The following is a 71,412-nucleotide window of genomic DNA, read 5'->3' as shown; positions in this document are numbered from 1 at the left end:
GAGCAACCATTCTCTTTTTTTTTTTTTTAAGAATTTTCCCTTGAGTAGTTGTCTTAGGGTTGGTTTCCATTGCTGTGAAGAGACACCATGACCTAGGCAACTCTTTTTTTTTGGGGGGGGGGGGTTCGAGACAGAGTTTCTCTGTATAGCCCTGGCTGTCCTAGAACTCACTTTGTAGACCAGGCTGGCCTCGAACTCAGAAATCCACCTGCCTCTGCCTCCCGAGTGCTGTGATTAAAGGCATGCGCCAGCACGCCCTGCTCCTAGGCAACTCTTTTTTTTTTAATTTTTATTTTTTTTTATTTTTTTTTTTTTTTGGCTTTTCGAGACAGGGTTTCTCTGTGTAGTCCTGGCTGTCCTGGAACTCACTCTGTAGCCCAGGCTGGCCTCGAACTCAGAAATCCGCCTGCCTCTGCCTCCCGAGTGCTGGGATTAAAGGCGTGCGCCACCACACCCGGATAATTTTTAATATTTTTATTACGTATTTTCCTCAATTACATTTCCAATGCTATCCCAAAAGTCCCCCATACCCTCCCCCCACTTCCCTACCCATCCATTCCCATTTTTTTGGCCCTGGCGTTCCCCTGTCCTGGGGCATATAAAGTTTGTGTGTCCAATGAGCCTCTCTTTCCAGTGATGGCCAACTAGGCCATCTTTTGATACATATTCAGCTAGAGTCAAGAGCTCCGGGGTACTGGTTAGTTCATAATGTTGTTCCACCAATAGGGTTTCAGATCCCTTTAGCTCCTTGGGTACTTTCCCTAGGCAACTCTTAATAAAGGCGAACATTTAACTGGGGCAGGCTTACAGTTTCTGAGTTTCAATCCATTATCATCATAGCTTAAAGCCTGGCAGCATGCAGGCAGACATGGTGCTAAACAAGGGGCTGAGAGTTCTACTTCTGGGTCTGAAGGCATCCAGAAGAGGACTGTCCTTCAGGCAGCTCGGAAGAGTGTGATAGACTTCCTCCAACAAGGCCACATCTCCTGCAATAAGGTCATACCTCCTTTTTTTGTTTGGTTGTTTAGTTGTTTGTTTGTTTGATTGGTTGGTTTTTGGTTTTTTGAGACAGGGTTTCTTGTGTAGCTCTGGCTGTCCTGGAACTCACTCTGTAGACCAGGCTGACCTCAAACTCAGAAATCTGCCTGCCTCTGTCTCCCAAGTGCTGAAATTAAAGGTGTGTGCCACCACTGCCCAGCAAGGTCATACCTCCTAATAGTGCTATTTCCCTGTGAGTTTGAGGCTAGTCTGTTCTACAAAGTGAGTTCCTGGAGAGCCAGGACTGTTACACAGGGAAACCCTGTCTTGAAAAACCAGAAAATGTGCCAGAGTGCCATACCAGTGTGGAGGAGGAGGAGGAGGAGATGGGAATGGTGTACCCGCAGGAGAACCCTTTGTCACTTACCTTTAAAATTGCCTACCCACATAACTGGGAACATAGCTCACTAGAGCGTGTACTTCACGTGTGTAAGACTTCCCAGCACCAAATAAAAGAGAGGAGAAGGAGGGCACCTGGAGAGGTGGCTCAGTGGTGGAGCTTGCTTCTCTTGCAGAAGTTCTGATTCAATTCCCAGCACCTACATAGCAGCTCCAGTGTTAGGGGATCAGATGCTCTCTTCTGGCCTCTGTGGTCACCAGGCATAAAGAAGTACAGAGACAAACATGTAGGCAAAACACCCACATATACTAAAAAACAAAAGACCAGAGCTGAAATTCAGTGTTTAAAAGCAAACACTGCTCTTCCTGAGGACCTGAGTTTGATTCCCAGCATTCACACGAGGCAGCTTACAACTGAGTGTAACCCCAGTTCCAGGAGGCTCTCACACCTTGGACCTTTGTGGGTCTTACATTCATGTGCACATACCACCCCAATGCACATAATTAAAATAGTAAAATAAAATAAAAAACAAAAAAGCATCCATAAACATAAGATTAAATAACTTTCAAAGTTCAGGGGTAGGCCAGCTTGGTCTACAGAGCGAGTTCCAGGACAGCCTGAGCTACACAGAGAAACCCTGTCTTGAAAAACAAAACAACATCAACAACAACAACAAAAGTTCAGGGGTAAGGTAGCAGATGATCTAAAAACAACACAAGATCTGAATAGCTGCCTACATGGCTGAATGGATGGATAGATGGGTGGAAGAAAATTAAGTAAATATCCAATAAATGGTAGACCTGCTGTCAACAAAAGGCTGTAGAGAAGCCCATCAGATGGCTCACCAGGCAAAGCCATTAGCCTAAAAGCCTGATGACCTGAATTCAATTCCTGAAACCTATTTAAGAGTAGAACCAGAAAACCAATTCGACAGAGCTGTCTTCTGATTTCCACATGTGTACCATGGTACATGCTTGCACATGCTCATGTGTGCACACACATGTAACTGTTTGTCTGTAGAATTTTTAAGATATACAGTTAGGGGGCTGGAGAGATGGCTCAGCAGTTAAGAGCACTGACTGCTCTTCCACATGGTGGCTCATAACCATCCAATCACAAGATCTGATGCCCTCTTCTGGTGTGTCTGAAGACAGCTACAGTGTACTTAGATATAATAATGAATAAATCTTAAAAAAAAAAAAAGATATAGTTAGGTTACTCATGATTGAATCACTTACAATTTTTTTTACACTTGATCTTAGCCAAAAGGAAGAGAAGCGATACAATTTTTTTTTTGTAAAGATTTATGTCAGTAAGTCTGTGTGAGCCATCCAACATGGGTGCTAGAACAAAGGAACTCAGGTCCCCTGGAGGAGCAGGAGCCGTTTTTAAAACCCTCAGCCATCTCTTCAGCCCCATGATTTTGTTTTTAAATGTACAACAGTGGCTTTGATCTAAGTTGTACTTTATTTTATACTCGTGTATGAATATAGTTTTCTTTCTTTCTTTCTTTCTTTCTTTCTTTCTTTTTTTTTTTTAAGATTTTGTAGCTCTGGCCAGGCATGGTGGCACACACTTTTAATCCTAATACCAGGGAGAGGAGTCAGGTGGATTTTCTTGTGTTAGAGCCAGCCTGGTTTACATAGTTACTTCTACACCAGTTGCCAAGTCCTGTATGGCCATGTGCAAGGGATGGACTGACTCAGTTCTCGACCCCAGAATAGAGCCAGCAGGGCAAGGTGTTGATGGTTGCTGGGTGAGAGGCTTGTTTGTATAAAAAAAGAAAATATTTCTTACTTCAGGTTCCTCTTTCAGGAAATAGTCTCCCTATTAAAGTTCTCAGGGAATGTTCTCCCTGCCAAGATTAATGACTCCGTGATAATCAGAGAGAGCAGGAACCTGGGAGGTGAGGGTGTGTCTATGTCCTCAGTAAAAATGATAAACACTGAAACCTTCAGGAAGGCCCTTAAGGCTGTGGAAAAGAACTCTGAAAACCTGAGTTCAAAAATATATAATTTCTCAACTATGCAAAATATAAGGATGCAATATGAATTGTATGAGGGAGCTTCATGAACCTAAAAGAATAGAGGCAGCTGCACTGTGAGCCAGCTTGTCAGAAAAATTCAAAGGCAGGCATATTCCTGAGTTCAAGGTCAACCTGGGACAGAGAGAGATCCGTCTCTCAGGCTTGGTAGGAATGCTGATCTCAAAGTGAGATTTCCACCCAGCTTGCTTATTGTCTGTGCTTCCAAAGGCAGGCAAAATCTCTGAACTCATTTAACATAAATACAGCATTCAGCGTGCATGTACACCTGCTGGCCAGAAGAGGGCACCAGATCTCATTAGAGATATTTATGAGCTACAATGTGGTTGCTGGGAATTGAACTTCCCTTGTCTGGAAAAGAAGACAGTTCCTAACCTCTGAGTCAACTCTCCAGAAGCCCTCATTTGCAATGTTAACAAAAAAAAAAAAAAAAAGCTTGCTCTTTTGTTAACAAAAAAAGGGGCTGGGCTCCTAGAATACTGATTCATAGGATAATTAGGAGGGAACCTGGAGTAAATGACTAAATTGATATGTAAATAAAAGTCTGGGTTTTAGCCTGCTAGAGTTCCAAGACAGCCAGAGCTACACAGAGAAACTGTCTGGAAACCACCCCCCCCAAAAAAACCCCAAAAACCCAATGAACAAAAACCCAACAAAATACTTCAAACCCCAAAACAATAATTTTTTGGGGGGCTGGAGAGATGACTCAACGGTTAAGGGCACTGACTGCTCTTCCAAAGGTCCTGAGTTCAAATCCCAGCAACCACACATGGTAGTTCCCAGCTATCCATAATGAGATCTGATGCCCTCTTCTGGGGTGTCTTAAAACAGCTACAGTGTACTTACATATAGTAAATAAATAAATCTTTAAAAATTTTTTTGAAAATTTAAGCCGGGCGTGGTGGCGCACGCCTTTAATCCCAGCACTCGGGAGGCAGAGGCAGGCAAATTTCTGAGTTCGAGGCCAGCCTGGTCTACAAAGTGAGTGCCAGGACAGCCAGGGCTACACAGAAAAACCCTGTCTCGAAAAACCAAAAAAAAAAAAAAAAAAAGAAAATTTATTAAACGTATTAATTTTATGTTAGCAACTAAGACATATGTGTACACTGTCCACAAAAGACATATGTGTACACTGTCCACAAAAGACAGAGAGGGCATTGGACCCCCTGGATTTGAGTTTCTGATGATTGTGAGCCACTATATGGACCCTGGGAACTGAACCTTGGTCCTAGCCTGATGACCTGAGTTCAATCCCTAGAACACACATGGTGAACTAAAACAAATTCCTACAAGTTGTCCCTGGATCCTCCCCTCCATATACATGTAAATTAAAAAAAAAAAGTTAAGTTTTAAATATCACTTATATTGGGGGCTAGAGAGATGGCTCAGAGGTTAAGAGCCCTGACTGCTCGCTCTTCCAGAGGTGCTGAGTTCAATTCCCAGCAACCACATGGTAGCTCACAACCATCTATAATGGGATCTGATGACCTCTTTTGGTGTGTCTGAAGAAAGTGACAGTGTACTCATATAAAATAAATAAATAAACCTTTAAAAAATCATTTTTACTTTATTGTATTGGATTTCTCTTTTTTGAGATAGGGTATCACTGTGTAACCCTAACTGGCCTGGGGCTGAAAGAGATCTATCTGCCTCCATCTGTTTCCTAAGTGCTGGGACTAAAAGTCAATATGCTTGCCCACACCCCTAAAAAATTAATTACAGCTGGTGGTGGTGGCTCACGCCTTTAATCCCAGCATTCACTCAGGAGGCAGGCGGATTTCTGAGTTCCAGGCCAGCCTGGTCTACAGAGTGAGTTCCAGGACAGCCAGGGCTATACAGAGAAACCCTGTCTCGAAAAAACCAAAAACCAACCAACCAAGCAAAAACTATTAGGCTGGAGAGATGGCTCAGGTTCTCCTTAGAATCAATTTTACAATAGTATCAATTTAATAAAATCCTGGCACCTACATGTATACCATGGCACACTTGTGCCTACACACACACACACACACACAGAGGAAAACAGAGACACAGAGAGAAACAAATTAACATATTGGGGAAATAGTAAATTTGAAAGCCACACATAGTAATTAAAGTACTAACTTTGTTAAAGGCCATAAAATCATTAGGTAAATTATTATACCACAATCAATAATTAACAGTAACAATCATATGACTTTTGAAATACTCTGTAGAGAGGCAATAAAGCCAGTAGGCTGTAGTTTCTATGATTATACTATTTCCTTATAGCTTTGTAGTCATTCTGACAACAGTGACTATATTCTATTCTGTATTGCTAATGCAAGCTAGTCTATTTTAAGTTTTACTCTCAGGCAAACCTTTTTTGTTGTTGTTGTTTTTGTTTTTTGTTTTTCAAGACAGTATTTCTCTGTGTAGCCCTGGCTGACCTGGAACTCACTCTGTAGACCAGGCTGGCCTTGAACTCAGAAATCTGCCTGTCTCTGCCTCCCAAGTGCTGGGATTAAAGCCATGCACCACCACGCCCGGCTCATGCAAACCTTTAGTCCAACTTCTGGATGCATCAAACTATTGGATCCAACTTAACAAATATATATATATAGATAGATATATATCTATATATATATAGACTGAGAGAGAGAGAGAGAGGGAGAGAGAGAGAGGGAGAGGGAGAGAGAGAGAGAGAGAGAGAGAGAGAGAGAGAGAGAGAGAGAGAGAGAACTGAAACTTTGTTTTGATGTGGTTTCTCTTTGTAGTCCAAGATGTCCTGGTACTCACTATATAGACCAGCCTAGTCTTGAATTTACAGAGTCCCACCTGCTTCTGCTTCCCTAGTCAGTCTTAGGATTAAAGCACGTGCCACCATACCCAGCTGACAGCTGAAGGTTTTTGTTTTGGTTTGGTTTGGTTTTTGTTTTTTGAGACAGGGTTTCTCTGTACAGCCCTGGCTGTCCTGGAACTCACTTTGTAGATCAAGCTGGCCTTGAACTCAGAAATCCACCTGCCTCTGCCTCCCCAAGTGCTGGGATTAAAGGCGTGCACTACCACTGCTTGTCCAAATAAAATCATTTTATCTGTTAAAGATTTGATATACAACAAAATGACATTTTATTTTGAATTCATGTTGATAAGACAATTGTGTTCTGATTTCATTCTTTTTGTTTTGTTTTTCATTTCTGGCCTTTAACTTCTCTGGAGATGAACTTAGCATTGACCTCCCAATCCTGACTGATTGCTAAGATTATAGGCATATACCACCAAGCCTGATTCATTCTCTTTTAAAATATTGTTTATTGGGCCTGTGAGATGTCTCAGAAAATCAGGGTACTTGTTGCCAAACCTGAGTTCAATTCCTATAGCCGCCAGGGTGAATGAGAGCAGCAACTCCCACTGCTTGTCCTTGGACCTCTGTGCATCTGTTCTGGTACATATGCCCCTCCTGTTCACACACACACTAATATGTTAGCATCAAACACAAAAGAAAAACAGCTCGGCAGTGGTGGCGCACGCCTTTAATTCCAGCACTTGGGAGGCAGAGGCAGGTGGATTTCTGAGTTCAAGGCCAGCCTGGTCTACAGAGTGAGTTCCAGTACAGCCAGGGCTACACAGAGAAACCCTGTCTTGAAAAAACCAAAAAAAAAAAAAAAAAAAAAAAAAAAGTTAGATACATCCATCTGTCTCTGCTTCTGGAGAGCTGGGATTGAGAGTGTGAGTCTGGGTAAGAGCACTGACTGCTCTTCCAAAAGTCATGAGTTCAAATCCCAGCAGTCACATGTTGGTTCACAACCTGTCTGAAGACAATTACAGTGTACTTATGTATAATAATAAATAAATCTTTGGGGGCTGGTGAGATGGCTCAGTGGGTAAGAGCGCCCGACTGCTCTTCCGAAGGTCCAGAGTTCAAATCCCAGCAACCACATGGTGGCTCACAACCATCCACAACAAGATCTGGCGCCCTCTTCTGGAGTGTCTGAAGACAGCTATAGTGTACTTATATATAATAAATAAATAAATCTTTAAAAAAATAACTAAATCTTTGGGCCAGAGTGAGCAGGGACTGAGTGAGCTGAGTTGATCAGAGTGAGCAGACGTCCTAAAAGTTCAATTCCCAGTAACCACTGAAGGCTCACAACCATCTGTACAGCTACAGTGTATACTCATATACATAAAATAAATAAGTAAATCTTTAAAAGTGTGTGTCCTCACACCTGGCAGAAGCATTCTTCTGCCTTCAGCAAAAACTTACATACATGTTGGGTATAAACTCTACACATAAGTAATAAATACTCTTAAAAAATATTGGAGCCGGGCATGGTGGCACACGCCTTTAATCCCTGCACTCCGGAGGCAGAGGCAGGCAGATTTCTGAGTTCGAGACCTGAGTTCGAGGCCAGCCTGGTGTATAAAGTGAGTTCCAGGATAGCCAGGGATATACAGAGAAAACCTGTCTCAAAAAACAAAACAAAACAAAACAAAAAAATATTGGGGGTTGGAGAGATGGCTTAGAGGTCCTGAGTTCAATTCACAGAAACCACACAGTGACTCACAACCATCTGTAATGGGATCTGATGCCCTCTTCTGGTGTGTCTAAGAACAGTTACAGTATACTCATAAATAAATCAACCTTAAAAAAATTTATGTACTTTTTTTTTGTACTGAGAGTTGAATTCAAGGTACTAATGTTTAAGGTACAATCTCTGAAAAGTGAGAAACAAAAAGAACACATGGAAAGGCAACTTAAGGGCAGGAGAGATGGTTCAGCAGTTAAGAGCACTGACTGCTCTTCCAGAGATCCTGAGTTCAATTCCCAGTGACCACATGGTGGCTCACAACCATCTGTAATGGGATCTGATGCCCTCTTCTGGTGTGCCTGAAGACAGCTACAATGTAGTCATATAAATAAAATAAATAAATCTTTAAAAAAAGAAAAAAGGCAACTTAACTGTCTTTTTTTGAATTTTTTTTAAGATTTACTTATTTATTTTATGTATATGAATACACTGTACCTGTCTTCAGACATATCAGAAGAGGGCATGAGATCCCATTACAGATGGTTATGAGCCATCTCTCCAGCCCCCCCATTTTAACATTTTTTTAGAAAGGTTTCCTTGGCATAGCCATGGCTACTCACTTTGTAGACCAGGCTGGCCTTAAACTCAGAGATCTGCCTGCCTCCTCCTCCTCCCAAGTGATGGGATCAAAGGTGTGCTCCATCACTGCTTAGCAAAATGTTCTTGAATTTCAATTACAGCTTTTGCCTGCCCTTTTGAAACTCCGGAAAACACTAACTTGGTTGAGCTTGCTAACTGCCTTTCAAATATCTGGAAATTCTGTCAAATTCTGCCACTGTTGAGCCGACCTTCCTGAGATAAACAGTAAAAGGGAGGGAAGCTCTCTTAGGTCATTGGTCTTTCCGTCTATGACAAGGGAAGACTGGAAGCACTTGCATGGACCAAAGATGCTCACTCCATGCAAACTAGGAAGCAAAGTGAAGGAGAGGAAGAGCCCAGAGGTCCTCCTTTCCCTTTTCAAAGGCCACCTCCCAATGACCTAAATCCAGGTTAGTTTTTATGTCAGCGTAACATAAACTAAAGCCATCTCTGAGGAGGAAGCCTCAATTGAGAAAGTTACTCCATAAGATCTGGCTGTAGACAGCTAGCCTGTAGGGTAGTTTTAAAATTAGTGATTGATGGGGGAAGGCCAGGCCCATTGTGCATGGGGCCACCCGGGATGGGTGAGGTGGCCCTAGATAAATTTAAGCAGTTTAAAAAACAAAAATAAAAGGCTTGGTTGTGGAGGTCCACACCTTCCTCCTTGAAGTCAGGAGGAAGGGCATGTGGGTCTCTAAGTTCAAGGCCAGCTTGATCTACAGAGCAAGTCCCAGAACAGCCAAGGTGACTCAGAAAAAGCCTGTTTCAAAACAAACAAAAATGAATGAATGCATGAATAAAACAGAAGCAGTCTTCAGTGGGGTTGTGTCATACGAGGCAAGCAGATCTCTGTGAGTTCAAGGCCAGTGTGGCCTACAGAGTGAGTTCCAAGACAGCCAAGGATACACAGAGAAACCTGTCTCAAAAAAAAAAAAAAAAAAATCCATCAACCAACCAACCAACTAACCAACCAATCACACAAAAGAGCAGTTTGAGCAAGCCAAGAGGAGGAGCAAGCTCGCAAGCAGCACCCTCCAGGGCCTACTGCAACAGCTCCTGCCTCCAGGTTCCAGCCTCTGCTTCTCTCAGTGGAATGTGATTCAGGATATGTAAACCCCTTCCTTCTTAAGCTGCTTTTGTTCACAGTACATCATCACAACAATAGTAACTCTAACTAAGACAACCACACTTCCTTTTACTTGGTTCCACTTCCTAAAGAGTCAAAGGCCAACCAATGGTACCACATGCTGACAACCAGCTTTAAACACCCAGGCCTAGGAGACAAAGTTATGTTCCAAACTGAGCACAGATATTCAAAACCAGTTTGGATAAAATAGGAAGAAGACCCCTTCCTTGAGGGAAGGGGTGAGGTGGTAGTGGTTGTGGTGGAATACAGACCACAACATATATAATATTTAATCATTTTGTAGCATCAATATTTAAAACCGTATCATTTACTGACATTAGAAGTATTTGTTAGTGGGGGCTGGGAAGATGGCTCAGCAGTTAAGAGTACTGGCTGCTCGCCGGGCGTGGTGGCGCACGCCTTTAATCCCAGCACTCGGGAGGCAGAGGCAGGCGGATTTCTGAGTTCGAGGCCAGCCTGGTCTACAAAGTGAGTGCCAGGACAGCCAGGGCTACACAGAGAAACCCTGTCTCGAAAAACCAAAAAAAAAAAAAAAAAACAAGAGTACTGGCTGCTCTTCCAGAGGCCCAGTGCCCACATGTCCTTAACTCCTGTTCCCAGGGAATCTGACACACTCACACAGACATACATGTAGTTAAATAACCAATTTACATAAAATAAAATTATTTTTAAAAAATATTTGTTAGTAACTTTATTTAAACCTACCTCATTAAAACCCATGAATTAGGTTTTCAGATGAAAAATTTTAGAAGGGCTGAGTAATCAGCCCAAACAAGGGAAAAGTGGAACAGAAAAGAATTCCATCACAGTTCTGATATAAAATTTATTTATGTCCATATCAGGGAGTCACAGTTGCCGGAACTAGCCAGACATAGTGGTACAGGCCTTTAATCCCAGCACTCAGGAGGCAGAGGCAGGTGGACTTCTGAGTTTGAGGCCAGCCTGGTCTACAGAGTGAGTGCCAGGACAGCCAAGGCTATACAGAGAAACCCTGTCTCAAAAAACAAAAACAAACAAACAAACAAATAAAATTGCAATGGTACCCAACATAAAAGCATAAAGGCCCATGTAAAATAAGGTGATTGAGTGGTGATTTTCATTTGATAATTGTAGTCTTGCAACCCTACTTAATCTCCCAAACTGTACAAAGAGAAACAGCAAAATTCCAAAAAAGCACATAATAGCTAGTAAAGAGAAAATGGTCACCAATTAGCCAAGTATGATGAGCCCTGCCTGGAATACCACCATTTACAGGGTGGAGACAAGGAATAATGCATTCAAGGACAACCTTGGCTACACAGTGGGCTTCTGGCTACTGGGACTGATCTCCAATAAAAAAATCTAAACCAGCTGACTGTGGTGACCTTTAATCCCAGCAGTCAGGAGGCAGAGGCAGGTAAAGCTCTGAGTTTCAGGCCATATGTGGTTACAATAATGAGACCCTATTTCACAATAACAATACCCCCTGGCACACCAAAAAATAAAACAAAATAAATCAACAAATAGAAGCTGTTCAGGAAGTATTTTTTGGTTTTTTATTTAATTTTTTAAAAAAGATTTATTTATTATTACATCTAAGTACACTGTAGCTGTCTTCAGACACTCCAGAAGAGGGAGTCAGATGTTGTTATGGATTGTTGTGAGCCACCCTGTGGTTGCTGGGAATTGAACTCAGGACCTTTGGAAGAGCAGTCAGTGCTCTTAACCTCTGAGCCATTTCTCCAGCCCCAATAAGTATTTTCAGTTAAACAGATTTTGTTTTTATTTTTCATCTTCCCTTTGCATTATTTTTTAATATGCAGTCATGCCCTATAGATAAAAATTGTGACTTTGATTTTGTTGTTGTGCAGGTTTGCTATTGTTTCGTTTTAGATTTGTTTACTTTTTTTATGTATATGAGTACACTGTCACTGTCTTCAGACACATCAGAAGAGAGTTTTGGATCCCATTACAGGTGGTTGTGAGCCACCATGTGGTTGCTGGGAATTGAACTCAGGACCTCTCAATTGAACTCAGGACATCTCTGAACAGCAGTCAGTGCTCCTAACCACTGAACCATCTCTCCAGTCCTGTTTTTGTTTGTTTGTTTGTTTGTTTTTAAAATTTTTTGAGACAGGGTTTCTCTGTGTAGCCCTGGCTGTCCTGGAACTTACTGTGTAGACCAGGCTGGCCTGTTTTTGTTTTTTTCTTTCATATGTTTCTCCATCCTTTGGGACAGGGTCTCATTGTGTAGCCTTGGCTGGCCTGTAACTCATTATGTAACCCAGGCTGTCCTCAAAAGTTGTACTAATCATCTTGTCTCAGCCTTCTTAGTGCTGGGATGAAAACCATAAACGGCCATGTAGGACCTAAGGCTATACTTCTAAGTCAAATCTCAAACTGTTATTAACATTTTAATAGGGAAGGATTCAGGTTTAAGATGGCTCTCATTAAGGAAAAAAAAAAAAAATCTCCGGGCCTGGAGAGATGGGTCAGTGGTTGAGAGAATGGTTTCTTGTAAAGTGCCAGGGATTCTATTCCCGCATCCACCTAGTAGTTCACAAAAATCTATAACTCCAGTTCTAGAGTATCTGATGGTCTCCGAGGCACCAGACACACATGTGGTACTCAGACACACACACAAAACACCCATAAGACACATATTTTTTAAAAAGATTATTTATTTATTTTATATGAGTACACAACAGCTGTCTTGAGACACACACCAGAAGAGGGCATTGGATCCTATCACAGATGATTGTAAGCCACCATGTGGTTGCTGGGAATTGAACTCAGGACCTCTGGAAGAGCAGTCAGTCCTCTTAACTCCTGAGCCATCTCTCCAACCCCACTATTTTTTATAAAAAGAAAAAATATATTATATCTTCAAATATTACATACTGAAAAATATCACCCTACAGTAGTGGTGCATGCCTTTGAAGGCAGAGGTGGGCTGATCTCTGAGCTCAAGGCCAGGCTGGTCTACAGAGTGAGTTCCAGGATATCTAGAGCTACACAGAGAAACCCTGTCTCGACAAACAAAAAGCCAAAAACCACCCCTCTACCCCCCAACAAAAAGGAAGGAAGGAAGGAAGGAAGGAAGGAAGGAAGGAAAAAAGGAAGAAAGAAGAGAAAGGAAGAGAGAAAAGGGAAGAAAAAACCAGATACTAGCTACCACATGGTTGCTGGAAATTGAACTCAGGACCTCTGAAAGAGCAATCAGTGCTCTCAGCCACTGAGCCATCTCTCCAGCCCTGATGGCTCAGTATTTAAGAGCACTGTCTGCTCTGGTAGAGGATCTGAGTTTAGTTCTCAATAAGCGTAGATCACAGCTATCAATAGCTCTACTTCTAGGGTATCCTACGTGTCTGGTCTCTAAGGGCACTGCACGCGCACGCGCGCACACACACACAGAGTCAAAGAACACGTTTAATTTAATGAGTCTTATTAGGCAGCCCTGGCTAGCATTACCTCAGCTACATAGACTAGGCTGGCCACAAACTCATAGACAATCGGCATCTCTACTTTTCCAGTTACATTGTAAAAGCTATAAAATATACATACCTATTATCAAATAAATTCATAACAAAAAATGTTGTATATATATATACCTTCCCAAAACATACTTACTCACCATGAAATATTATTCAGTCATAAAAAAAGGAAAGACCTTTTTATTCATGTAATGTAATATGAATACATCTTAAAGACATTTGGTAGCACACACTTGAAATACCAACATGTGGGAGGTAGAAGGATCAAAAGTTCAAGGTCATTCTTGACTAAAAGTGAGTTGGATGTTAGTCTATGCTATAAGAGACTCTGACTCAAAAAAAAAAAAAAAAAACCAACCAAAACAATAAATGCTAAGCAAACAGAAATGAATAATTGAAACAGGGCTGAAGAGATGACTCAGTGGCTGAGACCTCTTGTTGTTCTTGCAGAAGACTCAAGTTTAGTTCCCAGCCCCACACAGTGATCACAACCATTCTTTTTGCTTGCTTGTTTGTTTTTGTTTTTTGAGGCAGGGTTTCTCTGTGTGGCCCTGGCTGTCCTGGAACTCACTTTGTAGACCATGCTGGCCTCGAACTCAGAAATCCACCTGCCTCTGCCTCCCGAGTGCTGGGATCACAACCATTCTTAATGCCACATGTAAGGGACCTGACAAAGCTCTTCTGACTTTAGCAGGCACCAGGCATACACATGGAGATTAAAAAAAAAATTACACATACAAAATACACCTAATTATGTGTACCACGTGTGTGTCTGGTGCCCTTGGACTTCAGAAGGGAAGTTGGGCCCCCAGAACTAGAGCTATGGATGATTATGATGCTGCTGTGTGAGTGCTCAGCATTGAACTCTGGTCCTTTGCAAGAGCAGAAAATGCTTTTAACAGCTGACCTATTCCTCCAGCCTTAAGGGCTTTATCATTTAAAAGGTATGGGGTTTCAAGAGAAATAGGTCCTAGAGATGCACTTGATTATGGTTGCAGAACAATGGGAATGTCAATAATAGCCCTGGGTTGTGTACTCAAAATGGTTAAGTAGGAACTGGGTATGATGGTACATGCCTGCCTGCAAGGACATTATTTGTGAGGGGGACTGAAACAATTTGAAGCCAGCCTGGGCTACATAGTGAATAACAGGCCAGTCAGAGATACAGAGGAAGATCTTATCTCAAAAACAAACAAACAAACAAAGACAAAACAACAAAACAAAACAAATACAAAGTAAGATGGTAAACTTTACATTTAAAATTTCCCTTGGGGGGGTGGGCAGTGGTGGTGGGGCACTTGGGAGGCAGAGGCCAGCCTGGTCTACAGGAGTGAGTTCCAGGACAGCCAGGGCTATACCAAAAAAAAAAAAAGTCCCTTGTATTACATAGACAAATGTATATCTAATTTAATGAATTATAAAGCAAGTATTCATGTAATAGCAATAGCACATTGGCTGGGGTATGCTGGTGTGTGTAGGACTTTAATCCCAGCATTCATGAGGCAGAAACAGGGGGAATCTCTTAGTTGGCCAGACACTTCTACATAGGTAGTTCCAAGTCAATCAGGGTTACATAGTCTGTTTCAAAAATAAACCAATCCAAAACAAACAAAACTCCTAGCCAAATCCCCCAAATATATATTTCGAGGGTACCCTGTGTCCATGCTCATCACAACCTTCTTCTTTCTATCATAACAGGTTAAATTAACAGCATAAAATGCAAATACGCCTTTAAATTTCAATGTTTTCTTTAAATTTAATACAATTTTTTTTTAAAAACCCAAACCTTAAGAACTTTTAAAGGGTCCCTTTCTCCTTTCTTTCACTTTTGAAAGTCTTAGTCTAAAATCTATTTTGGTTCCATAGTTGACCCCACCTGCAGTGTTTGATTAAAAAAAACAACAAAAACACCCAAAAAACTTCAGTGTAGATTTTTTTTATTCCTCCCTCTCTCTTGCTTTCAACTACAAAGAAACAATGATTTAAGCCCTTTGTCCCCTTTTAGAAAATTACACAGATACCCTATTGTGGAACCCTATAATCCCTCCGTGGAAAGGAAGAGATTAGCATATGAATACAAAGCAAAATGAATCCAGAATACAAAAAACGATCTATCGAGTTGTGAAGCTCTTGTATTCTTAAAAATGTATTTATTTCCTCTTTTTTGTATTGCCCCCTTCGTGGTTTAAGGGTTAAGGAAATTGAGCTTCCCTCTCTGGCTACCCGGAAAAGAATTAAACACACACACACACACACACACACACACACACACACACACACTCAACCCAACACATTCTAGGAGGTGCAAAACCAACAGATGGCTCCTAGCGCCAGTAGAATCGTCAGTGGAATCTGCTACACTCCACATCAGCTTGCTCGGTGTGAGCAGTGTAGAAAGTGCTGTTCGCTAACTGCGTGGTGAAGGAGAGAAAGCGATAGAAGAGAGCCATAATGCTGACGTTGAAGGCCCGGCCCTGTGAGGTTGCATAGGGTAAGTGGCGTTGGCCAGGCGGCGGTGGCGAAGGGGAAGGGAAGAGGATTTGGGCTAGGGGCGGGGCTTGACGCACAGCGTGGCTCCTGATTGCTGGAGCACGGCTGCCAATCTCGCAGATCCTCTCGCTTAACCAGTGCGCTGGCGAGACGCGCTCAGATATACTGAGCGAGCGCGGAGAAGCAGTCTCAGATCCTGACGGTGCAGCAGCCCGCAGCCTCAGCCAGGGAGTCCCAGCCGCTTTCAATGGAGGAGAAGCCCGGCCAGCCACAGCCTCAGCACCATCACAGCCACCACCATCCGCACCATCACCCCCAGCAGCAGCAGCAGCAGCAGTCGCACCACCACCACCATTATTATTTCTACAACCACAGCCACAACCACCACCACCACCACCATCACCAGCAGCCTCACCAATACTTGCAGCATGGAGCCGAGGGCAGCCCCAAGGCCCAGCCCAAGCCGCTGAAACATGAGCAGAAACACACCCTCCAGCAGCACCAGGAAACGCCGAAGAAGAAAACAGGTCTGAGAGGGAGGGCGGTGGGGGAAGGGGGACCGGGTTGGGGGGGGGAAGCAATGGGGGTGGGGCTAGATGGGAAAAGCGCGGACCCGGTCGGGGTGTGCGTCCCGCCGGGCCGGGGATGCCCCCTTCCATTCTTCGCGGGCCGGGCCGCGAGGTGGGGATTGCAGCGCCCTCTCCTTCCCTTTAGCATGGGAGAGGCCCAGCCAGGCCGGCGTGACCTTCCTCGGCCCCCGCCCCGGCCCCGGCCGGCCTGAGGCAGAGCTGTACGCTCGGCCTTGGAAGTTCAGCCTTCATATTTTTTTTTCTCCTCTAGTGCGGGCCCTGGAGTTGCCTGAATGTGGAGGCCCCTAAGAAGGGGGTGAAACTCAGCCGCCCTAAAAAAATAAAATAAAAAATTCCCCCGAGGTGAAAGTAATTCAGGCCTAGTGAATCCATCCTGATGCCGGTGGTGTCGCGAGAGCCGCTTGCAGGCGGCGACGAGCGGGGCTGAGTTGAGGAAGCGTCCTCGCTCACCCGCCGCCCCGAGCCCACCTGTGGCCTTGGGGTTTGCCGTCTGGGTGTGGGGGGAACCCTATCGTCCCTCGGGTCATTTCCACCCCTAAACGCCCATCTTGGGCGTCCGGACCCCGCTGTCTGTCCGCGAGGGCTTCTCCGCAGGCCGGCGCCCCTGGCCCGCTCGCCTCCGAGCCGGCGAGGCTGGAATGTTCTCTCCTCCTCGCGGGGCCGCTTCCTGTCCGCCATGTTGGAAGCTGATTCCTGTCACCGACTCCGGCCGGCGGAGGAGCGGAGGGGGAAGGGTGCCGAAGGCCACAGGGCACGCCGGCCCGGCTGCCCCGGGACCCTCTGCGGCCCTTTTCCGGGTCCCCCCCCCCGCACTGCGGGCGGCCGCCGCCCGCCGCCCCTCCCCCTCCGCCCCGCGCCGCGCCGCGCCGGGGTTGTGTAACCCGGTGGCGGCCGCGCGGCCCCGGGCGGGTCCCTGGGGTAAGGGGCGGGGGCGGTTGGGGTGGGGGAGGGAAGCGGCCACGAGGGGAGCGGCCTGCACCGTGGCCCCGCGCGCCCGACGGCCGCGTTTCCCGCTCCCGGGTGCGGCGGGAGGCTCGGGCGGGGAGCGGGCCTTGAAGAGGAGCTTGAAGGGGGAAGGAGGCCCGGGCGGCGGCGGCGGCCGTGGCCGTAGCGTTCCGCCGGCCTGCGAGGGGCGAGGGGGATTCGTTTTGGGGAGAGGCGGTGCCTGAGGCCGGGTGGGGTACCCAGCGGGAACCAAGCTCCCGGGTCACGAGTTTCTCTGCCACAGGAATCTCATCTCCTGCCAGGTTCGCTCACGACTCCGCCTCGGAGGCTTTTTCACTTAGGCCTTTTTTCTTTATAGCAGCGCATTTCCTACCAAAAAAAAAAAAAAATGGGGGTGGGGTTGGGGAACAACCTCTCAAATCCTGTTCCATTCGTTTTCCACCGAACACCTAAACTTCTGAGCTGGGGTAGTGACTTTGTGGGAGGGATTAATCAGATGCTCTAATGGGTGGACAACACGGGCAGTTTTGGCTTCCCTGTTTCTTTAACTATGAACTGGAAGTAACTTGTCCATGTGGTTGTCATTAGCTCTTTACCTTGGACAAGACCTTTTTGGTGGTTAAGAGGCGTTTTGGTGCATTTTAAAACCGACTTCCATCCCCAAACTGAGTATTATTTAACATTGAATGTGGAGTCTTGAGCTACTTAAAATATAAGCATCAAAGTTTATATATTCACACGTTTTGTTCCCTTTTTAACGGAAAAGGGAATGAAGAAAGAAGTATTAAACTTAGCCTTTCAAGTAATACAAGTAAGTTACTGGCGAAAAACTTACTGTAGACAATGTAACTTTGAAGGCAGAGCTGAGTGGATATCAGATTTTCTTTTGTAGGGTAGTAGGGACTGATGATAGAGCAGAAGTGTTTAATTGTAAGCATTTACAGTAGCCTAGAAACTTAGGAATTATGTAACTGTATTAGTTTTGGTTTTCATAAGGTGAGAAAGTATCAAGGTTGCCCAGTGGTATTGTTCACAGATTTAGAATTTGTCTTTTATGAGGTTTATGTGTTCCCCACAGGACTCATCATTGCATAGAAGAAATGCAGACCCTGAACCATTCATTGGAGGTGGCCCTCCTCAAAATTTGTCTTAAACTGGGATGAAGAATGACGAGAGGAACTGGGTTTAGGAAATTTAGAGGTTATTAACAGTTGGGCTCAGCGGCTTTTCCATATGTGGTTTGGTCGTTGTTTACAGTGCTAAGAAATCTAGAAAATGCTAGGGAAATACATAAAGGGTTTTTATGAACCATTACTTCTAAAGCTATGAGAAACTGGTTTTCTGGATCCAGAAGAGGGCACAGGAGACCAAACATGTTGAGTAATTGCAGTGTCAAATCTAAAAGCTAGATTTATTTGGGACTCAAGTTTTGTACCCTAAATAATAAAGACACAGGGATTCTTTTTGGTTTTTCGAGACAGGGTTTCTCTGTATAGTCCTGGCTATCCTGGAACTCACTTTGTAGACCAGGCTGGCCTCGAACTCAGAAATCCGCCTGCCTCTGCCTCCCAAGTGCTGGGATTAAAGGCGTGCGCCACCACGCCCGGCCACAGGGATTCTTTAATTGCTTTCTGTAATAACTACCATCTTCACATTTTTCTTAAATATCTAAGCTTTAAAAGGTGCTTATCATACTTAGTGCATGCCAAGGCCATAGGGAGACAAATATGTAGTTAAGTTGAGATTTTTTTTTTTTTTTTTAATTTTCCGAGACAGGGTTTCTCTGTGTAGCCCTGGCTGTCCTAGAACTCACTCTGTAGACCAGGCTGGCCTCGAACTCAGAAATCCACCTGCTTCTGCCTCCCAAGTGCCGGGATTAAAGGCGTGTGCCACCACACCTGACTTGCCCACCTTTAAAAAAAAAAAAAAATATATATATATATATATATATATATATATATATATATATATATATATATATAAATTGTGACTAATGAGCCAGAAGATACAGGTATTGCTTAACTTAGAGAAAATGGTAAAGTAGTTCTCTTGGTTGCCTTTGGTCCAGGCAAATCTATTGATTTGGGTCTCGCTGCCCCTAATTTTTGTTTTTGTTTGAGACAAAATTTCAGGGATACATATCACTAGACTTGGCTTAACATTTTGCATTTTTTAAAAGAAAATGTTACAGAAAACAAAACCACATTATTTTTGTCAGTTTTTAGAAAATGAAAAATGGTAATGTAATACTGGGAATAAGGAATTTATTTTTTCCTAACTACTAAGGGTTGAGACTTGAACTTATACATGCCGGTATGTTTATGTTTCTGATGCAGGGCAGTGGCTACACACATCTTTAATCCCAGTATTGGGAGGCAGAGGCAGGCAAATCTCAGAGTGAGTTCCAGGATGGCTAGGGGTACACAGAAATCCTATGTCAAACAAACAAACAAAAATATTGTCTGTAAATCACTTTTTTTTTAAAGATTTATTTATTTATTATATGTAAGAACACTGTAAAGCCGGGCGTGGTGGCGCACGCCTTTAATCCCAGCACTCGGGAGGCAGAGGCAGGCGGATTTCTGAGTTCGAGGCCAGCCTGGTCTACAGAGTGAGTTCCAGGACAGCCAGGTCTATACAGAGAAACCCTGTCTCGAAAAGCCAAAAAAAAAAAAAAAAAAAAAAAAGAACACTGTAGCTGTCTTCAGACACTCCAGAAGATTGAGTCAGATCTCATTACAGACGGTTGTGAGCCAATATGTGGTTGCTGGGATTTGAACTTAGGACCTTTAGAAGAGCAGTCAGTGCTCTTTTAACCACTGAGCCATCTCTCCAGCCCCCCAGTAAATCACTTCTAATAAGAGATAATTAACTGTAAGCTGGTCAGTGGTGGTGCACTCCCTTAATCCCAGCATTTGGGAGGCAGAGGCAAGAGGATCTCTGAGCTCAGTGACTTTCTATTCCAGAATAGTCAGGGCTACACAGAAAAATGTGATTTTCTTAAAAACAAAACAAATGTTAGCTGTAAAGAGTGAAGTCTATGTTGAAGTACTTGACTGCTTTGGGATACTAGATTCATTTCATTGTAGTTTTGTGAGCATGAAAGTATTGGAAACAGGTAGAAAATTATGTGTCCTAGATAGATCCTAGTTCTATCAGTCTGTGACCTGGGCGTGAACTTTCTCTCCTGATGCCTTAACCCAAGTAGAAGCTAAAAGTAAGAGAATTCAAGACAGGGTTTCTCTGTATAGTCCTGGCTGTCCTGGAACTCACTCTGTAGACCAGGCTGGCCTCGAACTCAGAAACCCGCCTGCCTCTGCCTCCCGAGTGCTGGGATTAAAGGCGTGTGCCACCACGCCCGGCTGAGGATGAGTCTTAGTAAGAGTTACTACATATTTTTGTTTCATGTGTTATGGTATGCTGTTTTTTTTTTAAGGTTTCTGTATTTATTTATTATGTGTAAATACACTGTAGCTATCTTCAGTCATCCCAGAAGAGGAAAAGTCCACAGGTCTTATGGCTTTGTCTGATAGACATTGGCAACTAGTCACTTTTAGCCCTCAGTATCTTCTTTGTGGGTGCAGGGAGGTTCAGTAACTAGGGATTGAGTTCAGTGGTCATACAAGGGAGACAAAGGCCACAGCCTTATTTTTATTTTCCTTTTACAGGTTATTGTATTTGAAGTAGCACTGATTCTAACTAGTGTGTGAGACAAGGTTCCGACCTGTATGTAGCTCGGGAAGGCTACAGTCATGCAGTAATCATCTTGCTTCAGTTTTCTAGCAGCCTCATTGATAGAATTCATAAGGGTTATTCTGTTTAGATAATTTAGAGGACATTATGGCATGCTACTTGAAAGGTCCTGATCTTTCTAGTTAATTCTGGCTACTGGCCCAGAAGATGGACCTGATATGAGTTGTGTCCTAGGTCTGCCTCTGCCTAGGCATTGAACCCTGTATCATAATCTGTAAAATGGACTGACAAGTTTCTTTACATAAAGATGTGATACAACAAATCCTACAGCTTAGTATTGGGTTCAGTAAAGTTGTTTGGTCTTAGTACTACTGTGATTTAAATGTATGTGTTTTGTTTTTGTTTTCCTTCTATAGGCTATGGTGAAATAAATGGTAATGCTGGAGAAAGAGAAATATCTTTAAAGAGCCTCAATTCTGATGAAGCTACCAACCCTATTTCCAGGGTCCTCAATGGCAACCAGCAAGTTGTAGACACAAGCCTGAAGCAGTCTGTAAAAACCAGCACCTTTGGAAAAGCAGGAATCAAAACCAAGAATTTTATTCCGAAAAACAGTATGGACAAAAAGAATGGGAAGTCTTATGAAAACAAATCTGGAGAGACCCAGGCTGTAGATAAGACTGATACCATAGCAATTCCAAATGGTGTTATAACAAGTAGTTCAGGCTATATCACTAATGGTTATATGAGCAAAGGAGCAGATGATGGTAGTGGATCTGAGAGTGGATATACCACTCCTAAAAAAAGGAAAGCTAGGCGCAATAGTGCCAAGGGTTGTGAAAACCTTAATTTAGTGCAGGACAAAATAATGCAAGAGACTAGTGTCCCAGCATTAAAACAGGGACTTGAAACTTTAAAGCCTGACTATAGTGAACAAAAGGGAACGCGAGTAGATGGTTCAAAGCCTATTTGGAAATATGAAACTGGACCTGGAGGAACAAGTCGTGGAAAACCTGCTATGGGTGACGTGCTTCGTAAAAGCTCTGATATTAAACCTGGTTTGAATAGCAAAAAATTTGATGATCGACCTAAAGGAAAGCATGCCTCAGCTGCTGCCTCCAAAGAGGACTCATGGACCTTGTTTAAGCCACCCCCAGTTTTTCCAGTGGACAATAGCAGTGCAAAAATAGTTCCTAAAATAAGTTATGCAAGCAAAGTTAAGGAAAACCTCAACAAAACTGTACAGAACTCCTCTGTGTCACCATCTTCATCTTCATCATCATCATCTACTGGGGAAACTCAGACCCAGTCTTCAAGTCGGTTATCCCAGGTCCCCATGTCAGCTCTGAAATCTGTTACTTCTGCCAGTTTTTCTAATGGGCCTGTTTTAGCAGGAACTGATGGAAGTGTGTATCCATCTGGGGGTCAGCCACTGCTAACTACTGCTGCTAATACTTTAACACCCATCTCTACTGGGACTGATTCTGTTCTTCAGGACATGAGTCTGACTTCAGCAGCTGTTGAACAAATTAAATCTAGCCTTTTTATCTACCCTTCAAATATGCAAACAGTGCTGTTAAGTGCACAAGTAGATCTGCCCTCTCAGACAGATCAGCAAAACCTGGGGGATATATTCCAGAATCAATGGGGTTTATCATTTATAAATGAGCCCAGTGCTGGCCCAGAGACTGTTATTGGAAAGTCATCAGATCATAAAGTGATGGAAGTGACATTTCAAGGAGAATATCCTGCCACTTTGGTTTCACAGGGTGCTGAAATAATTCCCTCAGGAACTGAGCATCCTGTGTTTCCCAAGGCTTATGAGCTGGAAAAACGGACTAGTCCTCAAGTTCTGGGTCACATTCTAAAACCTGGGACTACTGAGAGTGGAGCCTTATCCTTGGACCCCAGTCATATAGGTGACCTGCAAAAAGCAGACACCAGTAGTCAAGGTGCTTTAGTGTTTCTCTCAAAGGACTACGAAATAGAAAATCAAAATCCCCTGGCCTCTCCTACGAACACTTTGTTAGGCTCCGCCAAAGAACAGAGATACCAGAGAGGCCTAGAAAGGAATGATAGCTGGGGTTCTTTTGACCTGAGGGCTGCTATTGTATATCACACTAAAGGTAACTCATTTGTTTTTCTAAGATTCCAATGGGCTGATTTTGTGTGTGTGTGTGTGTGTGTGTGTGTGTATACACACACATGTATATTTGATATTCTATATTATGAATGACTGGGTAAGAATTAGTATCAATTAATTGTTAATTGATTTGAGATTTTTGGAAATTTAAAGTTTAGAGGACTGTAGTTTTTCAACATAAAATGATCAATAAAGGCACAGTTGATCACATAATTAGATAGAGGTTTCATGTCACTTAAAGAATAGTCTTATTTTGTATTGGGTCTCTGAGGTTTTTTTTTTAATAATACTACCATTCTTTTTTTTTTTTTTTTTTTTTTTAAGATTTATTATATGTAAGTACACTGTAGCTATCTTCAGACACACCAGAAGAGGGCATCAGATCTCATTACGGGTGGTTGTGAGCCACCATGTGGTTACTGGGATTTGAACTCGGGACCTTTGGAAGAGCAGTCAGTGCTCTTACCCGTTGAGCCATCTTGCCAGCCCATTTTTTTTTTTTTAAGGTTTTAAATTACCCAAATGGGCTTTAAATCCTGATCCTCTACATACCAGTTGCTGCTGGGATTGCCTGTGTATGCCACCAAATTGGGCCTCCCCCTCTTGCTTCTCAAAGTGTATATATTATTTTATTAGCAAAATAATTCATGGTTTTAGTTTGCTTATAATGAATTGGGCAATGTTTTTGAAGAGTCAGAAAAGATAAGTATCAAACTTTTTTCCCTTAATAAAAAAGTGCCAAGTGGTTTATTAAAGTAATTTAAGCAAATAGTGACAGGCACATGGATTTTGTTTTTGGGAGTTTTTTTTTTTTTTTTTTTTTGGTTTTTCGAGACAGGGTTTCTCTGTATAGCCCTGGCTGTCCTGGAACTCACTCTGTAGACCAGGCTGGCCTCGAACTCAGAAATCCACCTGCCTCTGCCTCCCGAGTGCTGGGATTAAAGGCCTGCGCCACCACACCCGGCTTTGATCAGCCTTGTAAAGACCAGGTTTTTGGTTTTGGTTTTTTTGAGTCTTCTGTAGTAGAAAAGTCATGTAAAGGAACCAGTGCTAGACTTGGTGGACTGTGTTTGTTCCAGTTATATGGAAAGTCTAAAGAAAGATAGTTGCTTCATCATTCATAATAAGAAGGGACCATATATACTTCAAGTTTCAGGCTAATGACTGAATATAACTTTTATTTTAAGAATTTGCTGTGGTGGTGCCTTTAAATCTTTGTTCCCTAACTACTTAATAAATGCCAGGCAGGGAATTAAGAACTTCCATAAAATGTATCCATAAAATGTATTTTCTGACACAGGGCAATGGTGGTGCAATCCTAGCAGCATTTGGGAAGCAGAGGCAGGAGGATTTCTGAGTTGAGGACAGCCTGGTCTACAGAGCAAGCTGTAGAGTAGCTAGGGCTACACAGAGAAACTTTGTCTTGAAAAAACCCAAAACAAACCACAAACTCAACAGCCTCCACCTAGAAACCCTAACCCTACCAACAGAACTCTTGGGAGCTGATAGAGATGGTTTTCAGTAGGCAGAGGCACCAGCTTCCAAGCCTTATGACCGGATTTCCAATTCCTGGCTCCCACAAGGGGTCCTCTGACGTCCACACTTAAGTCATGGTAGACCCCTTACCTGGAAAATTAAAGAAAAATTGCTGAATAGCATAACTTTCCTTTTTCTGGAGACAGGATTTTTTTGTCTAACTCTGGCTATCCTGGAACTGGTTTTGTAGACCAGAGACCCATCTGCCTCTGCCTCCAGAATGCTGAGATTGAAGGCGTCCTCCATCACACCAAGAGAAAACAGTAGTTTTTATTTGCATCCTTTCATCTCTTTTACTCTTTTGGGTATAAACAAACATCTAGTACATACTGCAGGTGGTAATTTGTTTTTAGAGACAATCTATATATTCCTGGCTATCCTGGAACTAGCTCAGGATAGCCATGTAGATTAGGCTGGCCTTGAACTCAAATACCTGCCTGTCTCTGCCTTCTGATTGCTAGTATTAAAGGTGAATGCTGCTTTTTAATTAAATACTGGTTGTAGGAAAAAGGAGCCCATCATATTGAAGGGATGAAAAACTACATTTTCTCTAGAAGAATAACTGACTTTTTAAAAAAGATGAAATTATTTACTTAGTTAGTTTTTCGAGACCCGGTTTCTCTGTGTAGCCCTGGCTGTCCTGGAACTCACTCTGTAGACCAGGCTGGCCTCAAACTCAGAAATCCACCTGCCTCTGCCTCCCCAGTGTTGGGATTAAAGGCGTGCGCCACCACTGCCTAACTAAGAAGACTAATTTGTGTTTGAACTTTTTAGTCTGCTTTTCTGTTTGCACCACACCAGTCCTTGTGAATTTTAGAAGAGTATGTCAGATCTTCTCGATCTGTGGTTGCAGATGTCTGAGCCACCATGAAGGTACTGGGAACCAAACTTGGGAAGAACACAAGCATACTTAACTACTATAGCCTTATTTCCAGCCCAGCTTTTTTTTTTTTTTTCCTATCAAAGAATTTTTATATGTATGTGTGTGTGTGTCTGTCTGATTGTCTGTGTTGGTGTACAGGAGCTTTTGGGTGTTAACAGGATATTGGGTCTTCTGGAGGAGGAGTTACAGGCAGTTGTGAACTGTTCAGTGTGGGTTCTGGGAATGTAATTTGGGGTCCACTGCAAGAGCAGGAGGTGCTTCTAAAGGCTGAGCCATCTCCCAGCCTTTTATAAAGTGAAATACTGTGACAGTATTTTCACATCACTCCTCCCTTTTCAAACTTAATGCTGTGTCCCCAAAACCACAACCTCTTTTTTTTTTGGTTTTTGGTTTTTTTTTGGGTTTTTCCAGACAGGGTTTCTCTGCGTAGTCCTGGTTGTTCTGGAACTCACTCTGTAGACCAGGCTGGCCTCGAACTCAGAAATCCAACTGCCTCTGCCTCTCTAGTGCTGGAATTAAAGGTGTGCACCACTATACCCGGCTAAAGCACAACCTCTATATTTTTACCCATATAGCCTTACACACACATAAGAATATATAATGGTTAAGTCTTAAATGTTTGTTTAGGACTGGCTGTTTTCCTACTTTCCTAGCAAAGACAGGGAAAGTTCTCAGTGTCCGTTAATTCCTGAAGATCTTCATCTGGAGGGTAGGACCTTGGGATTTCCCCCAGTAGTTTGCCTTTCTTGATCTGCAAACTGAAAGACATGTACTTTTTATTTTTTTATTTATTTTTATTTATTTATTTACTCTTTAAAAGGAGTTAGGTGTTGTGGCATACCCTTAGTCCCAGCAGACTACTGTATTCCAGGCCAACCTTGTCAATATAGACACTTAAGGACAGCTAGGGCTACAAGGTAGAGGACAAGAAGGGGTGGCTGAGGTTGACTAACTTTCTTTAAAGTTTTTATTTAAAGGCATACACCACTATAGCTGTTGATTTAGAGAAGCATGTTAGGAATATTGACAGGTCAAGATTATTTTGACTTGTTCTCCAGGTCTCCTTGGAAAGAACAGTTTAGAAGCTGAAAGTAGAGCAGAAAAGAAATGCTTATTAGGTTCTTAAGGTGTGTTTAATTATATATGTTAAATTCTGTGAGGATAGTTGGGTGGTTTTGGTGTCATTTTCTGTGTCATCTGCTCTCTAGGGCCGACTATAGAAAATCAGTGTCTTGTAGTTGGTGATAATTAGGAAGGAGACGTTGAGATTTTGCTTCAGTAGGTGGTTAGTTGGTGTTTTTGTGTGGATTGTTTCTTAGAGGCAAGGATTTCATATTGCTCAGACTAGACCTGCAAAAAAATTTCCTTTTGTTCCCTTTCCCTTCCTTCCTTTCTTTTTAGTGTAGAAGTGATACAGAAACTAAATACCATTTTACATGGTTGCAGTTAGTTACACTGAGTTTATTTGTTTTGGTTTTTGGTTTTTCGAGACAGGGTTTCTCTGTATATCCCTGGCTGTCCTGGAACTCACTCTGTAGACCAGGCTGGCCTCAAACTCAGAAATCCTCCTGCCTCTGCCTCCCGAGTGCTGGGATTAAAGGCGTGCACCACCACGTCCAGCAGTTACACTGAGTTTAATAAATTATATTAGCTAAGCTAGAATTTTGCAGTTGAGCATTAATAAGTGATGAAACAGGTATTGTTTTGCTTAAATAGAACAGAACTGAGCAGATAATCATTCATTTCAGTTCCAGGAGAGCAGGTTCTTTGAATTACTACTAAATATTGGTTGGTTCAGCAGTGGTCCAGCCATCTCTGTAGTCTTTTATTTATTTATTTTTTAAACTTTAAAAGGAGAGTCATTTGAGCTGAGCTGGAATATCAAGAGTACCTGTTTATATATTGTTTTAAGTGTTCTGGTCTTTTCAGTGTTAAGTAGTAATTTACTATAAAGTTTAAGTTAGGCTTAGAATTGGAAGTTGTATGCATTTCCTGTAGCTTCAAAATTACACCATTCATCAACTTAATTTAGTAATATTAAGGAGGAGGGTGTGTTATATGTCATTTCAGTAGGAATGGCACATATTTTAGATTTAATATCAATAACTTGCAGTTATTTTAATTTTTCTTTTTAATGTAAAAGCTCATTGCAGTAAAAGATGTCAGATTAAAACATAAGGAACATACAGGATTTATAGTCCAGTTAGCTTTTTTTTTTTTTTTTTTTTTTTTTTTTTTGGTTTTTCGAGACAGGGTTTCTCTTTATAGCTCTGGCTGTCCTGGAGCTCACTTTGTAGACCAGGCTGGGCTGAACTCAGAAATCCGCCTGCCTCTGCCTCCCGAGTGCTGGGATTAAAGGCGTGCACCACCACGCCCGGCCAGTTAGCATTTTTTTCTTAGTTCTTCCTATATATTGTGCCATGCACTTTAAGAAAATGACCATTAGCCTGGTATGGTGTCATGATCAGTCAATCCTTTTTGTTTTTGTTTGTTTGTTTGCTTTTTTTCAAGACAGGGTTTCTCTGTGTAGCCCTGGCTGTTCTGGAACTCACTTTGTAGACCAGACTGGCCTTGAACCTAGAAATCCGCCTGCCTCTGCCTCCCAAGTTCTGGGATTAAAGGCCTGGTCTCAATCAATCCTTTAATCTTAGCATTCTACCAGTTTCAGGACAGCTACAGCTATATAGAGACCCCTCAGAAAGAAAGAAAGAAAAATAAATGACTTTTAAACTGAAAAACGAGCTTGGTTTGTATGAGCCTGTAATCCCAGCACTTGGGAGAGGAAGCAAGATCAGGAGTTTAATTAGACTTCAAGAATATCTGGAGATACATAAGATATATCTGAAAAAGAGAAGAATAAGACTTGGTTGGAGTAGAGTGTTTGCTTAGCATGCATGGATAATAAGCACTTCTATTTCCTCACACCACACATGTTTATCTTTGTGTGTATACCATGGTAGAGCAGTGCCAACTATCAACTGAAAGATAAAGTAATGCTTAGTGTCTTGGGGTTCTGATTTTGAGACGATCTCACTATGTAGATTAGCTTAGCCTAAAGAAACAACTGCTGCTGCTTCATGCATATGATCCCTGGCCCAGCTCATTTCTCCTTAGCATAAAAAAAATCTGAGGAGTCACTGTATTTTAATATTATGGCAGAGTCAAATCAACCTATCTCTGTTTGTTCCTCTCTTTTCTGGGGATTGAAATCAGGACCATAGCCATGTTAAGAAGGTATAACCTTCATTTCTTTTTAAAGCTGGGAATGTATATGTTGATCTTTCTCCATTCTTCTGTATCTGTATTTGCTTCTACATTTTAGCTATTATGATACCACCCTGAGCATGGATGTAGAAATAGCTTTTCTTGTGTTTTTGAGAAGTACTATACGGTTTTCCACAGCAGTTTTGCATTGTACTGCTAAGAGTACCCAAGGGTTTGGGTTGCTTCACTCTTGGCCAGCTCAGCTGCTGTTCAGTAGTCGCCATCCCATGGGTTATGAGGGTAGTATGTTGAAGTTTATACTTTTTTTTTTTAAATTATCTTTATGTGATGAATGGTTTGCCTACATCTGTATGTATGTATGCCATATGTACCTGGTATAGGCCAGAAGAGACACATTGAGACTGCAGTTAGTTACATACAATTCTGAGATCCCATGTGAGTGCTGGGAATTGAACCCAGGTCCTCTGGAAGAGTAGCTAGTGTTCTTAACTGGAGGGAGCCATCTTCCCTGCCCAGTTTATTTATAGCTTTCTGATGATTAATAATTTAACATTTTTTACTTACTTATTAATCATTTGTGTACCTATGCAAACATGTCTTAGTATTTGCCACAGTTAGATACACCACCTTGTACCCCTTTTGGAGGCAGCTCACTCATTAGCTCTGGTTGTCTTGAAACTCAATATGTAGACTAGGAGACCCATTTGTCTCTGCCTCCTAAACCCTGGGATTATAAGGCCTGTGTCATACCTGAGTTTTTGTTTTTTTAGTTGTTGAGATTTAGTGGTTCTTTCTTTTTAAATTTTTTGTTTTATTTTTATTTTATATATATGAGTACACTGTAGATGTTTTCAGATACCAGACACCAGAAGAGGGCATCAGATTCCATTACAAATGGTTGTGAGCCACCATGTGGTTACTGGGAATTGAACTCAGGAGCTCTGGAAGAGCAGTTAGTGCTCTTAACTGTTGAGCCATCTCTCCTGCCCTAGTGGTTATTTCTATATTCTGGATATTTTTTGATAAAAAGATACAATGATTTTGAGACGAGTCATTGGTTTAAAAATGGTTAAAATAATTTAAAGTCAAGTCTTTAAAGGAGATGGGAGTTGCCTATTTGGTTGAAAAGCTAACTTAAAAATTGATCTTGCCAGGCTCATTTCCACCAAAGCATCTCAAACATTCAAAATGCTGGTATTTTATAATAGTATTTTTAAAAAAGGTTATGTGTAGTAATTTAGCCCTTTACCAGTACTTTGGAAAGAAAGACCGAAGGCTCAGGAGTACACAGTCCAAGTTTTGTATAACCAAGCTTCAAAAACCAATGTAGCATTTTTGAAATTCTATCACTGGGTTCTATCTGTAGGACCTACATGGTAGACAGAGAGGACCAGCTCCTGTGGGTGCCTTGTGATCTTTTCATAGAGGTTGCATATACTTGCTTACTTATAAAATAAAACAATCTAATAGGAATTTGGGCTTTTTGCACAGGCCTGGGATCCCAGCTGCTGCTGAGGATGAGTCAAGATAATTTCAAATTTAAGACTTGTCTTAGCCATAGAAAAGTTTGAAGGGCAATCTAAGCAACATGGAGCAAAAGCGATTTAGGGCTTGAACCAATCATCTGCTCTTCAAAGTATCCACGTGGTAGCTCACATGTCTTAACATCAGTACCAGGGGATCGGGTCTAATGCCTTTTTTTTTTTTTTTTTGGTTTTTGGTTTTTCGAGACAGGGTTTCTCTGTGTAGCCCTGGCTGTCATGGAACTCACTTTGTAGACCAGGCTGGCCTTGAACTCAGAAATTCGCCTGCCTCTGCCTCCCAAGTGCTGGGATTAAAGGCGTGCACCACCATGCCCGGCCTAATGCTCTTTCTTTCTTGGGTACTAAAGTACACTAAAGTAAAGTATAGAGTAAAACTCTTATAAAAAGGTAAAAAGAGGGAGAACTAGGTGTATATAATAATTCAGGAAAGAACAGTTAGTTGCCTTCTGGTGTGAGGGGAAATATTCAAAGTCCAGTGTACACAAAAAATTGAGATGATAGAATTTACACTTAATGGTGGGATAAGTGAGATAACTTAAGCTATCCATCAGCTAAAGTCAGTTGAGAATAAAAAAATTTGACATGTGTCATGTATGGATGAACTATTGGGAGTAGCTCCCAGGGGTCAGGCTCGGGTCTATAGGCTTGGCAGCAAGTTCTTCACTTTTCTTTTTTTCTAAGATTTTATTTATTTATTTTATATATAAGATGAGTATACTGTAGCTGTTTTCAGACATACTGTAGCTGTCTTCAGACACCGGAAGAGGGCATCGGATCCCATTACAGATGATTGTGAGCCACCACGTGGTTGCTGGGAATTGAACTCAGTCTTCTGGAAGAGCAGTCAGTGCTTTTAACCTACTGATAGTAGTATAAATGGTTTCAAAGATCTGTGTGCCAGCTATCTATCTCATCTTTTTTTTTTTTTTTTTTTTTTTTTTTAAAGATTTATTTATTATATGTAAGTACACTGTAGCTGTCTTCAGACACTCCAGAAGAGGGCGTCAGATCTTGTTACGGATGGTTGTGAGCCACCATGTGGTTGCTGGGATTTGAACTCCTGACCTTCGGAAGAACAGTCGGGTGCTCTTACCCACTGAGCCATCTCACCAGCCCCTATCTCATCTTTTTAGTCATCCAAAGCTAATGTCTTTTCTGTAGGTAGAGAAGCTAATAGTATAAAAATATATTTCAGATAACTGTTGAGTTCAATTTGTAGCAGGTTATCAGCATAGATAATTTGGTCCTCCAGTTTCAGGTTTTGCCTTGCAATACAAGAGACTTCTTCCTCAAAAACACATAGGTGAAGGAAAGAAGCACAAACATGTATTGAAAGATTATAAATGTCAGGAGGAGGCTACAAATAGTGTTTTAGTGGAGGTAGGAGGATTTCCAGTATAGAAAGAATAAATACAACAGCCTGTATTATGGAGCATTTAAACTGGATTTTGATGGACGGGATTTTGCTTGTATGTTTGTTTGCAAAAAGGGTCTTTCTATGTTGCCTTGGACTTTTAGACCAGGCTGGCCTGAAATTCAGAGATCCACCTGCCTCTGACTCCTGAGTGCCATCACACCTGATGGTTTTTTAAAAAGTTTTGGTTATGTATATATGTACTTGTGCACATAGGAACCTATGGAGGCCAGAAGAGGGTATCAGATCCCCTGGATACAAACAGTTGTGTGGGTGCTGGGAATTGAACTTGGGACCTCTGGAAGAACAGTCAGTGAGTGCTAAGTCCTTATTTTTATTTTTTACTGTGAATGTGACTGTTGACTTTTTTTTTTTTTTAAAGATTTATTATTTATTATATGTAAGTACACTGTAGCTGTCTTCAGACACTCCAGAAGAGGGCGCCAGATCTCGTTACGGATGGTTGTGAGCCACCATGTGGTTGCTGGGATTTGAACTCTGGACCTTCAGAAGAGCAGTCGGGTGCTCTTACCCACTGAGCCATCTCACCAGCCCCGACTGTTGACTTTTGTATGGATCTGGGAAATTACCAATTCCAGACCAGCAGTTTACATTATAACTCAGACTTTGTAAGAACTGGAGCCAGGTCAAAATTAGGCAGACAAAAAAGCAGGGCCTGCTATGGTAGTACAGGCGTGTACATCAATCTGTTTGAGAGGCTAAGACAGTGGATTACAAACTCAAGGCCCATCTAGATAATTCTAAACGTCTGAAATCAAAAGGAGGACTGAGGATATATAGCTTGCTAATATATATAAAAACACTTAAATTTAATCAATCCCCAATGCAGAAAAAAATAGAATAAGAACAGTGGGAATGTGCATGTAGAGGGGCAATAAGGCTTTGAGATAAAGTGGTCAGATTAACATTCACTGTAATTATTGAATATGATTATTAGCATGCTTGACTATAAATGCCTATAATCACACCACTTGGGAGGTAGAGGCATGGGCTCAAAGTCATCTTGGAGGCCAAGCTACATGGCTCAACATAGACAGGATGAGCGGATGGATAGAGAATGGCCTCCATCTAATAGCAACAAACACAGGAGGCACACTCAGATTTTAGCATCTAAATAAATAGTACATTTTCCATTAAGAGGAAAGAGCCAGGACTTGAGAGAAATGACTGAGGAGAGTGTTGCTTATTCAGAAAGAGAAGCCCCTGCTCAAAGGATGATGGTTCATGTTGAAAGCCACAGGATAGGGCTAGAGAGATGGCTCAGCATGCATGCATGCAATTCATGGCACCCATGAGGTCTGAGGTCTTAAAGACCTGCACTCATGCATAAGTCTTCAAGTTGTACATAATACATGTAATTAAAAATAAAATAACCCTTGAAAGAAAAGCTATAGAATACTGGTTTTGTTCCTGACACTTGATTACTCTGTACTTGATTGGTGTATGCAGAGGTAGGTGACTCCAAGTTGGAGGCCAGCCTGGTCTACAGAGACCAGGACAGCCAGGGCTACACCAAGAAACCCTGTCTCAAAAAATAAAGATGAAAATATTGAAACAGGGAGAAGAGGAACAGATGAATGAATAGATTAGTGTTTTAAAAATTAAGGATAAGCTTTTCTGGGCTGTAGAGATGGTTCAGCAGTTAAGAGCACTGATTGTTCTTCTAGAGGTCCTGAGTTCAAATCCCAGCAACTATATGGTAGCTGACAACCATCTATAATGGAATCCAATGCCGCCTTCTGGAATGTCTGAAGACAGTACTCAAATACATAAAATAGTTAAGTAAATTTTTTTTTTTTTTAAAAAAGACAGCTTGTAGGATAACATTTGAAATGTAAATAAACAATAACCAGTAAAAGTTTAAAAAGACAGCTTGTTAATTAGATGCCGTTCAGTGAGATGAATTAGTATGGCACTAATTTGTAGGTAGTAGGGTTTATTTTTCTGGTAACTAAGTAGAAGAAAGATAGATTAGAATATCTCAAACCTCAGTGGTACAACAAACCTTTAATGCCAGCACTTGGGAGGCAGAAATAGATGCATCTCTTGAGTTTGAAGCCTTCCTGTTCTACAGAGTTAGACCAGTATACAAAGAAACCCCATCTCAGAAAAAAGGAAAAACAAAAACAAAACAAAACTCCACTAACACTAAAAGAATATCCTAGGTAGAGAAAAAATAGAAAGGTCTTCTTGTGTTTATAAAGTAAGTGGTTAAACTATTTGAAATAAACATGTGAAAATACCTTTGTAGCTTGGGGAAATGTATGAGGGAGCTGATATTAACCTCTGCAGACTTTGAAAATTGGGTATGAGGAGAAAAGGTTATGGTTGTTGGTTTGTAAAATTGACAAGGAATACTGGTATAGCTTAAATTTATAGTGTCAGCTTTTGGGAGACTGAGAGAGTTGTCTTAAGTTCAGAGGTAGTGTGAACTTTATAATGGTTCAGGACATCCTGGGCTTTAGAGGTAAACCCTGTCTACAGATAAACATGGCTTTCTTACCAACACTCGGAAAGCAAAACTAGGTTCTAGAGAGATGGTTAAGGACACTGACTGCTCTTTGAGAGTTCAAATCCCAGCAACCACATGGTGGCTCACAATCATCTATATGAGATCTCCCCCCACCTCCACTAATCCCACCCCGACACAGTTGCTCTATGTAGCTCTGGCTGTCCTCAAACTCAGAAATCCACCAGCCTCTGCCTCCCAAGTGCTGGGACTAAACGTGTGCCACCACTGCCCAGCTCTGTGAAGAGATCTGATACCCGCTTCTGGTGTGTCTAAAGACAGCTACAGTGTACTCATGTATATAAAATAAATACTTTTTTTTTTTTTTTTTTTTTTTTTTTTGGGAGACAGTGTTTGTGTAGCCTTGGCTATCATGGAACTCACTCTGTAGACGCTGGCCTCGAACTCAGAAATCCTGCCTCTGCCTTCCAGGTGCTGGGATTAAAGGTATGTGCCACCACTGCCCAGCTAAATACTTTTTTTTTTAAAGATTTATTTATTATATGTAAGTACACTGTAGCTGTCTTCAGACACTCCAGAAGAGGGCGCCAGATCTCGTTACGGATGGTTGTGAGCCACCATGTGGTTGCTGGGATTTGAACTCTGGACCTTTGGAAGAGCAGTCGTGTGCTCTTACCCACTGAGCCATCTCTAAATACTTTTTTTTTTTTTTTTTTTCAAGACAGGGTTTCTCTGTATAGCCCTGGCTGTCCTGGAACTCACTTTGTAGACCAGGCTGGCCTCGAACTCAGAAATCTGCCTGCCTCTGCCTCCCGAGTGCTGGGATTAAAGGCGTGGGCCACCACCGCAGGGCTAAATACTTTTTTAAAAAAGGCTCTCAAGTTCAAGACCAGTTTGAATATGTCAGCTTAGAGGCCACTCAGGGTTACATAGTGAAATCCTACCTCAATATCAAACTTTAAAGATAAATTTCGTTAAAAAGAAATTTAGCGTTTTTTGGGGGGTGTTTATTTTTTATTTTGTGCCTCTGTCAGAAGACCAACACTGGTGGATGTCTTGAGTTCAAGGCTATCATGGTCTACAAAGTTCATTCTCTCTCCCCCCCACCCCCCTGAATAGTTTTCATTTCTATATTTTCTTTTTTTCTTTTTTTTTTTTATTATATGTAAGTACACTGTAGCTGTCTTCAGACACACCAGAAGATGGCGCTAGATCTCATTTAGGGTGGTTGTGAGCCGCCATGTGGTTGCTGGGATTTGAACTCTGGACCTTCAGAAGAGCAGCCAGGTGCTCTTAACCCACTGAGCCATCTCACCAGCCCTCATTTCTATTTTCAGGGACTAATTCTTTGGGTTTTGTATTATAAGTATTAAAAGCTATTTATGGTCTTAATCATTTAGATTTCTGCTGTAAAGCTTTGTGTACTGGGGTAGTAGGTAAAAAATATTTACTATATGTACACTTTTGCATATCTTTGCTATTTGTGAATATAGAATCTTACCAATTTCACATAACAATTAGCTTTTATTTTGTATGTACACACACACACACATACACATGTACATATGTATCTTATAACTGTGTGTGGAGGTCAATGAACAACCAGCATTCTTCTACCACGTAGGTCTTAGAGATTGTAACTTGACATTAGGGTTGGTAGGAAGCAATTCTGCCAGCCTAATGATTGATTTTTCATAATTAGCATTTACATAATCTATTTCAAAATTTTAGTGCCTTGTGTTGCATAAAGCTATACTTTATCAGTCAGTCCTACCTTTATCCCAGCAGTAATCAGTCTAGGTTTTTCAGATGTAAGAGATAAAAGTATAGCATTATTATAAGGGATAAGCAGAGTTTTATTCAGCATTCATTAATAATTTTTCCTCTCTTACAGAAATGGAATCTATATGGAATTTGCAGAAGCAAGGTAAGAATGGTTTGCTACTTAAAATGTTAATACTAATTATGACATTTGTTTTAGTGAGACTAATTTGGAATCATGACCTATTCTATTCATTAACAGGCTTTACTTTTTTTTTTTTTTAAAGATTTATTTATTTATTATATGTAAGTACACTGTAGCTGTCCTCAGACACTCCAGAAGAGGTAGTCAGATCTCATTACAGATGGTTGTGAGCCACCATTTGGTTGCTGGGATTTGAACTCTGGACCTTCAGAAGAGCAGTCGGGTGCTCTTACCCACTGAGCCATCTCACCAGCCCCAGGCTTTACTTTTTATTATTAATTTTTTTGGTTTTTTGAGACACGGTTTCTCTGTATAGCCCTGGCTCTCCTGGAACTCACTTTGTAGACCAGGCTGGCCTCGAACTCAGAAATCTGCCTGCCTCTGCCTCTACCTCCTGAGTGCTGGGATTAAAGATGTGTGTCACCACTGCCTGGCAACAGGCTTTATTTTTTGTAGTAAATTAACAACTCTTCAAAAGAAAAGACAGTAATTGCCATACCAAGACTGCTAAAGAGTGACTTGTAATCTCATCTCTTTGAAGGCTGAAGCTTTAAATTTAAGGCTATAATGGGCTACAGTTTTTCAGGGAACATGGAAACTCTACCTTTTAAAATAGTTTAGTTCTTTTTCTTTTTTAGACAGGTTTTCTCTGTGTAGACCTGGCTGGCCTTAAGCTTAAATGGATCCAAGTGCTGGGGTTAGAGGCGTGTGCTACCACACCTGCAGAGGCTCAGAGTGTAATGCTTAGTATAGAGCTCACGCTTAATAGACAAGGCCTTGGGCATGACCCCAGTACAGCCAGCCCTTCCCAGTGCCTTCCTGTCTCTTCCAAATACAAATATTTTGAGTAAGTCAATATAAATGTTTTTACCTTTAGCCATTCTGCCTGTGCTTATGTGGTAAACAAAAGGATACCCTAAGAACTAAAACATTTCATATTTTAGGATAATCAGTGTTAGAGAAACATCTAGACTGTATTGAATGGTGTTTGGAAATGAAAAGAATTAGCATTCACTTTTATCCTCCCATAACCAAGATTGAACAAGTAGGACAGGGAATGGGTATACAATTGACATGTTGTCTTTGATTGCTTTCAAGTCCCTAATTACGTAAATAACCTGTTCAGTTTGTTTGTACAGTGTTACTTGTATGTGTATGATTTCAGGGCTGATCATTTGGTATTGGATAATCAGTTGGTGTGATCTTTTCTGGGGAAGACTTCTCAGCTCCCAGGTGTTTCTTTGTTGCCATAGTTGCCTGTAGTGTTGGGTTGAAGCTCCTGGACTTGCTCATTCACTTTAGCATGTCTATTGTTTTCCTTGTTCAGCTCATATCTAGGCAGTCATGTTGGTGAGACTTGATGGGTATAGTTTCTGTGTCATCACTAGGAGAGGATTGTGTTAACAGCCAGTGTGTTGCAGAGAAGTTTCGTTTATGTGGGGTGAGGGCTACACTTAATTGTCCACATAGGAACAAATATTATTTATTGTAAGGATTATGCTGGATTGTAAAGTGATGATTGTATATTTTCACCCAAGATCCATGATTTTACTAGCCATAGGTATTTGTCTAGGTTTCCAGTACCAGGAATGATTTTCCCTTTTGTTAAGGGGGTCTTGAGTCTCATTAGAGACTTGTTGCTTATGCCAAGGTATGTGTGCCACTATTGCACCCTTAAGGTTATCATTGCTGGTGGTTGGTGTTTGTAGGCATCATAGCTAATCTCCTTTTCTTAGAGTCAAGGATCAAGTTTTTTTTTTTTAATACAGCCATGGCTTAGAGATAATTAGTAAACACTTAAATTGTTTCTTTATACATTTCAAATCAAACAGGAATGGGAAAGAGACTGCAAAATGAATTCCGTAATTGTAAAATACAAAATTGTTAAATAGCTAGTGACTGTAGGGATTAGTATTGTCTTCATGGCAGGTTGTGTTTGGAGTTCTAAAAAGGATATTTTTGTATCAACTTCTTTTTTTTTTTAAAGATTTATTTATTTTTATTATATATAAGTACACTGTAGCTGTCTTCAGACACTCCAGAAGAGGGAGTCAGATCTCATTACGGATGGTTGTGAGCTACCATGTGGTTGCTGGGATTTGAACTTTGGACCTTCGGAAGAGCAGTCGGGTGCTCTTACCCACTGAGCCATCTCACCAGCCCCCTTGTATCAACTTCTTGTTAAGAAGCCAGGTTAATTTTTTGTGGTTTTATTTTGTTTGCTTTTTTTTTTTTTTTTTTTTCGAGACAGGGTTTCTCTGTATAGAAACTGGCTGTCCTGGAGCTCACTTTGTAGACCAGGCTGGCCTCAAACTCAGAAATCCGCCTGCCTCTGCCTCCTGGAATTCTATCAGTAGACCAGGTTGGCCTCAAACTCAGAGCCTGACCTGGCTCAGATGGTATTTAAAGTGTAAGCAACCACTTTAAGCTAAGATAAATGAGATAATTTGTTCTTAAGTATTTTCAGATCTATTCCTTTCTATTAAATAATGAATTAAAGGTTTGCATACTCATCTTGGGAGCGTGGCAGGGGGTGGGGGGTGGGGAATGGAAGAATCCAGGACCTCAAGCAAATGAGGAAAGCATTCTAACTGAGCTATGTTCCTAGTTTTTGTTGTTTTTCATTTGGTTTGGTTTTTCTAGACAAGGGTATCTTTTTTATTTGTGTAGCTCTTGGTTGACTTGGAACTAACTATGTAGACCGAGCTATCCTTGAATGCAGAGATCCACTTGCCTCAGCCTCTCAAGTGTTGGAATTAAACAAGTGCCCCTCTATCACTTGGCTTCCTGGTTTTCCGTTTTACTTAAGCATACTAACTTTTTAAGATATACTAGGTCTAGTTAGTATCACACACCTTTAATCCCAGCAGAGTCAGGCTATATTCTGAGATCAAGGCTAGGAAGGCTGTAGTAATAACTGGCTAGATGTTTAGCAGGTAAAGGTGGAAATGTGAATTTAATTTTCAAAACCCATATAAATAAAGGTGGTCAGGAGGAGAGAATTAACTTCAAAAAGTTGTTGTCCTTTGCCCTTTATATGTGCCATGCCATACACATCAACATACACAAGTATGTAAATATAAAACAAATTTTTAATGAACTCTCTAGAAGGGAACACAGAATAGCTACTTAATAAGCATTTAGGCACTGGGGGACAGTGGTGGCACACGCCTTTAATCCCAAGCACTGGGGAAGCAGAGGCAGGTGGATTTCTGAGTTCAAGGCCAGCCTGGTCTACAGAGTGAGTTCCAGGACAGCCAGGGCTACACAGAGAAACCCTGTCTCAAAAACAAAAACAAACAAACAAAAAAGAACTTTAAAAAAAATAGAAAGAAAAGAATTTAGGGTAGCATTTAAAAAAAATTAGCCTTGTAGTCTTTGCCCAGGCATGTTTTGACAGTTGCAAAGATTTCTTCTGATATGATTGGACTCAAGGTCTTTTATTTTCTAGGCATGTGCTCTGTATGTTGGCTCTTAAATTTATGTTTGCTGAGTATAAAAATGGAAATAATATTGTGGGAAATAAGGAGTAAATAAAGTGACTAGAACTAAGCTAGTTATTGTGATTTAGTTGATTATTACCATGAAATATTTGGTGTTAGGTTTTATTTGAGCCAGCCATTCCTTGCCGAACATCCCACTGTGGTTAAAATAAATTTTAGGCTGGGGCATGATGGCACATGCAGCACCTGGCAGAAAGACTCAGGAGTTCAATCAAGAGGGACACTAGGAGTTCAATCAAGGTCAGCTACACAGCAAGTTTAGAGACCATCCTGGATCACATGAGACCTTGCTAAATTTCTTGCTAAAAACAAAATAAGCCCAAGAATTTCTCTATTATCTTATGACTTGGGCTCTTTTTCTCCTTTTTACTTTTCCTACTTTTGTAATCAGGCGAATCACAAGGAAAACGCCTTACTAAATGAACTGAAACAGGAAAGGGTTAGTCTCTAGAGGTTGAAGTCTTCACTGGGTTGTAGAGTACCTGTTGTTGGGAATTTATTTGGTGTACCGAGCAGCCACAGCTCCAGTTGAAAAATCAGAAAAGTTGAATGATTGCTTGTGATTTGTTTCTGGGTTAATTGTGAGGTTTTGTTTTGAATTTGCTTAATTAGTTTACTTTTTCACTTTGCCTCTAGATCCCAAAAGGATAATCACTTACAATGAAGCCATGGATAGTCCAGATCAATGAAGGACCAGACTGCCTATTTGTAACCTTTCTGCAGCATTAGAGCCACCGTTCATGTGGGACACAAGGCTTTTATGCTCCTAGATCTTCAACGCAGCAGAGGAACCATAAGTAGAATCACAGGATAATATATACAAATATATATATATATATACATATATATATATAGTTATTTAAAAAAAGGCAACTGAAAGTAATTAGACTTCTTAAGGAATCAAATTTATTTCAAGAGACTACACATGGTTATTTAATCTCCGGTACTGAATAGTCTTTTTCTTTATTATTTTGTTAGTTTTTGTTTTTAAGTGTGAATGCAAGTGATTAATGAATACAGACTTAACAAGCGTGGTTCTAAAGTTCCTGCTGTCATCTGCTTGGGCAACAAATGACCCACTGGAAAGGCAAATCCACTTACTTCTAGGTATCTGTACCTTGTTCTGTGACTAAAGTGATACACTAATCACGGGGAACCCAGAATGATTCAACATTTTCCCCTACTCCACCCTTGATCTTTTAGTTTTGAGCCCTGCGAGAATGCTGGATAAATGCCTTGAAGTTTGCAGGGATGTTTTTTGTTGTTTGTTTTTTGTTTTTTTGTTTTAATACAATGATTTGCATGTCTTGCCAAGAGTTCTGCAGCCTATGTGGGGTGTTGGGGAAATAGTTCCTTTCCTTTTATTTTTTGTTGGGTGGGGACAGGGGGAGGGCATTGAAGTTCTACAATCCTGGAATAGTTTGTGGGTATATAGTTAACATACTTTGGTTACATGTTTTGACTTTGAACATCTAAGATTGTCATTCAAAGAAAAGTTGCAGAACAAGTAATTGGCTGATAATTACCCATTGTAATTGTGTAACTGGGAGCAAAAATATATTCTGCTTTTCCGCTGTAGGTGCTCAGACTTGCTCTCTGTCACTAACACTAAGTGTATACTCTTGTTTTTCATCAACCATTTAAGAGAAACTTATGTACCTTTCTGTAAATTCTTTTAATTTCAGTTTCTCAGCAAAAGAAAAAAAATTCATGAAAACCGTCTGTTTTTTTAGCCAGTGAGGAGGTAATAAATCCTGATTATAGAAGGTGTGTTTTCAAGCAAATTTTACTTCTAAGCTTACTTGTTTCTGATTATATCTTAATATATTTTATCATTAGAGCAAGATTGGGTTTCTTTGGTTATTTTTTTTTCTTTTTTTTAAAGAAAAATAATGTGAAATTCTGAATTTTGTTTTGGGCAGAAAGAGCATTAGCCCTGTCTTATCATCGCATTACCATCCTGTTGTGCTGCAGCTTGTGTATAGCATGCTTTTGTGTGTGTGTGTGTGTGTGTGTGTGTGTGTGTGTGTGTGTGTGTGTAGAAACGAAGGGTCCAATTTAAGACTGGGTGATGTTAGTGGCATAAAAACAAGTTCTCTGGCCTGATGTAGCAACACATCACACACATAACACATACAGAGAAATTAATGTATCCATGTATGTCAAATACAAGTTAAACCAGCAGGGCATTTATACAGTTGCAGTCTTCTAACAAAGGCGAACTGGATCCCCTAGACACTTTGGGGGAGGAAGTAGTTACTTTTTATTCTTGTTTTCTAAGAAATGTCCAGTTTTGAGAGATTGTAGTGTGGATGGATTTTCTGGTTTTGTTAACTATTTCAGGTTTTTAACAAATGTTCATGAAAGAAGCTATTTGATTTACTGCAGAGAAAAATACTTTTTAGTCTGGATTTCTGCCCTGCTTAGATTTTTTTTTTTTTTAAGTATAAGCATGGATTGCCAATTCCACTTGATGTAAACAAAACTTTTTATACATAATATATATAATAACTTATTGTATCAGTCCAGGTTCAGAAACTTGTGGTAGGCCAGTTTCAGATAGTTTCATTTCACCTGTAAACTGTATCACTTTTACTGATATTGTAATTTTCAAATGTATAATATGTTTACAGATGTGCCCTGCATTTAGTCGCTTTGTTCCTATTTTGATTTTTTTTTTGTTTTTGTTTTTGTTGTTTATTTGTTTTTGTTGTTGAGTCTCCTGCCTGCTTGCCAAAAGCTAGGATGCTTCAGGCCGGTGTACATCAGTGAGGCATCCTTGAGCTTTAAAGCATTGAACAAACTGGAAAATGCAACATGCCACATATTGAACTGAGTCTGTGTTTTGTGTTCCTTTTTTTTTTTTTTTAAATAAAAATTTTCAGAAAATTTAAAAAAATAATCTTGATTAAAGAAAAACGAGGCTCCAGTTTGTTTATAGGTTTTAAAGTTCTGCTGTGTGTTTAATTGCCTTGTGTGACCACTTGTCGCCTTAGGGCCGAATCCTTACCCCACTTTTTTTTAAAATGTCCATTTTGCTTGCCTGGAATTTAAAAGTTCTTCTGTTGCACAAATCACAAAAACAAAACAAAACAAAATTATACTTCCTTGGTTTGTGGAGTACAAGGTTGAATGAACATAGTCAAAATGAAAAGAAAATTCTAGTTTCCTGAATTGGGATTTTTAACTTAGAAGTTAATACTTAGTACCTTTAAAGGCCTTCACTTTCATCGTTCCCTTTCCATAACTTCAGGCCTCTGTACAGAGAAGCTAAAAAGAGGTTATTTCTCCTTCTCTGTCCAAGGGTTGAGAATCTCACTTCTAAATGAAACAATGCAACATTTCACTTTGATTTGTCCACTGAAATTTTCTCAATAATGTGGTTAGAGGTATATATATACATATATATATATATATAGTAGTTAGAAATGTCTCTTAACTTTATGGGATCCCTAGTGGCCCATCATATTAACTGTCAGTATTTTTTGGACATTGGGTTAATGGACTTAATTGCCTCAGTACGAGCAGGACTTTGGGACAGATATCTTTTGTGCTGTTGGATACTTGTCTCAATCTTTCTCCTTAGGTCCTCACACAGTTCCTTACAGAGCACTTATTAAAAAGTCTTACGAGTTCATCTGCTTTCTGATTTTTTTTGTGTGTGTGTGTAAGCTTCTAAAAGAAAGATCAGCTGTGATTTAATTTAGCACATTTAAATAACAACATGTTGGTATAAAGAATTTTCCTTCAACTCAGAGTATTAGTACTGTAGCATAAACCAAATACAGTCTAGAGGGGATTTTTAACATCCCTCCATTTAAAAGACTGAAAAAAGGTGTGTGTGTGTGTGTGTGTGTGTGTGTGTGTGTATGTTGGGGAAAGATGAAGATACTAAGAAATAGTAAATGAATGTGTAAGACATTATATTAGTATTCAGAGAATGAAACTTGTATTTATTTTGTGCCATTTGTTTTCATTACATGGGATAAAGTCAGGTGGTTTAAATCCTTCAAGGGTAGTACTAGAAAATGGCACTAAGGATGAAATCATGACCTATTTTTTTAATGGCTAAGAAACTAATTATGGGTGATGATTTCCTTTTTTTTTTCAGTTCGTCTTGATTGTAGGTTTTATGTCACATACCACTCAATTTTGTGTAAAAGTCTTGAATAATCTCCCTTCCTCACAAAAGACAGGGTGTATTTATCTTTTCTCCATTCTCACTTCAACAACCTGAAGTTAATTGCATAGTATTTCCTCTAACCTTAGTAGTGAACCTTCACATTAATAAAGTTTTTATGGTGTCTATAGTAGCCTGCTCTTCTCTACTTTCTAGGAGGGGATAGCCAATATCTAAAAACTTGGTAGTGACACCTTTTTCCCCCCATCCTCCATCGGCTTTCCTAGTTACCACTCAATCAGCAAAAACAAAAAAACAGTGCTGTAATTTTGTTTCAATGACAGTTTGTGGAGAAAATAAGGCAAACCTCAATTGATAGGGCAGTGTCTTCACAAAATTGGACGTGTCAGCAGTAGCTGAACACTTGGTAGACTTGTTGCCAGCCTTCACCAAAAGCTTTTTTCTTTTTTTCTTTTTTTTTTTTTTTTTGAGGTCAGTGAAAAGGCATGTAATGTGAACTTGAACCAGATGGGCACATGCCAAGGATATTGAAGACTTGGCTCAATTTAAAAAACCTGTCTAAATAGGGTGGTTTTGGTGTGGTAAGGTGTCTCTCAAGTCACTTAGTGTGCAGAATTGTTTGATACCACTTCACCATATTTTAAAAATACACACCTCCTTTTATATATTAACCAACTGAACTAGTAATGTAGTGGGCCAGATACGTGATGTTTGCCTGCCAGAGTGGGTTTTGATAGGACTGCATTAGGGATGGGGTTTACTTCCCCGTCTCCTAGAAGCTTGGTAGGAAAGCACAGGACAAGAGTAAAAGTCTTAAGTAGCTACTTAAAGGTGGCCAGAAGAACACAAGGCCTGATGACAAGTCACTGATTTTTCTCTTTGGCATCAGTAGACTTCTGTGTTGAAGGTGGGCTTCTGCTGTGGGTATCTTAAAATGCTTATGAACACTTAGGTATATATATGTCAGTGAGTGGCAAGAATGATATTATTAACTCCACTCAAGAACTGATCTACTGAGTTTTAAGAAAGTCTTAAAGCAGTTAAAGAATGCCAGCAGTAGTTGAGTTTTAAGTTCTCCATCATAAAGTGCCCAGCAGAGCAGCAGTCGTGTAATACTATTCTATTCTGAGGACTGTCAAATATGGACTAGAAACTCAATAGACACCCTAAGCTGTAATTGGATTGCTGGTTCAAACATTTCTTAATTAGAAAATTTTGTTCTGAAGTCATAACGTTTAGATGTCTGAAGTTTTTGGGTTTTTTGCTTTTTTTTAGGTGGGGTGGGGGTGTTGATACAGGGTTTCTCAGTGTAGTACTGACTGGCCTGGAACTTGCTCTGCATACTAGGCTGGCTTGGAACTTAGATCCGCCTGCCTCTGCCTCCGATTGCCACCAAGCCTAGCAATGTCTGTTATTTAACAGCTTTATTTGAAATAGTTACAAGTGTTTCCCCCTGTTCAGTTTGGCTTTCCTTGTAATCTGTTTTAATCTTCAGACCAAACAACTTAGATTAACATTACAATAGCTTTCTGTATATATATCCCCTTTCCTCAGGTGCTAAACAAAGGCTCCAAAATGAATACTGCTTTAGTAACATCTCTTATTAAAATGCACATTTCTTTTACTAATTGTAAAGATTTGGTGTTAACAAAATGGTTTTAATATGTAAATATGAACGAATACCTTAAGTTCTACTTGTCCATTAAGTGTGTTTGCATTTAAAACTTTTGTAGATAATTTTTCACAATCTTTAATACATTTCATTAGGTATTATTGCATCTTTAGAATGAAAACAACTGTTTTGTCTTAGATTACGCCTGCTGCTGCTGCTGCTGCTGCTATGGAAAACTGAGAAATCAAGAATGTGATGCACTTTTTAACATTACTATATACCATAGGTTGCTTTAATACCTTTTTTTTAGTAGCACAGCCACTAACAAAAGTGAACAGAGTTTATTATTCTCTTCAGGTGTGAGTAGTAAAGTAGTCTAGTTTGTGTTGATTTATGAAGGGGACAATAACTTTAAATTTTTGGTTAATATTATATTTTGGCCTTAAAGTGTCTTCTACTACTGAAAATATTTTAAGTCATAGCTTTGTTTCTATTCCTTCTGCTTCAAAAAGACTTGGGAAGAATTAGAGGAAGTCATTTCATTGTTTTTTTTTTAGTTGTCAGTAAGCTGGGTTTTTTTATTACATTTATTTCAGAGAAGTAATGCTACCCTAAACCAATCATACTTAGTTTAGTTAACAAGCTCCCAACTATTCCACTTCTCTAGTATATATTCAAAGATAAACAAGGTGTAAGAATGCAACTTGACAAAGGAAAAATATCTTTGCAAGCACATACTCAAAGATGAAGGAGGAAAAGCCCAAAAAAGTATAGAGGAAGGACACCAAATGAGGTGGAGGAATATGAGAATGATGTGTGGTCCAAAGCTATCTGGTTATATTTTGATGTTGCCAATATTGCAGAGCCAAATTTTTAATTTGCTTACTAATATATTTGTTGGCCAGAGATGTATTTTTATATCAGTGTGCCTTGCATGTATATTAACTTTGGAAAGGCCATGTAGTAAATGCCTGAGATGTTGATGGGTCTTACCACCTCACTGATTTTTATGCAGTTGAAATGTTCATTCTATTGCCCAACTGGTGCTCTCTGTTTAAAGTTATAGATCTTGTCAAACTGGAACTCTTTTATAAACTGGGGAAGTGACTTGCTTTTTCACTAGTCTCCCCCACCCCCATAGTCTGTTAGTGGCTGGTCTGTAGGGAAATAGTAAAGATTATTCACTACCTTTCACTACCTACCCTATCCTTAACACCACCTTCAAGTAATGTGATAATACCATTTTTTTGTGCGCTTTGAAAAAAGTTTGAGCTTGCTGCCTCCTTTAGTGTTATGAAAGGTATTATTAAAAGCATTGTTTGCAACAATACAGGAAGATGATGGGTGTCCACATTAATTTGGGATTCTTTGTGAGCTTTACTTCAAGTTATTGGCTCATTCCAACAATTTTATTGTTGAAGCACCTTGCTTAGGAATTTTTAATATTCATGTCTGCAACACTTGTCTCAAAATAAATTGTGCAATTCTTGTCAAAATACAGTAAACAAAGACAGATCTGAACTCTCCCTAACGTGACTTGTTAGTTTCTGTATTTCCTGCCAGTGTAAATGTGAAAAGCTTTGCTTGCATTACGTTTTAGAAATGCATTTTGCACACTCAGTTTTGCCGAAGCTCCGTGAAAAGGTTAGATTTAAGTAGATGAATAAAGCTATGCACATGTTTTGAAAGTTTAATTTGTGTGTCATTACCAAAAGTAATCTGTCATTATTTTGCTGTTCTTAGCTTTACCATCTTTGGAAACATGGTTTAAAGTTATAATGTGGGCTAGCTCATCAGCGGAACTAAAATGGAGGAAAACTGGCACCCACTGAATAAAGTTGAGTTGAAATGAGAGCTTGACTTGTATCTATTAAAGGGCTTTTTTTCAAATAGGACAGTTGTATCAGCTTTATAAACCATTGGATCCAATGTTCTCAGTGAAATTTTAAATATTTATGAAAAGGAAATGGAAAGTCATTCAAACTGAAATGAAGGATAGACCTTTGCCATATGAAGCTCTGACAATTTTATGTCTTAAATCTGGTTTAAAGATAGGATAGCCTTTTAACCTTTATTTTAACATGAATTTGATTAACTGGATGATTTGAAATTAAAGTAAGTTTAAAGGTCAAAGCACAAGATTGTTTTAAAGATATATTGAAAAGCCCAAGTTGATCTGAGCAAGTTCATGATCTGGGCATGTTTGGTTAATTCACCGCAGTTGCATGTTCTAAGTAGTTTCACTTACATGAAGTTTGCACTTACAAAGTTGTGTAGATGTGCAGGCCAGATCTTGTCATTCATCTTCTAACAGATAGCTTTGTTCATTTCCTTAGGACATTTGTAGACGAGTAGAAGATCTTATCAATGGTGTTTTCCCCAGGCTCCCAGATACAAGATATATTTCATTTTATAGCTTTATCTATTAAAAGAGGGGTACTTATCTTTCATCTTGTTGATTTTTGAAAAGACAGCAAAAATTCTGTTTGTTAATAGTGACAATAACAAAAATCTAGTAAAGATTCAAAATGTGGTTAATGATGCATAACCTTATAAACACAGGTTGTAGCGAACAGCTTGGATGGCTTTGGCTACTTTGCATATCTGTCATTAGTCTGATTCACATCTTAGTAGTTGATTACACCTGTAATCCTGGTAACCAGAAGGCTGAAGCAAGCGGATTGTGAGTTCCAAGCCAGACTGGCCTGCATGGCAACAACATAGTAAATGTATTGGAGAAGTAAAGTAATCTCTATTGTGTGCAGATATTGATTTATGAGCTGGGTTGCCTTTTAATTCTGGAAAAGGAGAATTAGTGCATTATAGTCACGTTAGAAGATGTTGTTGGCCCTTTTCCTGCTGAAATTTTTTTCAATACTTGTTTTGCCCAGTTTAAAAAATAATAAAAGTAGGTCTTTTTAGATAGAACAGTGACCAGAAGTTTATTGTTTTGCTAAATAACTGACTGCTTAGTTATACTAAAGCTGTTGATGTTATGGATTCCAAGGAAGTGTCAGTTACATGATGATCTTCCTTTATTAATGTCTTACTTAATGTTCAGTGTTTTAAAAATACAGAATTACACTCCACAACCATACTCAGATTTACTTATTTTATCAGAAAAACTTGAGATTTGTAGATCAAATAAGACAATTAAGTGTACATTGAATAAAAAAGTTTAAAAGTTTTTGAGGTGTTTGTGGGTTTTTGTGTGTGTGCGTATTTTAATTATTAAATTCCTTTCTGAAAATTTAGATCAGACAATAACATTGATTTTACAAAGGTCAATTGTGCAAAGAGCTTCGGTCTTGTGATTATTATGTCTCTTTTCTTGAAACAGGGTCTCACTCTATAGCTCTTGTTGTTCCGGAACTTACTGTATAAACCCCGTTGGCCTCAATCAAACTCAGATCCACCTGCCTCTGCCTTCCCAGTGCTGGGATTAAAGGCGTGCGCCACCACTGCCAGGTGGTTGGGAGTTGTTTTCCTTTGTGTGTGTGTGTGTGTGTGTGTGGTTTTGTTTTTTTTTAACCCTGGCCAGTTCCAGCCCCACTCTCTCGTGCCCAGCTCACTCAGGCCTATTATTTTATATAAGTGCACTAGCTATCTGTCTTCACACACCATAGGAGGAGGGCATCAGATCTCATTACAGATGGTTGTGAGCCACCATGTGGTTGCTGGGATTTGAACTCCTGACTTCTGGAAGAGCAGTCAGTGCTTGCTCTTAACAACTGAGCCATCCCCAGCCCTGGCTTTTTTGTTGTTGTTGTTTTCCCCCAAGACTTGTCTTTTAAAAATAATCAGCCACAAAAGAGGTTTGTATAAAGTATTTGAATCAGTTTCCAAGGTACTTTTTTTTAAATGACATTTATTGTGGATTTTAGCGCTAACATTTGGAAGCAGTGTCTGGGCAGAACATAAAATTCTAGAGTGCTTAGCAAGATGTCATGCTTGAGGAATTTTGGAACTTTTACTCTACTGTTGTATTCGGCGAATTGATTGGATCTGGGAAGTCTGGGCGTGAGATCCCCACTCTCTCCAGTGCTTGTAGTCTCCTCCGTGGTGGTCACATTCCAAGATATACTGATAACCACGATATCCAGGGTACTGGTAGCAAACCCAACTAGAAAATTCAAAGCATATTTTGTTATTAAATCTGGTAAGTTCATAACCCCCCTCCCAAAAACCTGAGTACTTTTTTTCTCGATATCAAGTCATTAGTAGGTTAGGTTCCAACTAGCCTTATGAAAAAGTAAAGGGGACTGGAGAGGTGGCTCTGTGATTTAGAGTGCTAGCTGCACTTCCAGAGGTCCTGAGTTCAATACCCAGTAACTATATGGTGGCTCACAACCATCTGTAATGTGATTCGATGTCCTCTTGTATGTCTGAAGACAGCTACAGTGTACTCATATACATAAAATAAATAAAGGTGTCAGAGTAACTGCTTCTATAAAGATAACCAGCCGGGCAGTGGTGGCACACGCCTTTAATCCCAGCATTTGGGAGGCAGAGGCAGGTGGATTTCTGAGTTCGAGGCCAGCCTGGTCTACAAAGTGAGTTCCAGGACAGCCAGAGCTATAAAGAGAAACCCTGTCTCGAAAAACAACAAAAAAAACAAAGATAACCATTTGAGGAAAATAGAGCAAGTTGTAGCTGGAGCAAAGCATTCTAGATCAGTATTAATATGCCAGTCTATGATATCTAGTAAAACATCCCTTATATCTTAGTATTTGCAAGTCTCAGAAATGTGTTTCATCCTTGTTTTTGTACTTACGCCCCACATTGTATCTTCATGGAACCAACTTCATTGTTGAACCAACCCATGGCTTGCAAGGAAGGGTAGTCATCACAGATTTCCCACTGGCGTCCAATAAAGTTCTCTCTCTCGAAGATGGTAACCTTAGACTCTTTATGATTCTATAATACAGAAGTTTATAAAGACTTTAGTAGCATAGTTATTCTAACTTAACAAATTTGTATTATACTAAATTTTTGTCATAACATCATTGTTGGGCTTAACAGGGATTTTATAAGAGAAAATCCAGCTGGGTTGTTATCGTGTACACGTTTAGTCCCAGCAAAGATAGATCTTTTGAGTTGGAGATATAGAACTAAATTTAGGGAAGAATCATAAGATAGAGTATTTAGGAAGTATCTAGCCCAGGCAAGTGCCATTCCAAAACTCAGAACCATTTTAAACTCAGATATCAAATGGTTGGTTTGTTTCTGCTTAAACATTTTTGTTCAAGATTGCCTTTTAAATTTCCTGGGTACTAGAATTACAAGTATATACTACCATGTCCACCTCTCAGACTAAATGCAGCCTCTTAGAGGCTTCTATTTCCAACTGGGGTCACCATGTTGGAGGAGGAATGTGGAGATTTGGTATTGAAGAGGGTAGTTCCTGCAAACTTTATTCCTGAATTAAAATATTTACTTGTTTATGGATAACTGTGATCTGCCGTTGGTGGTCTTAGATCCAAATTCCTGCCTCTATGCTTTCTTGTTTGCCTTGCACAGCTCCAGATTCAGTCTACTGAAAACAGTCTGAAGCCATGAGCTGGAACATAACTGTCCTTAAAGTCAGTTACTCTCTTTTTATTTTTTTGGTTTTTCGAGACAGGGTTTCTCTGTATAGCCCTGGCTGTCCTGGAACTCACTCTGTAGACCAGGCTGGCCTCGAACTCAGAAATCCGCCTGCCTCTGCCTCCCAAGTGCTGGGATTAAAGGTGTGCCCCACCATTGCCTGGCTCTGGTTCTCTTGTCAACAAGTAAATGGCAATACAAATAAAAAGATTTTTTTTTTTGCTCCAGCCCCACTAGGGTTTTTCAAAATTAGAAAAACAGACCAAGTTTGGCCAGTTCAGTTGTATCCTAAACAAGAGCTTAATCGAAAACTCGATATTATTAAGTAAAAAATATGAATTGCTCCCTAAATTTCAGGAAGAAATTACTTATTTTAAGGATTTTATTTTAATATATGATGAGTACACTGTAGTTGTTTTCAGACATACTAGAAGAGGGCACGGGATTGTGAGCCACCATGTGGTTGCTGGGAATTGAGCTCAGGACCTTTGGAAGAGCAGCCAGTGCTTCCTGTTACAGTCAACATAATTGACAGAAGCAACAAAAATACCTGTCTGACCTCATCCTTTACCCTGCCCCAATTGAAGAAAACTGGATATTTCAGACTCACAGCGGAACAGATGGGTCGGAAGGACATGAGACGCTCAATATGATAGGCATTGCTCCCGCTCCAGGCATCCCACCGAGGGTATTCTCCTCTTTCCAGGATGAACTGTTGCCCACAGAAGCTGGTGTGTTCATAGCCAATCCAGCTGCCAAAAATAGGTCATTGTTGTTCATGGTACTCAAAACCTATATGGCCTAAGGGAGAAGGCCTCTTTTCTTTCAGGTAAGTTTATAGTGAGGTAAAAATATCAAGCCAGTCACTAATGTACACTCGTGAACAGGTTTTTAAATGTATTTTGAACGTAACCACTGAAGACAGTGGTCCCTAGTAATGTGCATTAACAAAGCTCTGTTTCCATTTTAATGATCTCTGCCTATCTGGGGACTGATGACCTAGTCATCAGTTCTTTGGCTCTAGATCTTGTAAGCCTCGTCCTAAGAGCAGTAGCGTGATGGGTTGGGTATCTGTACTTTTTAAAAAATGATCTCCTTTAATCCCAGCACTTGGGAGGCAGAGGCAGGCGGATTTCTGAGTTTGAGGTCAACCTGGTCTACAAAGTGAGTTCTAGGACAGCCAGGACTACACAGAGAAACCCCGTCTAGAAACACCCCCCCCAAAAAAAATAAATAAAGATTTATTGTGTGTACAGTGTTCTGCCTGTATGTATGTTTGCATACCAGAAGAGGGCACCAGATCTCATTATAGATGGTTTTGAGCCATCATGTGGTTGGTGGGAACTGAATTCAAGACCTCTGGAAGAACAGACTGTGCTCTCAACCTCTGAGCCACCTCTCCAGTCCCTCTCCTTGTTTACTTACTTTGAAGGTTCTTCCTATTGCTGTTCATACTTCACCTTAATGGAGCATCCTACGTTGTCAACAACTTAGTCTTACTTATTGAAGCTATTTGCCTGTTTTTTGTTTGTTTTGGTTGGTTTTTTGTTTGGTTGGTTTGGTTTTTTTCGAGACAGGGTTTCTCTGTGTAGCCTTGGCTGTCCTGGAACTCACTCTGTAGACCAGGCTGGCCTCGAACTCAGAGATCCGCCTGCCTCTGCCTCCCGAGTGCTGGGATTAAAGGCGTGCGCCATCTCTATTTTGGTACAGAGCAGCTTGTGGAAGCTTGATCACGTACAAACCCACTTCTGCATAGGACAACAAGAATTCTAGTGTGGGTTTACACCCGGGTCAACCTGCCGAAAATCAGAAGACAAAAGCCAAAGAATATCACCAAGATTGACTATTGACAATAAATTTCTGGAACACTGAGAACTAATATGCCTCTGGGGTTCTTGAGGTTTTGTTCCTTTTTTTTTTTTTTTTTTTTTTTTTTTTGGTTTTTCGAGACAGGGTTTCTCTGTATAGCCCTGGCTGTCCTGGAACTCACTTTGTAGACCAGGCTGGCCTCGAACTCAGAAATCCGCCTGCCTCTGCCTCCTTAGTGCTGGGACTAAAGGCGTGCGCCGCCTCGCCCAGCTGGTTTTGTTCCTTTTAATAGAGCAGCAGTGGTGCATACCTTCAACTGCAGCACTTGGGAGGCAGAAGCAGGAGGATCTATGCATTTGAGGCCAGCCTGGTCTATAGAGAAAGTTCCAAGACAGCCAGGGTTACACAGAGAAACCCTGTCTTGAAAAGAAAAAAAAAAAAAAATTCCCCTTTTCCCTATTTTATATGGGCAAGAAAAACAGGTAACCTATGAACTTCAGAACACACAATTACTGTCCCACCCCATTGCATGTCTACTACCAAGATGTGAGCATCACCCCTAGCTTTGAGTTACGTAATTCAGCATGTAGTGATTGCCTTTAGAAAAATAAGACACCTCTAAGAAATGATTGACATCTGGGGAACATCTTCCTAGGCCCTTACTCATATGGTACTATGTCTAAAGAGATCTATCTGACAAGGTCCTGAAGATCTGTTGGTGCTCATACTCACGCGCCACACTCCACCTTAAGTGACCGGACATTATCAAAATTACGTTCAGAGACATTTGGGCAGGAGCTGGTGAACTCCATCCTCTTGCCCTGGAAGTTCTCTTGATCATAGATGGTTATCTGAATGGGGTTGAATGGGACAAGGAAGAGAACCAGGCAAAGCATTAAGAATAGGGGTGCAGTTAAGAGCAAACTTAATCCTGTGATTTTCATAACTAGCTACAACCCAGGATGCCTGATAAGTTCTCCTCCAGTGAAGACAGGGCAAAAAAGGGGTTCAAATTGGTACCACTGCCCAGTGACATTAACATGTTCAGGCTAAGTTTATGATAGAAATGGTGTTCCAGGGACAATGCAGAGCTCAATAGATCAAGGCCTTGCGAACTCTGATTCCACCATGTGTCCTGCACCCATGTGACCTAAAGATCAGGATTCTGGGACTTTGAGAAGCACCCTGTGGATTTTTTTTTTTCCTTTGCTTCTAAGGCACTAAAGGAAGATTGTGATAAATTTTTCATCCTTTCAACTAGAACCTGGCTCCTGATCTGGCAAGCTCCCCAAACTGTGAACTTGTTTCAGAGTTGACAACTGAGGAGAGCATTAAGTGTTAGGGGAATAGTGAAAAACCCAGCTCATGACTAAATTCAACATCAGGTTGAGGTCCTCCATCTCATGGCTTTTGGGAGACATAATGGCAAATTAGAATTGACCTAGGAAACAAGCATCATCTCCCAACTGTCATAGACCTCCAGAGTCACTCATTAGGAAAGCCACCTTTCAACAATGTCTAGATGTCAGACCGGCCCTTCCTCCTTTGCTTTGCTTTGGTTTTGGGTGGGGACTGTCTCAAGAATAAGTACAGCCTAGTATGCTGGTATGCTATGTGCCAGCACTGCAGCCCTGCCCTGCTGGATCCTTCCATTTTTCATGCCGTTGTCTCAGCTTACCTTCCATGGCCCCAAGGACCCTGGCATAGGGTTGGTCTGAGCCATCTTGGTGGTTGGAAGAGTTTCTGGAAGAGAGGATACATATCAGTGATGTGACTTTCAGAATGGGCGTAATGAGGTGTAAGGTGTAGGAAAAAGGAACGGAGGCTTACAGTCCCAGATTTTGGTTGAGATCCTGGCTTTGGGGCTACTACCAAAACCTCAGGTTTTCTATCAGCAAACCTTTTACATACAGACACTGTAAAAATTAGAAAAGTAATACAGGTAAAAGACTGCAAAAGCATTTGGTACTCTTGATAAATATTCCTTCTGTCCTCTTGCTTGCCTTCAGAGAGCATTGCCTGGGCCTCACAGTATCAACTTTCTAACAACTGTCTAGACTCATCATGTATCTAGTCATTCAGTCAGGAGGGCCAGAATTCCTCACCTCACCTGCCACTCATTAAAATGCAGTCCAACCTTCTTGTCTTCTCAGCACCCAAACTAACCTATTCTGCATGTCCATGCCACCGTCTCCTCTCTCATAGACCTAGATGTTTTGACCTTGCTGCCTCAAGACTCCTTTGCCTTTTTCCAGCCTGCAGAGTTTGACTTCTCCCTCACTTTTTCAGCACTTACAGTACTCATCTATGTCACTACTGAGTGTACACTGTGTCAGCATCTCCATAGCAGAAATTCCTGTGTGATTGATACAGCACCATGCCAAAGCTGTGGGGAGATGAGGCATAGAGTAATTTGAAATTAATGCCTGCTATTTGAAATAGTAGGAAGATTGCAAGTTCAAGACCGAGTTGGACTACTTAGACTCTGTCCCAAATCAATAAGTAAGGGCTATTGAGTTCCAGGCTAGCTCGGGTTTCACAGGAAAACTTAGTCTTAAACAGGAAGCAGGAGGTGTGGCTGGGATACAGCTCAGTACTAGAGTGCTTGCCCAGCATGCGTATGAACCCTTAGATTCAATTCCTAGTACTGTGTGTGAAGAAGAAATGGTAATTATAAGAATATAATGTCTTGGGCTGGGTGTGTTGGTATACGGCTGTAATCCCAGCACTTGGGAGGCAGAGGCAGGCGGATTTCTGAGTTCGAGGCCAGCCTGGTCTACAGAGTAAGTTTCAAACAGCCAGGGCTATGCTGAGAAATCCTGTCTTGAAAAGCCAAAACAAAAACAAAACAAAAGAGCCAATGGCTTATTTGATGTCAGTCCCTGCTTTACTTGAATAACGTATCTAGTCCTCACAAGTCAAATACCATCATTATCCCATTTCATGAATGAGGACCAAAGACCGTAGAAGTTAAGCAGTATATGATGAGGAGAAGGATGGGTGAAGGAAAGGGAAGGGGAAAGAAGACTGGCACGTGTCTATCAGGTTTCTAGACCCAGAACCAACACTGAGGAGTCTACTCTGGCATCCAGCCTAGGAGCTACTGCATGAACATTTGGATTTTCCACATAGCAATGGGGCCTCTGGATAAGCATCTCCTCCAGCCACGCCCGCCCTGTGTCCAGTGACCTGCTGACTCCTAGTCTCGGTTGCTAAAAACTCGGTTACTGCCACAGGCAACTACTTAAGGTAGCAAATGAAGCTGTCCCCCACTTTCTCTACCTTCAAATATTCTATCCTCTAAACAGGACGCAACTGGTTTTTCCTCTGCATCTGTCTATCGAGGGAAGGAAAGGTAAAGGCACCGTCAAGACCTTTACTCACCCAACTCCCGCTGCACAGTCTGGGTCTCCATCTGGTGCAGCTTCCTCTCCGGATGCCCTCTTTATAGTCCCACAGATGATGGCCAGCGGCTCTGTCAGCACTCTCTTTTCCCTCTCTCTTTGTTCCTCCTGATCCCCAGAGCTTTAGTGGCTCAGCCTATTGGGGGAGGTGTCCCTCAGAGCTTTGTTTAGGGTTCCAGAAGTGCAGGGGCCCTACTGTTGGGCTTCTCAGAGCAGCTGGGAAGGACAGTAGTACTCTCCAGTGAATGCTTGTCCCTGTCCTGTTCAGCCTAAAACCTACCTAAAAATTTGAAAGGTTGTGGAAAGCACATAAAAATGGACCATCTGCATATGTACACACATATGCACACACACACACACACACACACACACACACACACACACACACACACGTAAAGCCAGAAGTAGTCATGGGGCATGACTTTGATCCCAGCACTCAGGAGGCAGAGGCAGAGTAGGAGCTCTATGATTTCAGGGCCAGTTGGTCTATATATTAAGTTCTTTGACAGCCCAGGCTATATAGTGAGACCCTGTCTCCAAAACAAAACAAAACAACCCCCCCAAAAAACCTAAAATAAATAAATAAAAAGTATTTTTATAAAACTGAGCATTTTTGAGAAAATACAAATGTTCTCAAAGTGTTTTTTTTTAAATTTTAAAAAAGTTTTATTATTATACATAAGTATACTGTACCTGACTTCAGATGCATCAGAAGAGGGCATCAGATCTCATTACGGGTGGTTGTGAGTCACCATGCGGTTGCTGGGATTTGAACTCAGGGCCTTCGGAAGAGCAGTCAGTGCTCTTACCCGCTGAGCCATCTCTCCAGCCTGTTTTTCTTTTTCTTTTTTGATTTTTCGAGACAGGGTTTCTCTGTGTAGCTCTGGCTGTCCTGGAACTCACTCTGTAGACCAGGCTGGCCTCGAACTCAGAAATCTGCCTGCCTCTGCCTCCTGAGTGCTGGGACTAAAGACGTGCACCACCACTGCCCAGCAAAGCTTCTTCTTCTTCTTCCTTTTTTTTTTTTTTAAAGATTTTATTTATTATTATACATAACCACACTGTAGCTGTCCTCAGGTGCACCAGAAGAGAGTGTCAGATCTCATTATGGGTGGTTGTGAACCACCATGTGGTTGCTGGGATTTGAACTCAGGACCTTTGGAAGAGCAGCCAGTGTTCTTACCCGCTGAGCCATCTCCCCAGCCCCCCAGCAAAGCTTCTTATTCGATTATTCTCTACACGTCTGTAGCTAAGTTTAATTACAATTGACAGGTAGACCTGAATCTCACTTTATTAAATATTCACTTTATTACTGTAGTTTGCTTTTAAAAATTTGGGGCTAATAACCTGGGGAATTTTTGGTTGTTATCACTTGTGTGTGTGTGCATTTACATTTGCTTACTTAGTTTGTGTGCGTGTGTGCGCATGTGTGTGTGTGCGCGCGTGTGTGTGCATGCATGTTTCTGAGAGTCAGTTCTCTCCTTCCAGCAAGTGGGTTCCAGGGATTAAATTCAGTGGTGGAACTTAGCAGGGAACATCTTTACCAGCTGAGCCATTTTGCTGTCCTCCACCTCCCACCCCTTGTCTTAGTCCTTTTCTCCCTTCCAGACTGCCATCTTAGAAAAATACTTCTTCAGCCGGGCGTGGTGGTGCACGCCTTTAATCCCAGCACTCGGGAGGCAGAGAAAGGCGGATTTCTGAGTTCGAGGCAAGCCTGATCTACAAAGTGAGTCCAGGACAGCCAGGGCTATACAGAGAAACCCTGTCTCGAAAAACCAAAAAAAAAAAGAAAAATACTTCGGTCATCAATGAGAGGAGAGGCCCTAGGTCCAGTGAAGGATCTATGCCCCAGTATAGGGGAAGGCCAGGACCAGGAATGGGAGTGGGAAGGTTGGGGAGCAGGGGAAGGGGATTTTCGGAGGGGAAACCAGGAAAGGGGATAACATTTGAAATGTAAATAAAGAAAATATTTAATAAAAAAAAAAATTAAACATAAGCTGGGTGTGGTGGCACACGCCTTTAATCCCAGCACTTGGAAGGCAGAGGCAGGCGGATTTCTGAGTTCGAGGCCAGCCTGGTCTACAAAGTGAGCTCCAGGACAGCCAGGGCTATACAGAGAAACCCTGTCTTGTAAAACCAAAAAAAAAAAAAAAAGAAAAAACCAAAAGAAAAATACTTCTTTAGTCAGCTACTTCTTCTTTCATCTCCTAATCTCTGGACTGACTTGTATGGTCTCACCTTGCAGAAATTTCCTTAGAAACTAGAGATAGTGGGATTCAAAGAAGAGAACTGAGCCACTTGATTTTTCACAATATATTTTTCCGTAGTCTTTGAACTTTAAGCAACAAGAACATATTTTATGTTAGCCAGGCAGTGATGACCTTTAATTCCAGGCAGAGTTGGGCATGTGTGTTCATGATCATCCTGGTCCACAGAGTGAGTTCTAGGACAGCCAGGGTTACACAGAGAAACCCTGTCTCAGAAAACTATATATATTAAAACAGTAATTTTTGAAAAATAAATACCACCTAATTATCTGCTTCTTCTATTTAGCTTGGTAAATCCATTTTGAGAAAATGAATGAGTCTTGTGACTCTGGAAGAGGCACAGTGAACATGTGACAATTTCACTGTCCTGTCACCCTGCTGTATACAGCTGCCCATCCTGCTTGCACTGCCTGGGACTTTTTTTTCACTCTCAGGATCTTTGGGGAGAGTTTTATATTTGAATGAATTGTTGACTCAGTAAAGACTGATTTAGTTAACTTTTCATTTCAGAGAGGAAATAGAAGCACAAAATCATTGCATGGGGAATTGTGTGTGGTTCAGAGAGTGTGCAAACCATTGGCATATGTCCACCAAGAATTCCTAAGCTGCCACCCCACCCCCAACACACACATCATTTTCTTTTATCACCTTACATCCCAGAGACTTGAGGACTGTGAGGTCTCCTGTGCTAATTATTAAAAGGATAGCCTGATATGGGGGCTTGAGTGGCTATTGCTTCTTTCATGACACTGCGAATCAACCCAGGGCCTGCACAAGTTAGACGAACACTCTAGCCCTGAGCCACATCTCTTCACAAAGATGTGGAACTTTCCTTGTTACACGAGACTCTGCTTTGCCTGTCCTACATGGATCTTACCTCAAAGCTCCAGCTCCTAGTCCCACCTCTTTTCAGGGAATTTAGGGCAAGGGAGTAGAAATGAAGGGAGAAACTGTATGTGATCCCTTCCCAGACTGGGTTTCACAATTTCCTGTTCATCCTTAGTAACTGTAGCATAGAGAGCATTGACCACGAGTCTGGCATTTTGTTCCTGATCCTTTCGGGTCAGCTCCATGAAATAGGTCAATGCTGCAGTAATTTTATAGACTTCAGTAAACTGAGGAATGGGAAGGCTAGATTCTAAGCCAAGAAACCTAGCAGGATTCAACTCACGTCTATTTGACTGCAAAGTGCATGTTTTTCCTCTCTGGCCTGGTGCCTGGCATTGGATAATCACTGCTCTGGGGATGGGACCCAAGAGACTTGAGCATGGTTCATCTTCAGCCCCTGTCTTCTTTCTGCAGGTCTATCAGAGACATGGATTGGGAAACATTTTCTTAGCCCACATACTCATTGTGGGAGCAAGTAGGATGACTGTTCATGGATGCAGGGGTGATGACTGACCCAGGGAAATAGGACAACCTTCCCCTGCAAAGTGTCAGCTGGGCAAATTCGGGTTTCTTCATGCTTTGGCCACAAGCCAGGGATGGTTGCTACTCAACCAAATTTTATGGGTGGCTTGTCCCTCTGGACTTGCCTCTGGGCCCAGGGGTAGGGGAGTCAGGCCATGGGGCCAGGGAAGCCCTTGGACTCAGCACATTGTGGAGAGGACAATGTGGCTATCCAGGCAGCTGAGTAGCACTTCTGGTGGACACAGCAGGAAAGGTACAAAGCAAAGGGCCCCGTCAGCATTCCGCCTGCTCCTGACTCCCCCACAGGGGCCTGCTTTGGGGGACCTTTTCTCCCTGATTCCTTTCGATGTCCTTAAACAGGAAGGAGAGCTGGGGCCCAGATGATTTTTGAAAAGGCTAAGAAGGCAAAGCAGTGGCTGAGAACTTGGGAGACATCTCAGACTTTTGCTTCCTCTGCTTCCAGGCACGGATAGATGTGCACTGGCCAGAGAGCTAATGCCAAGGCCAGCTTCTTCCATTTGAGACAGGCTTGCAAGCATTTCAGTCCAGTGCAGCCTCACAGAATTTTCAGCTCTGCAGACCAACCAGTTTCCTTCCAATAGAACCCGTGACACTGATACAAGAATGGGTAGCTAGGTAGAGGGTGTCCTGTTAATGACACAGTCCACTCTCTACTCCCAACAAGCAGAGGAAGATTGCTTCTTCCTCAGGGCTGCTTGACTGGAGGGGAAAACCACAGGGCACTCAGCTTAACTTAAATTTCAGATCAACAATAAGTACATTAGGATAAAAAGCTCACAAATTTGCTATAATTTCAAAATCACATCTATTTATTTATTTGTATGTATGTGGTGGTGGTGGGGGAGCCCATAGAAGTCAGAGAGGTATTAGATTCCCTGGAACTCAAGTTGCAGATGGTTGTGAAGAGCAGAAAGCACCCTTAATCACTGAACTATCTCTTTTTTCTTTAACTCTTTTTTTTTTTTTAGATTTATTTATTTATTGTATGTAAGTACACTGTAGCTGTCTTCAGACACTCCAGAAGAGGGCGCCAGATGGATGGTTATGAGCCACCATGTGGTTGCTGGGATTAGAACCCAGGACCTTCAGAAGAGCAGTCAGTGCTCTTAACCCCTGAGCCATCTCTCCAGCCCCAGTGAGATCCTATCTTAAGGAAACAACAAAAATATGTAAAATTATTATGTGTTCATTAAAAAAATAAGATGTATTTTTTAAATGTCTAAGTTTGGCCAAGCATGGATGTACAAATTTCAACACTGGGGGGAGTAGAGGCAGGAGGACCAGGAGTTTGAGGCCAGCCTAGGTTCTGTGACGCCGTGTCTCAAAAACAAAACAAACAAAATGTCTACTTCTTCACCAGTTTCGTTTTCAGCACCTTCCTTAAATATATTTTCTAGAGTGTTCTACATGCTCAAACATATCAGATCAATCACTGTCCCATTAGACATCCCCCTCTGGCAAACCCCATCTTCCCAGAGACAGAAGTTTCTTATGTTGCTGCATAGCCAATGCCCAGAAATTCATGCCCTGCAACACACACACACACACACACACACACACACACACCACACATACACAAAACACATACATTTTTTTTTTAAAGATTCATTTGAAGCCGGGAGTGGTGGTGCACGCCTTTAATCCCAGCACTAGGGAGGCAGAGGCAGGAGGATTTCTGAGTACGAGGCCAGCCTGGTCTACAAAGTGAGTTCCAGGACAGCCAGGGCTATATAGAGAAACCCTGTCTTGAAAAACAAACAAACAAACAAACAAACAAACAAAAAGAGTCATTTGATGGACTAAAGAGATAGCTCAGCAAAGCTGAGGTCCCAGCACCCACGTTGGGCAGCTCACAGCCACCTTAATTCTTACCTCTGTGGGATTCCACACCTTTTTTGTCCTCCTCAACAGGAACCAGGCACACATGTGGTACACGGACATTCATGCAGACAAAACATTCATATACATAAAAACAAGTATGCCAAAGAAAAAGGATTCATTTTATGGTGTGCACCAAGACACTATTTCTTATTGTGTGTGGGTGGATGTGTCTGTGTGTCTGAGGATAGTCACACGAGCAGGTGTCCAAGATGGTCAGAGGCATTGGGTCCCCCTGGAACTGGAGTCACAGGTAGCTGTGAACTGCTGCTCTACATGGTTCTGGGAAAGTTCCATGTGTGTTCCTAACCATTGAACTGGCTCTCGCATGCCTTTCTATAAGGACACCAGCCATTGTATTTACTGTCAACCTTGATTCTGTGTAACCTCAACTTAATTTCCACTACCTTATCTCCAAAGATACCATTTCTCTCTCTCTCTCTCTCTCTCTCTCTCTCTCTCTCCCTCCCTCCCTCCCTCTCTTTCTCTCTCTTCCTTCCTTCCTTTCTTTCTTTCTTTCTTTCTTTCTTTCTTTCTTTCTTTCTTTCTTCCTTCCTTTCTTTTTTTGTTTTTTTTGTTTTTTTGTTTTTTTGTTTTGATACAAGGTCTCTCTGTATAGCCCTGGCTGTCCTGGAACTCACTCTGTAGACCAGGCTGGCCTCGAACTCAGAAATCCACCTGTCTCTGCCTCCCGAGTGCTGGGATTAAAGGTCTGTGCTACCATCACCCGGCCCTTTATTTATTTTTTTAAAGACTTATTTATTATTATATGTAAGTACATTGTACCTGTCGTCAGACACCCCAGAAGAGGGCATCAGATCTCATCACAGATGGTTGTAAGCCACCATGTGGTTGCTGGGATTTGAACTCAGGACCTTCTGAAGAGCAGTCAGTGCTCTTAACTGCTGAGTCATCTCTCCAGCCCAAATAAATCTTTAAAAAAGAAAAGAGAAAAAAAAAAAAGAAATGGTACCACTCAAGCAAAATATCCAGGAGCCCAATTTGTAGTTGTTGGTTAAGACAGAGTCTAAACAAAAGATGGGGCTTTACAGTTTTATGTTCTGCAAGCTGGTCTCTAACTTACAATGTAGCCAGCCAGTGATGACTTTGAATTTCTGATCGTCCTGTGAAATGGTTCTTTGGATGGTGTTTTGCTGGGGCAAACACAGGAAGGAACATTTAGCTGAGGTGGACACAGGTGAAAGACTAAGGCTGTGAAGGAATGTTTCGCTGAAGCAGACACAGGAGAGAGGGTGTTAGGCTAAAGCAAGCATGTGAAAGGACAGATGATGGAGTCTTTGCCTCACATTGCATAGTTGGCTGCATTTGTTGGGACTCCATGGAGGGAAACTCCGTCAAAAACCTTCTGCAGGTGTGCTGCAGTTTCTTGCACTTGGTCTGATTGGCAAAGTGATGTCAGCTGAGACAGATGCACATGCTAAGGCAAGACACATACTGAGGCAAGACCCATGGAGGACACATGATGTTTGGAGGATATAAATAGGACTTGAGGGACAGTGAAGGAGTTTGAGCTAGCTATACAATGTTTGTGTTAGTCCCGAGTCCTTGCTGATTTTCTTTTTTTTTTTTTTTGATTTATTTATTTATTATATGTAGCTGTCTTCAGACACTCCAGAAGAGGGCGCCAGATCTCGTTTCGGGTGGTTGTTAGCCACCATGTGGTTGCTGGGATTTGAACTCTGGACCTTTGGAAGAGCAGTCAGGTGCTCTTACCCACTGAGCCATCTCACCAGCCCCCTTGCTGATTTTCAATTCGCTGAGAGAGGCACCTTTCCTGTGGTCCTTCCAGGTCCCTCTTGTTGATTCCTGCCAAGACTGAGGCCTGGCTGTCTTTGCTAGGTCGTGCCATCGCTGCTGATTCATGTTTGCTATCCCGACTCTACCAAACTGGACTGTTGGTGTGTCCATGAATTGTTTGCCAGTGGATCAAGCTGCCGCTGCTAACCTGTGAACTGAACTGCCCACTTCCATACAACACAGATGGGAGTTGCTCCAAAGAACCTTTCTAAACAGTTCCACTTCCCCCATATCCTTTTTTTTCCACCACCTCTGGTGGGTGATGGGCTATAAGGAAGGTTAAAACATCTAAGAACCATCATTAGAAATAGGTGTTTGGGGCTGGTGAGATGGCTCAGTGGGTAAGAACACCCGACTGCTCTTCCGAAGGTCTGGAGTTCAAATCCCAGCAACCACATGGTGGCTCACAACCATCCATAACAAGATCTGACTCTCTCTTCTGGAGTGTCTGAAGACAGCTCCAGTGTACTTACATATAATAAATAAATAAGTCTTTTTAAAAAAAAAAAAGAAGCCGGGCGTGGTGGCGCACGCCTTTAATCCCAGCACTTGGGAGGCAGAGGCAGGCGGATTTCTGAGTTCGAGGCCAGCCTGGTCTACAAAGTGAGTTCCAGGACAGCCAAGGCTACACAGAGAAACCCTGTCTCGAAAAAACCAAAAAAAATTAAAAAAAAAATAAAATAATAATAAAAAAAAAAGAAATAGGTGTTTGAAAAAAATTAAAGTTACAGTCCTGTCTCCACTTCCCAAGTGCTGGGTGGGTGGCACAGATGACACAGACTGCCATGTCTTGCTAGGAACCAATTCTGTACCATTTTTTCTCACTTCTGTACCCAATATTCGGCTGATTATTTCAAATTCCCTTCTCCAAAGTTCTGTGTGTCCTCACTTCTCCAGCCCCATTATAGTAGTGTCTAATACAATAAGAGGCGCACAGCACCTTATACAATGAGAAACTTATTTAGCTTTTTAACAGAAACTAACACAGGAGGGTAAGTTTGGGCTCTAGACCTCCAGTGATGATGTTTCTGAGATTTAGGCTTTCTCTATCCTATTCTACTGACTTCATTCTAAGGCTGGGTGTTTTCCAGTAGCAACTGAGCTGTGTGCTTCTTTGTTCATAGCCACTTAGGCTGTGTATGTGTTGGGGGGAAGTGTCTAGAGAGGAGATGCAGAGAGAGACTCTCTGTGGCTTTCTAAAGATCAAGGATTAACTTTCTTAGGAGCCCCTAAAATTCCCACTCCATGCCTTACAGGCAGAGATTAGCAAAAGTCACAGATAGGTAACTGTACATCAGAAAATCTCTTTCTAGCCGGGCGTGGTGGCGCCAGGACAGCCAGGGCTACACAGAGAAACCCTGTCTCGAAAAACCAAAAAAAAAAAAAAAAGAAAATCTCTTTCTTTGAACATACACGCCTCTACACACACATATCTCTGTCTTTGAAATCCACCAATTTTAACACTTTTTTTCTATGGCCTAGAATGTAGCCCTAGCTAATCTAAGTATACTTACTAAGTATACTTTCCTTAGTATGCATTAACTGCAATGCATAATATTACTTTGTATCTCCCACTTGTAATTCTCTGCTTCGTGACCCCTAGTCTTGCTTGTGTGTGTGTGTGTGTGTGTGTGTGTATGTGTGTATGTGTGTATGTGTGTGTAGCTCTGTAGTTGACCCAGGATCTGGAACATGATAGACAAGCACTCTATTCTGTTTGTTTGTTTGTTTGTTTGTTTGTTTTTTGAGACAGGGTTCCTCTGAATCACCCTGGCTGTCCTGGAACTCACTCTGTAGACCAGGCTGGCCTTGAACTCAGAAATTCGCCTGTCTCTGTCTCCCAAGTGCTGGGATTAAAGGCATGCCCCACCATGCCTGGCTATGCACTCTATTCTTTTTTTTTTTTTTTTTTTTTTTTTGGTTTTTCGAGACAGGGTTTCTCTGTGTAGCCCTGGCTGTCCTGGAACTCACTTTAACTCACTTTGTAGACCAGGCTGGCCTCGAACTCAGAAATCCGCCTGCCTCTGCCTCCCGAGTGCTGGGATTAAAGGCGTGTGCCACCACGCCCGGCTATACACTCTATTCTTGAGTCACACCCTGGCCTCTATTCCTGCATTCTGAATCATGTTGTGTGTGTTCCTGTGAAATGAGTGTGTTAGGGATTTGAATTCAGGTCCTCATGTTCACAAGGCAAGCACTCTATTGACTGGACTATCTCCCCAGCTCCATATGTAGTTCTTTTTCAAACACATATAAAGTGCAAACTTAGTGTTATTTGGAAAGTGTTGGATGGTGTTTTGCATGGGCAAACATGGGAAGGAGTGTTTTCCTAAAGCAGACAGAAGTGAAAGAATGTTTTGCTAAAACAGACACATGAAGGAACATTTTGCTGACGTGAACACAGGTGAAAGGATGTTCTGCTAAAACAAGCATGCAAAAGGACACATGACAAAGGATTCTTCGCTAAGTAAATGACATACGTGTATTGGTCCACCTTACATTGCATAGTTCAGCTCCATTTGTCTGGACTCTGAACTTCCTAGAGAGAAACACACCAAAAAACCCCTTCTGGTGGTATGTTGTGGTTTCTTGCTGGTTCTATAGACTCAGGCTGACCGGCAGAGTGATGTCAGCTAATGCAGCCTCATGTGCTAAGGCAAGACCCAGGGAGGACATGTGATGTTTGGAGGGAGTGTAAATAGGACTCAACGGACCGTGAGAAGGGCTTGCTTGTAGAGCTACCTGAGCAATGCTTGTTGGTCTCGAGTCTTCACTGATCTTTGATTTGCTGAAAGAGGCACAGCTGAGAACTTCTCTTGGCATTCTTGGCGATCCTGGTCCCTTCTGCTGACTCATGCCGATTCAACTGAGGCCTGACTGTTCCTGCTAGGTCGTGCCACCGCTGCTGCTATCCTGACACTACTGAACTGGACTGCTGTTATATCCGTGAAGTGTTTTCAAGTGGAGGAACTGCCTCTGCTGACCTGTGAACTAAACTGCTGATTTCTTGTCAACACAGATGGGATTTGCTCCAAAGAACCTCCCCCCACCCCTACTATGTCTGGTGGCCTAGAAGGGGGTTTAAAACATTAATCATTAAAAGCAGTTACACACACATTCCTACATGGTATCTCATTATTATACAGATTCAATTCCTTCCTATATGCAATTTGGTCATTTTAAATGGCCTATCTGTCTATCTATCATGCACCAGTCTATCTCTCATCTCTCTATCCATCCATCCTCTATTATTCTGAAGTACTAGGAATCAACCCAAGTCTTATACTTTGCTGAAGTGGACACAGGTGAAAGGCTCAGACTCATGAAGGAAGTCTAAATAAACATCCTACCATTGGTCCTCAGCATTTATTTTAAATTCATTTTCACTCAGAAACATCTTTTGTGCTTGCCCTATTGGCTGTAGCAGCCATGTAATGAATTTTCTCATTCATTGCATGTTTCACCCTGTCATGATACTTGTGTCTTTATGTGAGGGAAGATCTCACCAGGTAGTTTAGGCTGGCTTCAGACACACAGGAATCCCCCTGCCTCAGCATTCTGAGTCCTGAAATCGCAGGTATGAACTACCAGGATCCAAAGGTGTTGGGTTCTTTTCTCATTTGTTTCTTTAGTGGGTCAGGTCATGTTCATCTCTAGGTTTTGGGGAAATTCCCAGCAAGTCTATTTTGGGCTTCTGCATTTTACCATTTGACCTCTCCGTATTGCCGCTGAAGAGCTTTGACTGACCAACCTCTCAGCCAGGCATTCTCAGGAGGTCTAGTGTGTGCTCAGGTAAACCTCTGATATTGGCACAATGCTAGAGCCCTGACTATTCATCCCACGGACTCTGGCAGACACCTTGCTCTTCTGCTCTGTTCCATAGCCCAGCGGGACAGTGTTTCTGGAATCGGCCTTATCTTCAGGACAATCCTTTTGTGGCTGGCTTTGAGCAGGATATCTGGATCCAGCTCCTGGGTCTGAGGTCACATCTTACCTCCCTAGAGGAGCATTACATTTCTGATTCTGATACCCGAAGGGACTCCGGGCTTCAGCTGATGATAAGACAGTCCTGGGCATTGCCCTACCTAGAGGAGTTTTTTGTTTGTTTGGCTTGGTGGTAGTTGTTTGAGATAAGGTCTCCTACTTTAGCTAGTTGACCTTGAACTCATGATTCTCCTGCCTCTGTATCCTATATATTGGGATTACAGGTGTACCACCATGACCACCTCCCACCAAGAAATTTTAAATACCCTATTTAAAAAAATATATAAGCACAAAATTGCACAAATTATGAACGAATAATCAGACAAGATTTTATGGAATACACTGAGATCAACTCAGGGAGCTTACCCAGCATCCTGCTGAGACCTCCGCAGGAGTCTCCAGTCTCACCACAGAAAGCCAGCTCCTATTCTATTCTGGCGCTGTAGGTTCCTTTTAGCTATTTGTATTTTGCATGCGTGTCACAAGCATGTTGACTCTTCAGTGCTGGACTCATTTTTCTCACAGCTGTATGTACAAGCTCTGCCGTGTTGTTGTATGAAGCTGGGTTTTGTATCCTCTCATTGCTGGATGGTACCGTGGCCTATAAAAGCCTTATTCCAGAGCTGCCACCTGCTCTCAGCCTTCCTAATGCTGTGACCCTTTAAAACAGTTCCTCCTATTATTGTGATCCGCAATCACAAAATATTCTGTTGCTACTTCATAACTGTAATTTTGCTACTGTTGTAAATGTCTGACAGGCAGCATATCTGAGATGCAACCCCCATAAAAGGGCCCTTTGAGCCCCAAAGGGACCAACCCACGGGTTGAGAAGTGCTAACTTGGGCACTTCCTTACTTTGTAGCTGTCATTCACAGAACTGGTAGACACCCTCTGTGTTTCAGGTTCACATAGGGGTATGTACAGCTTTTTGGGAGATACACAGGAATGGAATAGCTGGGTAAGCTGCACACTCACTTTTTATAGATTGTGAACAGAATTTTAACACATACTGACACATTTGCACTCACACATAACTTTGAGGTCCACACGTCACAGAGGACTCAGAACCAGTACATGTCTTGTTCCTCAACTGCATTGAAATTGTTGTTGTTGTTTTTTCTAAAGATTTATTTATTTAATGTACATGAGTATACTGTTGATCTCTTCAGACACACCATAAGAGGGCATCAGATCCCATTACAGATGGTTGTGAACCACCATGTGGTTGGTGGGAATTGAACTCAGGGTCTCTAAGAAGAGCAGTCAGTGCTCCTAATCTCCAGCCCTGTTCTTCTTCTTTTTTTTTTTCTTTTAAGGTTTGTTTGTTTATTTTACATATATGAGTGTTCTGTTTTCCTGCACACCAGAAGAGGGAATCAGATTCCATTACAGAGCTGTGAGTCACCATGTTGTTTCTGGGATTTGAACTCAGGACCTCTAGAAGAATAGCCAGTGCTCTTAACCACTGAGCCGCCTCTCCAGCCTTCCTTCCTTCCTTCCTTCCTTCCTTCCTTCCTTCCTTCCTTCCTTCCTTCTCTCTCTTTCTTTCCCTTTCTTCCTTCCTTCTTTCTTTTTTTTTTTTTTCTTTTTTTTTTTTGGTTTTTCAAGACAGGGTTTTTTTTTTTTTTTTTTTTTTTCGAGACAGGGTTTCTCTGTGTAGCCCTGGCTGTCCTGGAACTCACTTTGTAGACCAGGCTGGCCTCGAACTCAGAAATCCGCCTGCCTCTGCCTCCCGAGTGCTGGGATTAAAGGCGTGAGCCACCACGCCCGGCTTCTTTCTTTTTTGAGACAAGGTTTTTTTGTGTAGCCTTGGCTACCTAGAACTCACTCTGCAGACCAGGCTGATCTGGAACTCATTCTGTAGACCAGGAACTCACAGAGATCTGCTTACCTCTGCCTCTAGAGTGTTGAGATTACAGGCATGCACCACCACTGCTTGGCACTTTTTCTTTTTAAGGTAAATGATTTAAGACTGATGTGAGGCCAGGCAAAATGGCACACATCTGCAATCCCCAGGCAGGAGGATCTTAAGCTCCAAGTTAGCCTGGGGTACATATGAGAATCTTTCTCAAAGGGGAAGCAAAAAACATTGTGGGGAGAGGTGTTACATGCTTGTAATCCCAGCCTGGAGGTGGAGATCAATCTGGGCTACATGAGAGCTTGTCTCATCTTTGCATTTCTGTAAAGGCCTAGAATCTAGAGCCACATGTTGTAAGATACAGATAACTGGACCACAGAACAGTTTGCCCACATGCAGCTTGGAACGAATCTATCTATAGATAAAAAACCAGGTGGACAGACACCCTGGAGGATCTGTCGTATGAAGTCTTGTTTCTGTTAGGTATATTGTGTGTGACATTGGCTTACTGCTGGCAGCGGATCACTGGCTGAATGTAATTCTAGAATATTGGTATTTGTCCTGTTGACCAGGGATCCTACTGGCTATCCTCCTGATCTTTCGTCTCTGACCACCAGGGGGCGTACGTCAGGCTTCAGAGCACCAGCATTCCCAGCTCCTTGGGGAAGAGGGATCAGAGGCATAGGAAAGACTTTTGCTAGAAGAAAAGATGAGAGTTTTCAAAGCGTGGTCCATGGAAAATGCAGTTAAAAATCGGCCCTGCTTGTTCTCTCAGGCCTAGTTAGACTCTGTGGGGATGGAACCTGGGAATTTTGTGTTAAACAATGCCAACAGCCCTGTGGCTAGGACTGTCTTTGGCTCAACAGTGTTTTTGACCGTGTTAACTATCAATCTCTATCAATTAAGTTAGTTTACAATCCACTATTATCTTCTAGGCTGATACAAACACACATCTAGCTCTTAGAATTGCTGTGAGCAGTGAAGCAATCAATTTGAATAGAGTAGTACCTGGAAGCACCTCTCTCTCTCTCTCTCTCTCTCTCTCTCTCTCTCTCTCTCTCTCTCTCTCTCTCCCTGCTCTCTTCCACACTTTAAAAGTGCAGGGTGAGGTAGGGGAAAACTGGGTGGGGTGGAAAATGTCTTTAATCCCAGCACTTGAGAGGCAAAGACAAGTGGATCTCTATGAGTTCAAGACCAACCTGATCTGTTGTGTTTCAGGACAGCCAGGTTACATAGAGACAAACTGTTTCAACAAACAAACAAACAAACAAACAAATGAACAAACAAAACAAAACTCCAAATAAATAATGTTTCTTCTAGTAGGGGAAGTAGAAAAATAAAGAATGTTAAAAAAAAAAAGAAAAAGGGCTGGAGAGATGGCTCAGCGGTTAAGAGCACTGGCTGTTCTTCCAGAGGTCCTGAGTTCAATTCCCAGCAACCACATGGTGCCTCACAGCCATCTGTAATGGGGTCCGATACCCTTTTCTGGTGTGTCTGAAGATAGAGACTGTGTACTCACATGCATAAAGTAAACAAATAAATCTTTAAAAAAAGGAATAAAAAAAAAAGAAAGTATAATGATAATTTTCATTCCTTTTCTTTGTATTTCTCTGAGGGAGGAAATAGGGTCTCATTATGTAGCCTAGGATGGTATTGAACGCGTAGCAGTTTCCCTACCTCTGCCTTCCAAGTGCCTGACCCTAACCGGCTTTTAAGAAGGAAGGGCTGGCAATATGTCTTAGCAGTTAAGAGCAGAGAACGGAGGTTTGGTTCCCAGCAACCACCTGCAACTCCAGCTCCAGAGGGACCCAGCGCTTCTAATCTCCATAGGCATCTGCAATGTGCTCAAACCTGCCCAAAGAAATTAAGATAACTTAAAACAAAATACCTTTTCAACAGAGATGGCTGGAATGGCAGGAGGTGACCTTGAGGCCTGAATAGGGCATTTGCAGCAGTGGGTAAACGAGGAACCTGGTCAGGGAATGGAGAAACCGAGTGACTTAGGAGCTTAGAAGGGGCCCAGTAGTCCC

At 41.5% G+C, this 71,412-nt stretch overlaps 2 protein-coding genes across 3 annotated transcripts; one reads left to right on the top strand and one right to left on the bottom strand.

Annotated features, from left to right (window-relative positions):
* Positions 1–15,446: 15,446 nt before the first annotated feature.
* Nufip2 (nuclear FMR1 interacting protein 2) lies at positions 15,447–47,041 on the top strand. The gene is made up of 4 exons (XM_021175587.3): positions 15,447–16,188; positions 21,306–23,015; positions 36,020–36,052; positions 40,231–47,041. Exons 1-4 carry the CDS (start codon positions 15,909–15,911, stop codon positions 40,281–40,283), a joined length of 2,076 nt encoding a protein of 691 aa, XP_021031246.1. The 5' UTR covers positions 15,447–15,908; the 3' UTR covers positions 40,284–47,041.
* Positions 47,042–49,308: 2,267 nt separating this feature from the next.
* Positions 49,309–56,157, bottom strand: Cryba1 (crystallin beta A1). 2 transcript variants are annotated; one of them, XM_021175588.2, is made up of 6 exons: positions 56,127–56,157; positions 54,421–54,485; positions 53,475–53,593; positions 51,544–51,685; positions 50,122–50,264; positions 49,309–49,470 (listed from the first exon to the last, which is right to left on the bottom strand). In XM_021175588.2, exons 1-6 carry the CDS (start codon positions 56,155–56,157, stop codon positions 49,323–49,325), a joined length of 648 nt encoding a protein of 215 aa, XP_021031247.1. In that variant the 3' UTR covers positions 49,309–49,322. The 2 variants fall into 2 exon arrangements, with proteins under 2 accessions (XP_021031247.1, XP_085685395.1); XM_085829269.1 differs by lacking the exons at positions 49,309–49,470; positions 51,544–51,685 and having other exon boundaries at positions 50,138–50,264.
* Positions 56,158–71,412: the final 15,255 nt, after the last annotated feature.

Source organism: Mus caroli, unplaced genomic scaffold, assembly GCF_978045245.1.
Source record: "Mus caroli unplaced genomic scaffold, Mus_caroli_1 scaffold_13, whole genome shotgun sequence".
Lineage (NCBI taxonomy): Eukaryota > Metazoa > Chordata > Mammalia > Rodentia > Muridae > Mus > Mus caroli.
The sequence above is the reverse complement of the archived record's forward strand: the minus strand, read 5'-3'. Positions and strand labels throughout refer to the sequence as shown.

What these genes read in the sequence shown, in the direction of transcription:
- Nufip2 (XM_021175587.3), top strand. Translation starts at nt 15,909, where the DNA reads ATGGAGGAGAAGCCCGGCCAGCCACAGCCTCAGCACCATCACAGCCAC. An exon ending in AACGCCGAAGAAGAAAACAG is followed by an intron (nt 16,189 to 21,305) that starts GTCTGAGAGGGA and finishes TTCCTTCTATAG; the next exon opens with GCTATGGTGAAATAAATGGT. An exon ending in TATTGTATATCACACTAAAG is followed by an intron (nt 23,016 to 36,019) that starts GTAACTCATTTG and finishes CCTCTCTTACAG; the next exon opens with AAATGGAATCTATATGGAAT.
- Cryba1 (XM_021175588.2), bottom strand. Translation starts at nt 56,157, where the DNA reads ATGGAGACCCAGACTGTGCAGCGGGAGTTGG. An exon ending in GACTGTGCAGCGGGAGTTGG is followed by an intron (nt 54,486 to 56,126) that starts GTGAGTAAAGGT and finishes CCTCTCTTCCAG; the next exon opens with AAACTCTTCCAACCACCAAG. An exon ending in GGTCCTTGGGGCCATGGAAG is followed by an intron (nt 53,594 to 54,420) that starts GTAAGCTGAGAC and finishes AACCCCATTCAG; the next exon opens with ATAACCATCTATGATCAAGA.